Source organism: Mus caroli, unplaced genomic scaffold, assembly GCF_978045245.1.
Source record: "Mus caroli unplaced genomic scaffold, Mus_caroli_1 scaffold_13, whole genome shotgun sequence".
Lineage (NCBI taxonomy): Eukaryota > Metazoa > Chordata > Mammalia > Rodentia > Muridae > Mus > Mus caroli.
The window spans coordinates 5,276,452-5,347,312 of NW_028227268.1; the positions used below are offsets into that span (position 1 = coordinate 5,276,452).

The following is a 70,861-nucleotide window of genomic DNA, read 5'->3' on the forward strand; positions in this document are numbered from 1 at the left end:
TTTCTGCCATTCCTGGTTCCTCATGCTTCGCCTAGCTTCCACCCATTGCGGCTTCTTACTTCCACCTGGCCTCCTCTGCACGGCCCTTGCTCAACCCTGAGGAAGCTCTCGCCTGGCTAAGCCCAAAGCATGATCTATATGGTTGATTCTCTCTTTTGTCTCTGGCCTAGAAGTCTTGTTAAGGAAGGACCAGGTTGTCTGTCTACAGCACCTCCGGGAACTGATGACTGGGAATTAAATGAACTCTCCAGCCAGTTCCAACCAGCCCTCCATGAAGGCGCCTCTGGCAAAGCAGTTGTCAGCACTGAACCTTGTCTCCTGTGCAACTCTGTGACTCCAGCGTTCTCTTCCAGCCCCTCTCTGTCATGGTGGAGATCTGGACCAGATGGGGCCAGGACCGATTCCTGACTGAATCTCAACCTCTACCTGTTGTGGGTAGATGGATCCATGTTATCCCACAGGCCTTGTTGTTATGATGGGAACATGGGATGAAGTATCGTTCTGTGCTTAAGCTGAGCTTGTTAGGTGCCCCTCTTGTGTGCCTCTCTCTAGAGGTCCTGTTCATTTCCTTTGGTATATTTACATAACTATTTATAGCACTCCTCTAGACACCTAATGTGTATGTTTTCTCTTAATAAATATGGAGTTAACTCACAAGCAGAAAGCTTAGATTTTAAGGGTTTGTTGTTTAGTAGTTTTGTTTGATTGATTGTTGTTGTTATTGTTGTTTGTTTTTGTTTTGTTTTGTTTTTAAGACAGGGTCTCTCTGTGTAATCGTGCCAGGACTGGTACTCCCAAAGTAGACCAGGCTGGCCTGAAAGTTACAGAGATCCCCTGCCTCTACCTCCCAAGTGCTGGGATTAGAGGCGTGCTCCACCACACCTGGCTCAATTTGGCTTTTTTAATAAAAAAAAAGATTTATTTATTATATGAGTACACTGTAGCTGTTTTCAGACACACCAGAAGAGGGCATCAGATCCTATTAACAAATGGCTGTGAGACACCATGTGGTTGTTGGGATCTGAACTCAGGACCTCTGGGAGAGCAGTCAGTGCTCTTAACCACTGAGCCACCTCTCCAAGCCCTCAATTTGGCTTTAAGGCTGCTGCAGCTAGCAGTTTAAATAAATTGATCCAACTATAATTTAGATTGAGTCTGTGGTCATCCCACCTCACCCGCCAGGGTTTTGAATTCCGTAACATTTCACATACATAAGTGCAGGCAAGACACTCATATACATAAAATCAAAGTAAATAAATCATTTAAAAAATGAATTCCAGCCGGGTGTGGTGGCGCACGCCTTTAATCCCAGCACTCCGGAGGCAGAGGCAGGCGGATTTCTGAGTTCGAGGCCAGCCTGGTCTACAAAGTGAGTTCCAGGACAGCCAGGGCTACACAGAGAAACCCTGTCTCCAAAAACCAAAAAAAAAAAAAAAATGAATTCCAGTCTGGGGCTGGGGAGATGCTCGGTTTGTAAAGTGCTTTCCTTGGAAGAACAAAGACCTGAAATCAACTCCCTGCACTCATAAAAACCCGGGTAAGGTGGTGTTGTAATGGCTCGTTATGTTTTCAGTTTACATTACTGTGCTTAAGAGATTTAGGAAACAAAAATGCCTCTAATCTGCAAGCCGCACTTGCCCCAGGACAGATAACCACCGGAAGGGCTGAGGGCTTTTGTTTCCATAAGATAACAAGACCTGTGTTTTCACTCCGTAAACAAGCTTGGTTGCCCCAGCTGAACAGGATGTGCTAGGTCACGTGTCATAAGTGGGCGGTATGATGGCAAAACCTATGTAGGGTCCGCCCCACCCTGACCCCCTGATGAAGGAGGGAAGTACATAGCCTTGGGAGTTTTGCCTTTAGAAACCTGACTAAAGTAATTGGTGTCATACTCTGGGAATCCTATGGACCAGGGACCAACATCCATCGCCCTGGACAGTATTTAATAAAGCTTGCTTCATATTTGGCTCAAAGCTTACGATAGTGGTCTTATTCTCACCTAGTAGGATTAAAAACTCATGCTTGTAACCCCAGTGGGGGAATGGGTGGATCCCTAGGACTCTCTGTGATCTCCAGGTTCTATGGGAAACCCTGTCTCGAAAAATATGGTGGTGAGCCTGGGACATGACTCTTGGGTAAAGTGCTTGTCATGCAAACCCACTAGCCTGACTTTGGACTCGAGAACCCATGTAAACATTGTGCCCAGCGTCCCAGTACACCCCTACAGGAAGACGGAGAGAGAGACAGGAGAATCCAGAAACATATGGGCCACTCTGGCTTACACAGTGGCAAAGAGACTCTGTTTCGGACAAGGTAGAAGGCAAAAACTGACATTCAAAGGTTGTCCTGTGCCATCCACAAGCATGTGCATGTCCACACACATGGACACACCAACACATGCACTCACCTATCACACACCAATACATTCTTAAAAGGTAGAGAGCAGTCAAGGAGGACACCTGACATTGGTTGACCTCTGCCCGCTGCCCATGCTCAAGTGCACCCTCCCCGGACACACACACATTCTTTCACAAACATACTCACTCACACACTCACACACATTTCACTCTAGAAAGCTGTGGAAAGTGATCGGCTGCTTTTTACCTTGCAACCCCTGCTGGGAATTTACCATCAAAATAGCAGGTAGTGGAGAGAGACAAAAAAATAGATCTTCTCTTTCTCATTTCCCTTCTTCTTTGGAAAAACCAGTTTTGCCCCAACTTATATAATCATTTTCCTTCCGAACTCTGAATTAATTTGAGTTTCTGCTCCCCTCTCTTGAACTGGCTGTTTCCAGTGCCTGGTTCTGTCTGGAGCAGAGTGAAATATTACCAGAGTTTCATGTCTCACAACTGTAAGTGAGACACACTTTTAAAATTATTTTAATGAGTCTTGCCTGTGTGTATGTGTGTCACATACGTGCCTGGTACCGTCAGGATCCCTGGAACTGGAGTTACAGACTGTTGTTGGCCACCATATGGCTGCTGAAACCCTGAACCCGGGTCCTTCTGTAAGAGCAACAAGTGCTCTTAAGTGCTGAGGCCACTCTGCAGCCCCAAGAGTGATGCATTTTGTGTCCTAATGCACAGCGTCTTGTTATGTCCCTTATATGGGAGCAGGATCTCATACATCTTCTCCATAAGGAAGGCAGATGTCTGAGTTTAAAGAGAGCAAAAAAGCAGCTGAGACCAAACATGGACCTTGTTTTAAATCAGTTTTCCCCAAAGCCGGTGTTCCTCTGCCCAGTCTAGAGCAGCCTTGGGCTAGAATTTGAGAACCAGGAAATGGCCTAGGGATTAGTCCATCTCCACAGCTGTCTTTTAGATCTCCAAGTTTAACCGGCTTCCAAACTGTGAGGTGAAGCACGGCCTGACCTGGACAGTTCTCAGTGATCCCCGTAAGCTCAGCTCAGCCTCCATACCAGCGCGAGGCAAAGGACGCTGCCAGCCAGGGCCTTCATCAGAGAGCAGGGAGATGTATGAACTGAGGATGTGACCCCCTCTCAGATGTGGCTGAGAGAAAGTTTGTATTGTAAACAAGAGTACAGCCTGGGGCCCAGGGAAGAGGACAAAAGAGTGATCAAGGACAGAAATGATGGGGTTGTGTGGGAAAAGAGAAGCTGGGAGAAGAGTAGCCCTCAAGCTAGAAAGTGCAGTGTAGGGGCAGGGTGAGGAGGGCCAGGATCCAGGCACTTTTTTTTTTTTTTTAAGATTTATTTATTTTATGTGTATGAGTACAATTATAGCTGTCTTCAGACACACCAGAAGAGGATGTCAGATCCCATTGCAGACGGTTGTGAGTCACCCTGTGGTTGCTGGGATTTGAACTCAGGGCTTCTGGAAGAGCAGACAATGCTCTTAACCGCTGAGCCATCCCTCCAGGCCGGATCCAGGAACTTTGCAACAGGTGCTGTGATGCTTAGCCTGGAAGCCAGGGTGCACTTTGGCACTCGAATAGGCACAACAGCTAGCCATCGGGTCTGACAGGTGAGAGGAGAGGGACCGTTTATTCAGGCTGATGCTGGAGTAAGAAAGTATCTACCCCTTGTACACTGCATCTGTCTACCAGGTCAGGCAGGCAGGCAGATGGATTAGGGACTCGACTGCAGGTGCCAGCATTTGAAGGAGACATTGGCATACAGGGCTTGTTGTTCCCCCGTGTGTTTGTGTATTCCTGTGTGTTTGCACACCATATGTTCCTGTTGGTAAACAGAAATGAGATGCTCCCCCAGCCTGGCCTCAGTGACTCAGAGCCTGTGGCCACATCATCACCAGTAGCCAAGTGCCACGTCTCCACTGTCAAAGCGTCGTATATTCTTCCTTCTGGGACTGTGAAAGGCAGCCTGGTTTCTGGTTGGGCTAAGGCTAGAAACCCTGGTGACCCTGAAGGGACGGTAGGTACTTCACCTGATTCCCAGGCACCAGGCTCCTGTCACCAGCCACAGTCCCCCATAGATTTGTGGTCATCGGTCATGTAAGGGCAACACCCCAAACCCCTCCACTTGTAGAAGACGGTGGGTTTAAGACAGATCTCCATTTTAATGAGTTACCTAAAGGTCTGGAGGGCTGGGCTGGAGAGATGGCTCAGTGGGTAAGAGCACCCTACTGCTCTTCCAAAGGTCTGGAGTTCAAATCCCAGCAACCACATGGTGGCTCACAACCATCTGTAACGAGATCTGACTCTGTCTTCTGGAGTATCTGAAGACAGCTACAGTATACTTACATATAATAAGTAAATAAATCTTAAAAAAAAAAAAAAAAAGGTCTGGAGGGCTTAGCCGATAAGCTTGCCTTCCCAGACGCTCCTCCCTGCAAAAGGTTTTTAATCTCAGGCCCGCCCTGAGAAGTGGGGTATGTTTTTTGTTTATTCATCCACTTTCTTCCATGTCAATAAATGTCTTAAAACCACAGACTGCCTCTTCTCATTAGGATCCACGGTGGGGAGCCATGGAGAGCCATGGAGGCCTTTGTCTATAGAGCCTCCACCGTCTAATCTCCCATAGAAGACCTCTCTGCCAAGCCAAGCCCAAGACCGACGCCACTGCCAAGCCAAGGGACTCCCCTAGGGACTAGTCAGAGCTCCCCCATTTTCTTCCCAGGCCCTGGGCTAGACCCAGCCCGCAGGCCCTGACTCTGTTCTCAGCTCTTCTGTGGCATCCAGCGGCACCTGGATGCCTGAGAGCCTGAGAACCAGATGGCCCAGGACCCCCTAGCCAGCTCCGGCAGTCCCCGGAACCTCAGACTGCAATTCCTCACCCCCAGAACACCAGCCCGGAGTAAGTGCAGACAGCAAAGTACTGCGGTGGGACAGACAGGGAACCCATACCTTACACTTCCTATGCATATGTGTCATACCTGTTATACACTTCCTATGTACATGCGCCTTACCTGTTATAAAGCCTACATGTTCACAGTCTGCCCCCTTCCTATCCCTGCTCAGAGGTAGCCTTTAGCATACGACCACCCCAATACATCTCTTGTGTGTGTGACTTTGTGGCATTCCTTGTGTTAGCATCAGATGCATCCCTTGACAGCTAGAAGTGCCTTTACAGTCAGCTCTAGGACCGAGCAATGAGACATCTCTAGGCAACAGCACAACTCCTGTGTCTATTGCCATTGTATATTCTTCTTTTTTTTTTCGAGACAGGGTTTCTCTGTATAGCCCTGGCTGTCCTGGAACTCACTTTGTAGACCAGGCTGGCCTCGAACTCAGAAATCCACCTGCCTCTGCCTCCCAAGTGCTGGGATTAAAGGTGTGCGCCACCACGCCCGGTGCCATTGCATATTCTAACACATTGGCCCTTCGATCACTATAAAACCACTTACAGCTCTCATGTGTATGCATGTATGTTCATGTGTGCATGTATGTGTGTGTGTGGGGGGGCGAGTGCAAGCATATGCAGGTGGAGATTAAAGACAACTTAGCTTGTCACTCCCATTAGCCATCCCCTTTTGCTGAGACAGGAACTCTTATTGGCTGGGTACCCACTGTTAAACCTGAGAACTGTAAGGAGAAGAAACCAAATCCATGACTGTCCAATTAAAGCAAGCTGAATTTTTCGGTGTACCTGAGACTGGCCAACCTGTCTTACCCTAAGTTGGGATTTGTGAAAGCAGCCCCCGCTGGCCTTTTGAAGTCCCTTTTATAGGAGAGATAAGGTGTACACAGGAGGGAGTTGGCTGTTATACATTGTTAGATCCAACGAAAGGGAAGGAACACCTTAGCATGTACACAGGTGAATGGGGTTGCAAACAGTTGACATCAGATCTAAGGAACAAGATCTTTTTCTTAATAACAAATAGAAACCTTAACTTGCAAGAGCTTAACATGGGACAAATGGGGACTTCCTTGTAATTGTCTTAACTGCGAACAGAACCCTTAACCTGCAAGGCGCATTATTCCTGTTTTGGTCTCCTACCTCCAAGTAGGCTGTGCTGGTCAGTAACCCCAGAGATCTGCCTGTCTCTGACTCCTCATTGCTAGAATTATAAGCATGCATCACCATGCCCTGCTTTTAGATTTTAATTTGACTTTATTACTATTGGGCTGGAGCACTGGTGTCAGGGGACAGCCCTGGGGGGTTGGTCCTCTCCTTCCACCTGGACCTGGATTCTGGGGACCACCAGGGTTGACAGCAGGGACCTTAGTCTGCTGAGTCAGCGTTCCTGCCCCTGGTGCTTCCCCCTTCCACCTCCGACCCCGGCCCCTGTTTTCTTTCACGTGGCTTTTGAGGATTGAACTAATTAGGTCTTTATCCTTGCAAAATACTTCACCAACTGGGCATCGCCCAGCTCCAAGAGTAAGGAGTAGGCATGGGCCTATTCAGAGAGTGCTTCTAGAGTTGCATGGAAACAGACAGAAGACAGAGAGATAGAGAGACAGACACAGAACAGAACACACACATGAACATATGCATACACACATGCATACACATGCACATACACATACACACACACATGCACATACTCACACATGCACACACACACATGCACATACACACATGAATATATACACACACATGACATACTCACACATGAACAGACACACACATGCACATACCCATACACACATGCACATACTCACACACGCACATACTCACACATGCACATACACATGCTTATACACACTCACATGCACACACACACACACATACACACACACACACACACACACACACACACGCTGGAAAGGGATGGGTTCTGCTATTCTGGTGCCAGGAGCTGCAGTAGACACTGTGAGATTTCAACCTATCCTTGCCCTGCAAGCCCAGCTTCTTAGGCATCTGCTCGCACTCTCTCATCCCTAGGAGGGTGGTTGAGGAACACACTGGTGCATGCTGTGGATGAAGGCCAAGAGCTTTAGGGACAGAAACAAAAGCAGAGAGAAATGAGCAATGAGGCCAGGCATCCACCGTCAGAACCTCACCTTCCAAGTGACACCTTTGGCATCGCGAGTGTTTTGTACTGTACAGCATCCAAGACCACCTCCAGTGTTGGGTCACATCTCCCACCTGGTCTAAAGCAGGGCCACTTCTGGTTTATACCAGTCTAGCTGGCCTATGAGGTTCTTGGAGTCTTCTTTCTCTATCTCCAGTCTTAGCACAGAATCACCGGGTATGCAGACATGTGCTACCACAACTGGCTTGGCGTAGGTGTTGGGACTCTTGAACTCAGGTCCTCATGACTGTGCAGGGAGTGTTTGACCCACTGAGGTGTCACCCCAGTTAGTGTCTCACCCACTGAGGCCTTACCCTGGACCTTAAACTTCTTTTCTCTCTTCTTTAAATTCAGATAGAATGAATGATTTCTTGGAACATTCTGTGCAGAGGCTGAGAAAGCCATCTTGGGACCGATCAAACTGGATCTGCAGCAGCGGTGTGCTCTGCACTCTGGAGCCACCTGGTACACAAAGGCTGCTTTCTCCACTATGACAGTGGGGTTACAATTGGTTATAGATCCTTTGGGGACAGGTTCCATAAGCACCTTTAAATATGGCTATATATGTATAATGTATACACATTATATAGATATATACACACACACACACATATATACACACATATGTATACACACACTGTGTGTGTGTGTGTGTATCTGTGCATGGAGGGCAGCAGAGGGCAGCAGACCCCCCGGAGATGGAGTTATAGATGGTTGTGGGCTACCTCGTGGCTGCTGGGAACTGAATCTGAACCCTCTGCAATAGCAGCCTGTGTTCTCACCCATGGAGACTTCTCCCCAGCCCTCTGTAGGAACCTTTGTGTAAAGCCTTTAATGATCCTGGATGATAGCAAGTCTCAGATGTGCTGCTTCCTGGTGACATTCTAGTCTCAACCCCAGAGAGGCTAACACCCGCGATGGTGACTTTGTGGGGTTCCTCCCATGAACAGCCGAGTGTGCTGGAAACCTCTGCTTCTCCTACTTATGGATGAGGCTGGGAGAGGAAGTGACCAGATAAAAGCAAGGCTGTTTATGACAGATACATGGTGTCATATAGCTTCTGGAATTTGGCTTCAGAGACAAAAAACAAAACTTGTTTGAGTAGGAGTTTCTCTTCCTTCCATCAAGTTAGCTTAAAGCATACTCCACCCCTCATTTTCACCTGTGCTTTCATGAACAGCTAAGAGTCACGCTAAAGGGCAGGGCTTCCTTGCCCTCACCTGAAGGAGCAGGCTATCTGACTGCTGCTTCAAGAAGTTTGCTCTCATCATACATGCTATTAGGGACCAGCCATCCACCATGACGAGATGTTGCAGAGGACTTTCCCAAAGGCAAGCTTTGCTGCTTCTGACTGTGTTGGCATTGCTCTTTATTCTGCGTTTTGTTGTTAAGGATCCAAGGGCAAAAGATTCCAGGTAAGAAGATGCCACTCCTGTGACTCCCAGGAGAAGCACCTGAGGCGAGGCCTGAGGAACTCGGAGCCACCTATAGGTTCCATGGGTGTTAAGGTCAGGAGTCTTGAAAAGAGCTGGCGCTGTTGACCAAGGTGCCTGAGACACCAGGAGGCTTGTGCAGGTGGGGGGTGGGATGGGAAGCAGGCAGGAGTTGGGGCCCCAAGGACAGAGTCTGCAGAGGCCACACACAGCACAAGGGAAGTCACCCCCATGGGCTGGTGAGTAGTAGGGCAGCAGAAGTGCTGGCTCTTACACTCTACACCCCTAGACCCAAAGCATAGACCTAGCCTGTGGGTTTCCCATGTCTCAGAGGCCTCCTCACCCTGAAAAGAGAGTCAGAAAGGTCAAGACTGCCCACTGGTGGGGTTGAAGAGAACCCTCTGAACCTGTGCCCCACGGGACTTCTCCACAAGAACTTCTAGATTATGCAGCACATCTCCAGCAGGGACACCTTTTGTTTACAGACTCAGTGAAAAGGCTCCATTTTTTGTTTTTGTTTTTTTTACCACTCTTGACATTTGAACACAATACATCCATTCTCTAACAAGATGGGAGGAAAGTTCAGAGAAGTTGGGTCTGATGGGGGCCAAGAGGGTGGAGCACTTGCCCAGCTTGAACAAAGTCAGATTCCTGGTATCAAACTAGGATGGTGGCACATCCCAGCACGTGGGAGGCAGAGGCAGCAGGACCAGGAGCAGATTCAAAGTCAACTACATGGCAAGTTCAAGGCCAGCATGAGTGACAGAAGAACCAGTTTAAGATAAAAAAAAAAAAACAAAAAAAAAAAACAAAAACAAACAGAGAAGTGAAGCAGGAAGTGGGGTCTCCTTAACTCTTTACTCCTTAAGCCCTGGGTGTGCACAGACTCCGCACTGCCGCTGTAGCTGAGCCTTCTGTGGTCCCTCTGTGCAGGGGGTCCGGTTCTAGATCCCTCAGGTCCAGGTTCTCACTCCTCATTATGAGGAAGACAAGATGGCTAAGATGAGTCACTCAACAGTAAATACACTGCCCTGCCTGTCACACGGCTGGGACGCAAACCCAGGCATCTCCATCCCATACCCTGAGCTTGACGCCTGTAGGTTACATGGCTAAGGGTGACCTTGAACTTCCATTCCCTCTGTCTCTACCACCCAACTGTGGCAATTATAAGTATTACCCACCACGTTGGCTTAGAAACATTTTCTTATCTAGATAAGATTTCTGTGCCTTTCCTTAATGGTCATTAGATTGTGAGTTGAGGGAAAGGTTGGTTCAACACTCTCCACAAATGTGCAAACTGCCTCGATGTCTCCTGCTAATGTCTCAGTCCTTTGGTTCACTAACCTTCAAGAATTCATTTAGAAGGTCTTTGTTTTCGCTTGTGGTATTGTTACGGTTTGTTCATCCAAAACAACCCAAGCTGGCACAAGAGCTCAGCAGAGCAAGATCTTTCTTTGAATTGGGTAGCAATAACTGACCAGTGAGCGACCACAGCGCAGACTCAGGAGCTGACTGAGTATTTGAAGTCTATTTTAGTAAGTATTTAAGCAGATGGCAAAAATGTATTGTATTCAGGCTACTACTGATCAGCCAGGGCTGCAGATCAGGCACAGGAGCTGAACTGTGACCCTGAGCCTGAATAGTACAGAGGTTTTAAGCTCCAAAATTACAAACATCTGTGCCAAGTTATCCCACCAATCAGGATTTAGAGATGGGGACTTCCTTAGGAACTTGTCTTTGTGCTTCACTTGTCCTGGTTCCTTGGTTGGGTTGGTGAATTCTGGTGGGGCAATCTGCCAAGAATTCCTGTCTCAACTTGCCAACCAGGTTGTAGAGGACCCATTTCCATGACTCTTTCTGCCAAACAGGATGCCAGTTACCCAGGGAGGGCCTGCGACTATAACTTCCTTTGACCCCTATTCAAAATGGCAGTTGTCTTCAAAACAGCTTCAGTTTGGTTTCTTCCTACAGGAGTAAGATGTGTCTGTGCCTGTTGGGACTCTGAGACGAAGTCTCTCTGTGTATCCCTGGCTGTCCTGGAATATGCTATGTAAACCACGCTAGCCTCAGACTCCCAGAGATCTGCAAAACTCTGTTAGGATTACAGGCCTGTACCCCTTTATTTATGTATTTATATCATTTGAGAAATCAGTTTTAAGCATGCATTTCAGATGACAATGGCTGTCACAGTGTCAGGGCATCCCTAGAACAACATGGGGATGTGGGAGGGGGTTGAAGGACTCCAGGGATGCTAGAAAAAAGGTTTTAGTGGGAGTGGCCTGCAGCAGAACCATTCCAGGTCCCCACAGCAGTCAGTGGCACATGCTCCTGAGTGGAGGGGTATGGCAAACAGCTTGGCACCCATTGCGGTCTAGATCCTTCTGAAGGCTGAATGGCAATGCTGCTGACCATTGTGTAACACATGGAAAGAAACAGAGCCGCGCTGTTCTGTCCCAGGTCTTCATGGCCTAGGGAGCTGGGGAACAGGAGCTTAGCACCTCCTTCACCAGGAGGCAAGAAGTGGAGCGCACACTCCCAGATGTGTGTTTGTGGACAATGATATTGTCAGAGCAGTGGGGGGGCAGGATCCTGAACAGGACTCAGGGGTTCCCCAGAGTTAGGGAGTTTCCCCAGAAAAGCCTCTGATATTGACTGTTGAGGCTATTTCAGCAAGAGCTGGGACATCCAATAAACCAACCTAACCTCAGAGCAAACAGGATGTGAAGTATATAACCTGAAGAAAGGCTTGGAGAAAGAGAAAGGGCTGGGGACGAGGTGTGGCTCATATCTATGAGGCCCTGGGTTTTATTCCAGCACTGGAAAAAGGAAGAAGGCAGTGGATAGAAGGATGGATGGATAGATAGATAGATAGATAGATAGATAGATAGATAGATAATGTATAATAGATAGATTAACTGATAGATTGATAGATAGATAGATTTATAGATAGTTAGGTTTATAGATTTATAGGTAGTTAGGTAGATAGATTTATAGATGGGTTGATAGCTAGATTGATAGATACATAGATAGATTTATAGATAAATAGGTTGATAGATTGATTTATAGAGTTAGATAGATTTATAGATAAATAGGTTGATAGATTTATAGTTAGATTGATAGATATATTTATAAGTAGATAGATTTATAGATAGTTTTGTAGATAGTCATGTTTATAGATAAATAGATTTTTAGGTAGATAATTAGATAGATAGACTGACCATAGGCAGACACACAGTGTCTCACTATATAACCCAGGATAACCTTAGACCCATTGATTCTCCTGCCTTAACCTCCCAAGTTCTGGGATTTTAGGCATGTACTACCACTCAAAATTAGAATGAGTTTTAAGGAGGTGAAGTGACTGTAACCTGAAGCATGTTCAATACCCTGAATATAATTAAGTTCAAATGATTGTCAGAGGGAACAATTGCTGTGGAGGGTGGTCTCTGGAAGAGAGAGAGTGTAGGAGGCTCTGTGGAAAGTTTCAAAGACAGTGTGCAGGTTGGTTGAGTGATCAGTAAATGGCCTGCAGGAGGGGAGGAGACTATAGAGAATGGGCTGACATAGAAACTCCATGGACCTCCCCCAATGGGGATGTTGCATCCCCAATATGGAGGGCTTCCCTGCCAGCCCAGGAGAAAGGTGTGGCCAGGGGATGGCAGCAAAGGACTTTAGGGCAGAAAGGCAGCTTCAAGAAGCTGAGGGTTTGGACCATCCAGTGTGATAATCAAGGGCAGGGGTGGAGAGATTACCTAAGTGGTTAACTCAGGCAGGAGGGGCTGAAGCTTCTGCCACTGAGGCCTGTGAGGATCTGGGACAAGAGAGAAGGGAACTTCAAGGGATATTTTTAAGGAGTGGTGGGGTGGGAGGAAGAGGGGGCACAAAGGTGACTACAGGTTTTACAGATTGGAGGGGTCTCCATGCTGCTGCAGGTGTAGAAGAAGGGAAGCAGTAAGATCAGTAAACCAGATAGCAATAGGCAGGTGGAGTGGAGCAGGCCATGACCTCAAGCACTGGGCTGGTGGAGCCTGAGTCTGAGGCCAGCCATCCACACTTAGAACCTGACTCAAAAAATAGGGGTGGGTGAAAGCTTGGGAGGGACTGGGGAGATGGCTGAGTCCGGCAAGTCATTGCCATACAAGCGTGAGGATCTGAGTTCAATTCCAGCACTCACGGAAAATCCAGGCATGGTGGGGAGAGCTCAGAATCCCAGTGCAGAGACAGGGAGATCCTAGGGGATCAATGGCCAGAAAGCTTACTTAGCAAGCTCTAAGCCAACGACAAATTCCATCTCAAAAAGCACAGAAGATGGTTTCTAAGGAAGACACCAGAGGTCAAGGTGTGGTCTCCACAGGCATGCACGCACCAGAGCACATAAACACACAAGAGCACATGTACAACCAGAGCATATAAACACACAAGAGCACATAACCAAACCGAGCACATGCACACACAAGAGCATATTAACACACCAGAGCACATAAACACACCAGAGCACATGCACACACCAAAGCACATGCACACATCAGAGCACATGCACACACCAGAGCTCATGCACACACACATACACCTACACCAACACACAGAGAGAGAGATTTTAATAAAGTTTAAAATGCTGAACGGGAGCTGTCAAAGATTTATGTTGCTTTATGAGGCTCATTGTGAACGTGGCTACACCCTTTTTTATGACACATCAATTCAGAACTGGCATCATTCTGTAGGTGACTTTCATCTTTACAACTGTACAAGACAGATGTTTGCACACCTTCTCAAAGAAGGATATGAGATCCATAAGGGTCAATGAGAGTCCTATTCTTGCTCGCGTCAGACTCGACCAGCAAGAACGATGCTGCAACAGGATCCTTCTGCACACATTTATTGGGAGGGCTTGATTGTGGAGGCGAATAGACCCCGAGCCCAGAACTGGTGCTGCTTATATAGGCCTAGGAGAGGCGTGTCTCACACCCGGATTGGTTATGCACTATACCTCATTTGCATGTTCCTCATCTGATTGGCTACTTTCTCTCAGTATCTCACAGAACCTCATTAACATACCTCATTTGCATGTCTCACATCTGATTGGTTATTCTCTCAGTACCACATTATCATACCTCATTTGCATGTCTCACATCTGATTGGTTATTCTCTCAGTACTTTGCAGAGCCTCATTATCATGCCCGGGCCAGGCAGTGTTTTGGTGAAAAACGTTACTGCATAAGTAAGCATTGGTCGTTTGCTCAAACTTATGCATGGTGGCCAGCAGAAGCCTACGCCACTCTGCAACGGCACATGTGGTTTCCCACATCCTACCATCCTGGTGGCTGCAAAGCACATGGATTTGGGCTCTGGGTGCCATGTTTACTCCACTTCTTTCTGGTGAGCTTCCAAGAGATACAAAGTCTAACAGAAGAGAGCAAGACATGTGGCTAAAGCGCATGAGGGACTTGTGTGTTCATTGGTCTGCTGTTGGTATTAGTAATGAGGTTAAGCTGGACGTTCGTTACAGAAGAAAGGGGGTAGTTTCAGCAAGTAAGGGGCATGCCAGAAGATCATGGGGGCAGGAGGATTTCTGTGGTGTCCAGAGGCCACTTCTGCAAGCAGTCTAAGGAGGCAACAAGCCCGGATGCACGCAGGAACCTGAGACTCATGGGAGACTGAGAGGATCTGAATCCAAGAACTATGGGACTTCTTAGTTCTATTCTATTTGTGTGTAAGACATATGCAGATGGTACAATTATTGGTGCACAAGCATGAGGACCTGGGTTCAAATCTCAGATCACACAGGCACCAGCCTGTAATCCTAATGTTCAGAGGCAGAGGATCTGTGGGGTTTGGTTGGCCAACCTCACTACTCAAGTCAGTGAACAGAAGATTCAGTGAGAAACTCTGTCTCATAAAATAACATGGAGAATAAAACAGGAAAACATGTGAGCTTGCAGACACATGCCTGGCTGGATTTGTGGTGTATTGTTTTTTTAATATGGAAGCTGAGGATAGAAAACCCATAAGCTCATTCTTGCAGAGAAAGCGCTCTCACTCACTGAGCTGTCTCCTCGGCCTGCTAGTGATGTTGTGACTGGTTTATAGAACAGCCAACCTTCATCAGGTGTTCTCTGTGCAGGCACCAGTTCATACTGAACAAAGACTCAAGTGCCCAGGAGATGCCACAAAAGGCCGAACCCCAAGGACCCATCATGACACTGCCACCCAGATTTCACAACAAGGAGACTACCTCTGTCAGTTCAAAGGACCTGAAGAATCAGAAGAGAGAGACAGCCAAAGGAGAGCAAGGAGAGGGGAAGGAGAAGAGGAAGTTGGAGACCATAAGGCCAGAGAATCCTCAGAGCAAGGCAGAGCCTGCTGCAAAGACGCCTGTGCCAGAACACCTGGACAAACTATCCAGAGCTCCAGGAGCACTGTCAACAAGGAAGACACCAATGGCCTCAGGAGCTGTCCCAGCTAAGAAGAAAGTGCTCCAGGCTACCAAATCCCCTGCCTCTTCCCCACACCCAACCACAGGAAGAAGGCAAAGGCTGAAGGCCTCTGACTTCAAGTCTGAGCCTCGGTGGGATTTTGAGGAGGAATATAGCTTGGATATGAGCAGCCTGCAGACGGTGAGTCTGGACCTTCCCTGTGACTCTGCACTATACCACCACCCCAAGCAGCCCTTTTCCACCTGAGCTCTGCCTGACACTTGATACTGGCCCATCCTTCATCCTTCCTTCCTATAACAGCCAAAGTCAGGGAGGAGAAGGCAGGTCCAGGATTAAGTAAGGTCTGGACAACTCAGAAAGGTGTGGCTGGAAGGGATTTGTCTGCGACCCCTTTCAAGAAGACCTGAGGCAGGTCACCATTCTGTGAGAAGGAATTGGGGCCAGTTCTGGGGTCCACTACATAATCCCTTATTCTATAGTCATGGGACTAGCAGACAGGACGACACAGCCTACTGTTCAACTGCTCCCTTCCCAGTGACACTGGCATCCCTGGAAAGCCCACTCAGGATGCTTCACTGTCCTTCAGCCCTCAGGCCCATGACACCACCCTAATCCTTCTCACCCCTGCCTTGAGGAAATACTGAAAACCTGCTTGTGTATACACACAGGACAGGGTCACATCCCAAGAGGGCAGTGCATGCCCATGTGGCTGTCAGAATTGCAAGGTGTGGCTGCTTTGGCGATGAGGGGGCCTGTTCTGGGACCACAGTGTCTTAGACTTGGAGACCCTGGGGTCCAGAGGGAAAGCAAGAGTAGGGGGAAGGAACTTTCAACCTGTATCCCCCAGCTCAGTCTCTGTCTAATGGAACCCACCCAGCCCCTAGCTGATGCTTTCCTGGGCCACCCATTGCCTGACCTTTCCATATCTTCCTGCACATAGAACTGTTCTGCTTCTGTGAAGATCAAGGCCTCCAAGTCACCATGGCTACAGAATATCTTTCTGCTCAACATCACTCTGTTCCTGGACTCTGGACGCTTCACCCAGAGCGAGTGGAACCGTCTAGAGCACTTTGCTCCTCCCTTTGGCTTCATGGAACTCAATCAGTCTCGTGAGTGCTTACTTCAGGGCACAGGGTGGCTGGCTTCCTCTGTTGGGTTGGCTTATTTCCGGGGCTCTGAATGGAACCCTGCTCTGTTCCAGTGGTACAGAAGGTGGTGAGCCGCTTCCCTCCAGTTTGCCAGCAGCAGCTCCTCCCTAGTGGGAACTCCACGTGTATCACCTGTGCTGTAGTGGGCAACGGGAGCATCCTGAACAATTCACATGTTGGCCGGGAGATAGACAGCCATGACTATGTTTTCCGGTATGTTCTCCCTCTGTTGCCTGTAGATATGGGCTGTAATGGGCGAGCCGATAAGTGTCCTGTGCTGGTTTGAATTGGAATGGCCCCTATAGACTCATTTGGTTGAAAGCTTGGCCCATGGGGAGTGGCCTGATTAGGGGGTGTGGCCTTGTTGCAGTAGGCGTGGCCTTGTTGGAGGAAGTGTGTCACTGTGAGGGTAGGCTTGGAGGTCTACACTTGAGCTATGTCCAGTGTGGCACACCATCTCCTTCTGGGGCCTGTGGATCAAGATGAAGCAGTCTCAGCTCCTCTAGCACCATGCTTGCCTGTGATCCACCATATTCCTCACCATGATGATGATGGAATAAACCTCTCAAACTGTAAGCCAGCTCCAATTAAATGTTTTCCTTCATAAGGGTTGGCATAGTGGTCACAGTGTCTCTTCCCAGCTATAAAACCCTAAGATATGTCCCTATATCTTAATCTAGAAAGTGGATTGTGTCTACAGCTCCTGCCCCCTGATTGATCCCCACAGAAATGTCTCTCCTCCATTCACAGCATCTGGTTTGATCTTTCTACACAGACTGAGTGGAGCCATTATTAAAGGATATGAACAGGATGTGGGGACCCGGACATCCTTTTATGGCTTCACTGCCTTCTCCCTGACCCAGTCTATCCTCAGTTTGGGTACACGAGGCTTCCAGCATGTTCCTCTGGGGAAGCTGAGAAGGGGGAGTAGGCAAGGCCATACAATCCCTGGACAGGGGAGACCAATGAGTGTGAATGGGCGTGGCTACACAGTGCCTGGGCAGGGGAGAAAAATGAGTGCAAATGGGCGCAGCTACACAGCCCCTGAACAGGGGGGAGCCTTAAGAGCACATTGTATGTGGATGGAAACTGGCTCATCCCAAGCTCTGTTCACAGGAGGGCAAGAACAGTCACAACAGGCACTCAGGTCATGGGAGAGACGGGACAGTCTCGAGTGAGATGAGGGCTGCCCTCAGTCCAGGCTACTCAAGGCAGTTCTCCTGGACCACTTGTCCTTGGTCTTTAGGATGTCCGATATCTACACTTCCTGGAAGGCACCCGGGACTATGAGTGGCTGGAAGCTATGTTTTTGAATCAGACCTTGGCAAAAACCCACCTTTCCTGGTTCAGGTACCCCTTTCCTCCTCCTGCCCTGGAAACCCTGCCAGACTGAGAAGTGACTAACTTCAAAAGGGTTAGTCAGGTGGGACTGCCTCTGTGACACTTGGAGATGGGATAGTGGTCACACAGTGAACATAACTTGGCCTCTACCGGGCCAGGTAAGAGAACAGGGCCTGAGGGATCCATCTCTGGCCACAGGCATAAGCCCCAGGAAGTCTTCTGGGACGCCTTGGACGTGGATCAATACTTGCTGCTGCACCCAGACTTTCTCCGTTACATGAAGAACAGGTAAGGGTAGGAAGCCCATAGGGAGGCTGTGGGCCTCTCATTCTTTGCTGGCTCCTGACAGTTGGGAATCTGGGTATTTTGAACAGGTTTCTGAGGTCAAAGACCCTGGACACTGCCCAATGGAGATTATACCGCCCCACCACTGGCGCCCTCCTGCTGCTCACAGCCCTTCATCTCTGTGACAAGGTGAGGCTGCAAACCTCTGATAGGAATAGGAGTGAGCATGTACACCCAAGGGCTCTGCATCCAGAACCCTAGGGCTAGGACCAGGATAAAGGGACAGAGTGCCCCAGGAGGCAGCCTCTCCAGTCCCAGTTTCTCCTCCATTTTTATGCAGGTCAGCGCCTATGGCTTCATCACCGAGGGCCATGAGCGCTTCTCTGACCACTACTATGATACATCGTGGCAACAGCTTGTCTTTTACATCAACCATGACTTCAGGTTAGAGAGAACAGTGTGGAAGCGTCTTCATGATGAAGGCATCATCTGGCTTTACCAGCGCCCACCAAGTGACAAAACAAAGAACTGACCAGCTCCAAGAACAGGGGGTCCCCCTCGACCACTTACAACACAGAATGTAAGGGCTCCTCAAACGTTCCTACCTGTGCCTCTGGAATCAGCCCTGCTCCACACCTTTCAAGAGTCTAGATCTACAGAGTAAGTTCACTGTCTGACAGAGCTACACAGAGAAACCCTCTCCAAAACAAAACAAAAGAAAACAACAACAGCAAACAGAAAAATCACTGAAAAGTAACATTGACAGTAATCTTTTACTTTAAAATAAATAAAATCAGTCAAGTTACTTCCCCCAGGCATAGGGAGAGATGCGCAAAGCGTCAGCACCATCCGCAAGGCATTGACTTCAACCTCACAGTGTGCTCACCTGACATTTTGGGTGAATAGACTGAACACATTCAAGGTACGGCTGGTCTTCAGAGTGAGTCCTCTGCGCCACTGAATGTTTGTAATCTTATTGAGAGAGAGAGACAGAGAGAGAGAGAGAGAGAGAGAGAGAGAGAGTGTACACCTGTGTAAATGTACAGGTTTACACGTTTTCAGGAGTTCAAGGCTAGCCTTGGCTACACAGCAAGTTCAAGGTCAGCCTGGGTTACAGGGAGACTCTGTTTCACAGCAAAGAACTTCCCAGAGTGGAATTTTGTGTTAATTCAGAGCCATGATGGGGCACCATGAGCTACCATTGAACAAAGGGACTACCCTCTGACCTCTGCTTGCTTTGCCTCAGGGCATCCTTAACTGTTTGTTATTTAGACTTATATATTTTCTGTATGAGGTCCCCCCCCCAACATATCTGTATGTGTACGGTCCATGCCTGATGGCAGAGTTGAGGAGAGAGCATCAGGTCCCCTGGCAAGAGAGTTGTAGATGGCTGTAGGCTTGGGGACTGATCTCAGGTCCTGTCTGAGAGCAACAAGTGTTCTTAGCGGCTGAGCCATCTCTCCAGACCCTTGGTCTTGAACTTTTGACAATTGTACTGTTTTCCTGTCATTCCACGAAACTGGTGAAGACCATTATTCAAATTCTTTGGTCAAATTAAGCCAGCTTTGTTTTCTGTCAGACAGGACTATCTCCCTGAAGCAGGGTTTGAGAAAATGGCATTGACCATAGGAAACGTTGGGACTTATATAGCCCCAAAATTGCAAAGCCAGAGGGTTTGCAAGGGATTCAGGTTATGTAGGAACTTGGTAGAACATTTCAAAGTCATTTGGCAGAACAGTTGGAGGTCAAGGTATCAAATTTCAGAAAATGAGTCAAAACCTGGTCAAATGCAAGTCTTACAGAAAACAGAAATGGACTTATTCTGACCTTTCCTCACTGACTCCAGAGCGCTAGGGTTACAGGCGAAAGCTATCATACTACCCCCCATCTTCTCCCTTCTGGAGGCCATCCTGGTCCGGAAAGGGCCTGGCTGCCCACTTTGAGAGCATGTATGTGATGAGCCTTCCTTTTCTGGAAGGGCAAGACTTCCTTCTGTCTTTGCCCTCTCTCAGGGTGCACATCCGAGTTCACTAAGCAAATTGGTGTTCTTTCTCTTCCTCCTCTGTGGAGAGGTTTTTCTAGGCCAGGAGGAGATTTTGGTGCTGTGTATACAAGTGCTAAATTCTGAACCCCAATTTCTAGTTGTCCCAAATGATAAGATTCTTACATACACCAGCCTTTGCTCTTTAACCTTGCTCCCCAAATTAGAGCTAAATAAAAGTGGCTACAGAGGCCAGAAACATGGCTCAGCAGTTAAGAGCACTGATTAAAAAGCAACCCGTAGAGCTCTGCCTTGATTACTAGGGGGCTGACTGGGGCATATTAATAACTAATAGAGTTATTAAACATTTAAAGATACCATTCACAGCACACTAAGTGCCTATTCTGAACTGAGATGAAATAAAACACATTTCAGGCTTTTAAAAAAGCTCTGACTTGGCCTCCAGTACTAACACTTCCCGATGTATCAAAAACTTGTCATCTGTTTGTCCACGAGACAAGGAAACATTACAAAAGGAGTTTTAACTCAACCTTTGGAGCTATGGAAATGCCGTGTGAGGTACCTGACCTGATTGGTCCCTTTAGGCACAGGATGGCCCCCTGTCTAAGGGCTGAGGTAGTTACTGCTTGTCTAACGACAAAAAGCAAACAAGTTATCTCTGGATCAAGATCTTACAGTCACTGCACCTACACCGTTAAGACCCTACTCGGGGAACACCAAAATGCCAGCTGTCTAGTGACTTCATGACCTGGTACCAGACCCTCTTCCTGGTCCAGTTTGAGAAACCCACTGTCAGCCATTCTGCTACCCCCTGGTCAGACGACAACCCTCATGTGCTCACTTTTGAGTGTCATGAGAAGAAAGGTGAACCTAGGTACAGGGGAGCTGGAGTAGTTACCTTAGGAGGAACATTCTGGGTCCAAGCCAGGTATGTCAGCCCAGACAGCAGAACGGATTGATCGGACCTAGGCTCTCAGATGGGGAAAAGGGAAGGCTACCACCGTATAGATGGAGAGTTGCCGGGGTATATGAAGGCAAATTCATGGGACGCCGTACTTTCACACGAGGCTTTTGTTACATTCCTAAAAACCACAACCTCTAGCACCTCCAGCCTCTCCTTACCTGGTCGTTGGGCAGGTAGGGATTTCAGGTTAATTTGGGAGATTACATTCCCTCCTTCGGTTGTGTCTCAGCTCAAATCCTCGACTCTATTTTGGCTATTTGTTTAATTTTCCATCTAATAATCATCAGCTTAATGGTATCCAGAAAGGAATTATCATTTAATTATTGTATCAGTCATTGTAAACTAGAACAAGCAGGAGGGCCAAAGGCCCTGGGATGGCTGACATCAGAGTTACTGTCTAGAAGGACAGGCTATCAGTCATTTACTTTATCTCTTATATTTTTGGTTGTGAGCCTAGCCTTTAACGGCTGAGCCATCTCTCCAGACCCATTTACTTTATCTCAAGTCTCTTTTTTATACTGTTTCTTGAGTACAGTCAAAGTACAATTCCTAATGTCTTGTACAGAAACAACTTTTTAAAAGCCATATGCTATCTCTTTTTCTGCATGAAACGGGTCAAGTGTCCTATCACATAGTAGAACTGTTTTATTTAATGAATCTACCTGTTGACAAATGTGGGCCCACTTTTCTGGTATTTCAATTGGCCTACAGGTAGCCACTTTTGTCCCCTATGTTAGGGAGTTATTTAATTTTTTTTTTTAACTTACCATTTCAGCCTGTTGGGCAAGGGGGCAGGGTGTTGCAGGGAGAGGACCAAGGGGCAAGGGGATGCCATTCTCCTCTGTAAGTACTTCCAGCTCACGTTAGGGCACTGATGCCAGGGCCCAGGCAGGCTGAAAGGCCTCCCAAGGGCTGAGCAATGGGACATTTCTCAGAAGCATCTGATAAGCTGGCCAAGCTGAAGAGACAGGGAGCAATCACATAGGTTGGGCTGGTTTATATCAGCTTTCAGCAAGTCTAGAGTTCAACAGTTTGCAGTGCACAGGTGACCCGGGATGGAGTCTGTCAGCAAGTGAAAATCTTCTGAGACAAACATAGACTAGGAAAGACATAAAATTTGCCTTGTAATTGGGGAAGGAGAGGAATCCCAAGACCAGGGGAAATCCCATTCTCAGGAGACTCAGGTTGTAGATAACTGGAATCCATTTGACCTGAGACAGGCGGGTCCAAGTTTTACGACTTCTTTGACACCCTGAGTCTTACATGAATTTTTCCTTTACAAGAGGAGATACATTGACAATACCATTGTCCCGAAATCCACATCGTAGAAAAAGTAGCGAAGGTGTCTGTAAAAGAGCAGGAGTAGACGACTGCCATCTCTGAGTCTTAGCAAAGACTATAGTTTTGTGTTAAAAATCATGAACGTTTTCTTTCCCTCTGCAGAGAGCCAGGTACATAGACTGGACAGAGATGTTTCAGCCCATTGAGAAGCATCATTAAGTCTATACTTAGAAGATAACCGAAGGAAATTCAAATTCTTGAGCTTGTGGCTAAATAGGAAGCAGTCAGTTACCACCTAGTGGGAGTTTGTGGTTCTGTCTATTATTTTCACGTAGACGTTGGGGGTCACTTCTAGGATCTGGACCTCTGTCTGCCACGGTAAGTATAAATATCTTAAATGCCATTCAGCAGATATCTGGCAGGCTTGAGGGCTAGTGACAATCATAGAGGGACTCCCCTTGGGGTCAGACAACAGAGCAGCAAGGTTGAAGGTAGCCCACTGGTCAGAAGTTATTTTTGGTTAGTTCAAGAGGAGGGCCTGATGTTGAGTCTACTGTGCACCAGTCATCCAGTGATCACAGGGGGCTCATGACTGGGGTTTTCCCCACAGGAGGAGTGGTAGTGATCAAGTTCTGCCCAAAAGTCAATTTATCTGAGTCTTTTGTCAATAAAGCTATGGCTGCAATAAGTCTCAGGCAGGCAGGCCAGCTGATAGCCACAGGGTCTAATTCTTTTGAAAGGTAGGCTCCTGGCACTGCTATGGCCAAGTGTTTGAGTAAGGACCTCTTAGGGGTCCTCCTCCTCTCATCCACAAACCAGTGTGAAAACTTTCTAACGTCAGACAGTGATATAACTAGCTCAGAAGTCAGGGCTTGTTTAATCTGCTGAAGGCCATTATCTCCAACTTCAGTCCATTGAAAGGTATTATTAGGCCTCTTGGTGACATCAAATAAAGGGTCTGCCTAATTCAGCCAATCCAGGAATCCAGAGCTTACAGTATCCTGCTGACCCCTCAAAATTCCCTGATTTGCCTTTTTGTTGATAGGATTTGAATTCTCAAGACTGCTTTTTTTTTTTTTTAAGATTTATTTATTTTATGTGAGTACACTGTAGCTGTACAGATGGTTGTGGGCCTTCATGTGGTTGTTCGGGATCAAAATTTTAGGACCTTTACTAGCTCCAGGCGGCCCCGCTTGCTCTGGTCAACCTTGCTCACTCTGGCTTAAGATTTATTTATTATTAAACATAAGTACACTGTAGCTGAGTTCAGACACAACAGAAGAGGACATCAGATCTCATTATAGGTGGTTGTGAACCACCATGTGGTTGCTGGGATTTGAACTCAGTACCTTCCGAAGAGCAATCAGTACTCTTAGACACTGAGCCATCTCGCCAGCCCAAGATTGCCTGTTTACATGACATGAACTAGGACTTCCTCCCTTCATGGAATCCCAAGGATGTGGCATGCCTGTCGCAGAGTTGGGCCTTCTTGGTGCACATCCAGTATCTCAGGCATTGGAGAGGTTCTAGGAGCTCTTGAGTGGCCAGTGTGCAGGTGTCCATGTTGGCTGCCCTGATGAGGTCATCTGCATATTGGAGTAACATCATCTGGGGAAACATCAGGCGGCACTCATTCAGATCTACATAGAGAACCTTATCAAAGATGGTAGGAAAGGTTTTGAAACGCTACAGTAGCCAGATCCATGTCCATTGTCTGCTGAAGCCCTTGCCCAGATCAATCCATTCAAAGGCAAACAGGGGTTGGCTTTTTAGGGCCAGAGGTATAATGAAAAGAGCATCTTTTAAGACCAAGACAATGTGTATATGTCAGACAATGATAGCATACTCAACAATGTATATGCGTTAGGGACTGTGGGGTGAATGCCTTCCACACTTGTTGACATCCCTTAAGTCTTGAATTGGCCAGGCATCTTTTGTCCCTGGTTTCCGTATAGGAAACAGTGGAGTGTTCCTGCGGGGACCTATAGGAGTCCCAGTTCTCTCAGTCTGTCTATATGAATTATGATTCTTTGTCAGGCTTCCAGGCTCATAGGGTACTGACACCCCCATATAGGCTCTACCAAAGCCTTGTGTTGAATGAGGACTGAGACCTGTTGCTGGCAAGTCTACGAGGATTAGCTTTGCCTCAGCCCCTGGGGAACCTGTCTAGCAAATAGTCCAATAGGTTATCATATCAGGGAGGGCAAACTGACATGGGAGAGTGGGATTGGAGGTGTCAGGATATTCCTCAGCTAAGGGAAGGGTAGCTAACGTCTCGACTCGGTTGCCCATCCTGTTTTCAATGATCTCATCATTAAAGGCAATCTGAGCCCAAAGTACGTGTAACTAGTCTCTTTCCAAGAGGGTGTTGGGGCATTCAGGGATAACTAGAAAGGAGTGTGAAACAGTACCTTTTTCGGGGTAGACATGGCATTTCCTTGTACTGGGGATATTGTTTAGCACCAGGCTGCATCTTGTGGCTAGGGATCCCTTTGGTTCCTTGAGCACTGAATAGTTGGCTTCCACATCTACCAGAAAGTCGATTGGTTTTCCCTCCACTTTCAAGGTTACCATGGGCTCAGGGAGGGAAGTGATCGAGCCCTGACCTACTTGGTCCTTGTCCAATCCTGGGACCTTGATCTCGCTGGAGCTGAGTCATTCTTCCTTCCCGTGTCCTAATTCTTTGCAGTAGACTCATTGGTTTTTCTTGCAGGTGGCCAGTGGCAGCCTTCTCTTGCCATCGTCAACAGCCTGTTCCCTTTGAAATCTGAACCTAGGAATGGACCCTCTAGTTCCCAGCCAACATAGCTTGAGCCATGCGTTTCATCTGCCATTCTTCTGGGGTGTCCCTGTTATTAAAGACTCCAGCCACAACCACAGCCAACTTAGACAAGTTTTCTCCTCCAAAGCCCTCCAGTCTTTGAAGTTTCTTTCAGATATCAGGGGCAGACTGGGCCATAAAGGCAGTATCATCAAGGTCAGAATGGGCCATAAAATCAGTATTATCAGGGGCAGACTGGGCCATAAAGGTAGTATTCATGGCCCTCCTGTTTCCTTCTGCTTTGGAATCTATCAGGATATAATTCCACCAGGCTTCCATGAGGCATTCCAGGGAGATCACAGGCCAAAGGACACTTCTTGGTTCCCTGAATAACCTGACTAACTTTTGGCAAATTTGTAGGCCAGCAGACAGCTGCTTGTAGTACTCCCAAGAGTCTGGTGAAAGACCTTAAAGAGCTGCTTACCTGCTGTCTCATTAGGGTCCCAATCTGGGCATATGAAGGGTGACCATTGTCACTAGAAAGCAATTTCCTGGCTTCCCAGAAGATGCATTCCCAGGCCTCTGAGGAAAAGAATATCTCAGGAGTTGTTGACAGTCATCCCAAGTTGGCTGATGGGTATAGTCTCCAAGAGAGAAATTAAACCCTGGAGTGTCTCTGAAAAAGAAGGATTCAGATTCTTTGAGGATAGAGGTCAAGAGGCTGTTTTAAACCATGAAAGGGTCCTTATCTCGGGGCCATGGGAGGGTCCTCATCTCAGGGCCACGGGTGTGGTCAACACCTTACATAGAGTTAAGGTGGGGACTCTGCCAGAAGTGAAGTCTTCCTCACCAAGATCTCTTCAATATCTGGACCCGGTCCTGGTGTAAGGGGGACTTAGGAAGAAGGAATTAGAGTTGGAGCTCCATGACAGGGGGTAGGGGAACTAGGAAGACATCGATGGGTCGTGTGAAAGGTTGGGCAAGGAGGGGACAATGTTAGTGAGGAGGTGCGTCCTTGTCCATGGAGGGGAGACCAGGAATCTCCCTCTCATCCCTCCGAGGCTTGGGTCTGAGGGGGAGGACATAAGAGGTGATGCTCAACTCCAGCAGAAGGGGTCTGAGGGGGAGGACATAAGAGGTGATGCTCAACTCCAGCAGGAGAGGGTTGAGGGGAGGACTTAAGAGGTGATGCTCAACTCCAGCAGGAGAGGGTTGAGGGGAGGACGTAAGAGGTGATGCTCAACTCCAGCAGGAGAGGGTTGAGGGGAGGACGTAAGAGGTGATGCTCAACTCCAGCAGGAGGGGTTGAGGGGAGGACGTAAGAGGTGATGCTCAACTCCAGCAGGAGAGGGTTGAGGGGAGGACTTAAGAGGTGATGCTCAACTCCAGCAGGAGAGGGTTGAGGGGAGGACGTAAGAGGTGATGCTCAACTACAGCAGGAGGGGGTTGAGGGGAGGACTTAAGAGGTGATGCTCAACTCCAGCAGGAGGGGGTTGAGGGGAGGACTTAAGAGGTAATGCTCAACTCCAGCAGGAGAGGGTTGAGGGGAGGACGTAAGAGGTGATGCTCAACTCCAGCAGGAGAGGGTTGAGGGGAGGACGTAAGAGGTGATGCTCAACTCCAGCAGGAGAGGGTTGAGGGGAGGACTTAAGAGGTGATGCTCAACTCCAGCAGGAGGGGGTTGAGGGGAGGACTTAAGAGGTGATGCTCAACTCCAGCAAGAGGGGGTTGAGTCATTCACGTAGCTCTTCCACAAGACATCACCAAGCCTTGAAGTAGGAGCCTTGGCCAGGATGTCCTTATCATGCAAGGTTGACAACCTGTGAGCAGTAAACCACAGTTAGATTGAAAGTACCTGCTGGGGACCAATCTATCCTGAAGGTGGGCCATTTGAGGTGACAGAATGTCTCAAGATTGTCAGGGTAGACTTTATTACCAGATGGAGAAGTTTCTTCTAAAATACCTTAAAACGATGAAGAAGCTCAAGAGGGGACTGGGTAACGAATTGCTTCTGTTCTGTCTTAGAATCCAGGACCAAGAAGACACAGAGTGAACAGAGAAATGAATGTAAGACCAGGCACTAACAAACACAGAATGTCTAAATGTGACAAAGGGACTGATAGAAGAAACAGACAAACAAGACACTCCCCCTCCCCCATCAAAAGGAGACTCACCTCCTGTGTTTCCCCTGAAGTTGCCAATTCAAAAAGTTGCACTTCTGTACCAGGACTCTGGATCCTGGACAAAGCCCCAAAACATTGGTGTGCAATGGTGCGGAGAGTCTGGTGAAAATCCAACAACAGGAACACACCACGTTGTTGTCGTTGTCATTGTTCTTTAACCAGAGAAGCTTTGTTGATTTGAACAGCGAACTGAGCAGTCAGGGACACAACACAGATGCAGCTGCTGCCACTGAAACCCTTACTCTTCTGGGGAGCAGGTTTTGAACTCAAAACCACAATCAACGTGTGTAAGAGAGCATCATAGGATGGAAACTCAAGCAGGAGGACCATAAGATTTCACACGAGGAAACACTATCAGGGAGGTTTCTTAATAATGGGTTTCCAGGTCAGGTGGCGGTGGTGCAGACTTTAATCTGCACCCGGGAGGCAGAGGCAGGCACGTCGCTGTGAGTTGGAGACCAGGGTGATATACAGAGTGAGTTCCAGGACAGCCAGAGCTAAAAAAAAAAAAAACAACAAAGTTTCCTAGTCATGGGTTTTGCAGTTGGAATGCAGGGGAAAGAAAGAAAGAGAAAAACGAAGGAAGGATGGAAGGAAGGAAGGAAGGAAGGAAGGAAGGAAGGAAGGAAGGAAGGAAGGAAGGAAGGACGGGAGGAAGAAAACACATCTGTGCTCCTGGCTTGACCTTCAATGGTGTTGAGGCCTCAGCAAATGTCGGTGGATACAGATGCTGAAAGTCTCATTAAGCTGCTGCCAGGTGCAGTCTTTCAGATTCATTGTGAACTCAGTGTGGTCTCCACACCCGTGCAAGGCAGAGAGGACTGGCATCCAGGGTCCTCTTCAGAGAGCATGGTGATATCTGAACTGAGGACATCACCTCTCCAAGGGGTGGATGAATGGGAGGTTTGTGTTATAGATACAATAAAGAGTGCAGCCAGGGGCATCTGAATGTGTCCAGAGTGCACGGGGGTAGGCGGCAAGTAGATTGAACATGAACAGTAGGCTGGACTTGGCCATGAGAGGAGAAAGAGAGGAAGAGAAAGGACGATGAAAAGAATGCTGTGGGGCTGGGGGGCCGTGGAACCTGGGAGTGGGTAACACCCTGGAGAAAGAGTGGGGTCAGGGCATGTCCAAACCCTGGAAAGCTCATCCTAAAATTTGTGGAGTAGGATCATCCCTCTGCGCCCCACCTCACTCTGAGCCTGCGTATTCCAGCACAGGTAGCCCTGCTCCCCAACCTTTGCCCCCCAGAGGAGGTCATATAGCCTGGTAGCCAGGTTAAACTAATTCTCCCCTTAAAAATGTCCTGTCCTGCAGCACCTGGGATTTCTTCTTATTCCAATGAGTCATCCCACATACCCTGGCCTCACCCAGGGATGTACACTCACCCCAGAAGTCCCTACCCAGCCTCTAAAGGTTTACATAGCTGATGTTTCCCCCATGAAATGAGCTGGCTCACCGAAGCTGTCTCCCCAGTGTCATTTTCATTGTGCTCAGAGGTACTGAGGTCTCCTTGGCTCCCGGCCACTCCCACCTTGCTTCCCCTTTCAGGATCAGCCCGTCACCTACCATGGGTGAAGAAGTAGAGCGTGAAAGGCAAAGTGCAGGCTAAAACAAGACAAAAACCCGAAAACAAAACAAAACAAGGGAAAGAGACAAGAGTGAGGTCGTTGAGAAGGAGAATCTGGAGAATGGGAGACACAGGCGCTGCAGAAGTATAGTGTATCTCAGTGCATCTCCACCCTCTCAGCCCCTCACCCTCCCTATCCCCCGAATCCACTCCACCTCCACCATCCCCCGCACCCATCCCCTTGGCCCCTTTGAGAACTGCTGAGAAGAGCCAAGGTCCCAGCATGGATGTGGTAGTATATACTTGTGAGACTGGGCGAGCCAGAAGGAGGCCAGCATGCTGCACTTTCCTAGGTTATTAGGCACCACATGGTAGCCATTTGTCCTGAGAGTCTTTTGGATCTGACAGTTGAGAGGAGAGAAACTGTTTATTCAGACTGATGCTGGAGTGAAAAAGGGCCTAACCCCTGTACCCTGCCTCTGCCCACCCCTACAAACAGGCAGGCAGGTATAGGGGTAGAATTGAAGGGGCTGACATTTGAAGACATTGTCATTGAGGCTTCTTGTTTTTCTGTATGTGTATCGCCTTCCACGTTACAGGAGACAGGGCCCCCTCTCCACTGCGTACACCAAGCTAGCTGGACTGTGCGGTTCTGATATTTCTGTCTCCATCTCCCATCTTACCACAGAATCACTGGGTGTGCAGACATGTGCTACCATGAGTGGCTTTGCATAGGTGCTGGGAAACTCAACCTAGGTCTTCATGGCTGTGTGGCAAGGGTTTCACCCACCATGCCTTTCCCCCAGAACTATCTAGGCACCTTTTTTGTGAAGCTGTCCATTGGCCCTGAATGAAAACAAATCTCAGACACACAGATTTCTGGTGATGTTCCTGTCATAATTTCTTTTTTTTCTTTTTCTTTTTTTTTTTTCTTTTTTTGTTTTTTTTGTTTTTTTTTGTTTTTTTGGTTTTTTGAGACAGGGTTTCTCTGTGTAGCCCTGGCTGTCCTGGAACTCACTTTATAGACCAGGCTGGCCTCGAACTCAGAAATCCGCCTGCCTCTGCCTCTCAAGTGTTGGGATTAAAGGCGTGCACAACCACGCCCGGCATCCTGTCCCAATTTCTGAGACGCTAAGAAACTTGACCCTAAAGGGCAACTGTGCTTTGAGTCCCTCCCATCAGAAATAAAACCTATTTGAACAGAGTCTTTCGCTTCCGCCAATGTTCTGCCCTTCCCTTAACTCTTCTGCTCTTTGGAACAGCTCAGAGTCACGAGGCTCCCTTGCCCTCACCTGAACGAGCAAGTGATCTGACTGCTGCTTCAAGAAGCTTGCTCTCATCATACATGCTGTTAGGGACCAGTCATCCACCATGACGAGATGTTGCAGAGGACTTTCCCAAAGGCAAGCTTTCCTGCTTCTGACTGTGTTGGCATTGCTCTTTATTCTGCTCTTTGTCGTTAAGGATCCAAGGGCAAAAGATTCCAGGTAAGAAGATGCCACTCCTGTGATTCCTGGGGGAAGCACCTGAGGCAAGGCCTGAGGAACTCGGTGCCACCTATAGGTTCCATGGATGTTAAGGTCAGGGGTCTTGAAAAGAGCCCTGGAAGGAGCTGGCGCTTTTGACCAAGGTGCCTGAGACACCAGGAGGCTTGTGCAGGTGGGGGGTGGGATGGGAAGCAGGCAGGAGTTGGGGCCCCAAGGACAGAGTCTGCAGAGGCCACACACAGCACAAGGGAAGTCACCCCCATGGGCTGTTGAGTAGTAGGGCAGCAGAAGTGCTGGCTCTTACACTCCAGCCCCCTAGACCCAAAGCACAGACCTAGCCTGTGGGTTTCCCATGCCTCGGAGGCCTCCTCACCCTGAAAAGGGAATCAGAAAGATCAAGACTGCCCACTGGTGGGGTTGAAGGGAATCCTCTGAACCTGTGCCCCACGGGACTTCTCCACAAGAACTTCTAGATTATGCAGCACATCTCCAGCAGGGATACTTTTTTGACAGACAGGGAAAAGTCTCCATTTTTTGTTTGCTTTACCTTTCTTAACATTTGAAAACAATACATCCATTTTCTAACAAGATGGGAGGGAAGTTCAGAGAAGTTGGGTCTGAGGGGGGCCAAGAGAGTGGAGTGCTTGCTCAACTTGAACAAAGTCAGATTCCTGGTATCAAACTAGGATGGTGGCACATCCCAGCACGTGGAAGGCAGAGGCAGCAGGACCAGGAGCAGATTCAAGGTCAACTACATGGCAAGTTGAAGGCCAGCATGAGCTACAGGAGACCCAGTTTATGTCTTTGTGTACATTGGTTGGGTTATTCAACTCTGGTGGGGCAACATGCCGAGCATTCATGTCTCAACTTGCCAACCAGGATGTAGAGGACCCATTTCCATGACTCTTTCTGCCAAGCAGGATGCCAGTTACCCAGGGAGGGGCTGCAACTAAAACTTCCTTTGACCCCTATTCAAAATGGCAGTTGTCTTCAAAACAGCTTCAGTTTGGTCTCTTCCTACAGGAGTAAGATGTGTTTGTGTCTGTTGGGACTCTGAGAGGAAGTCTCTCTGTGTATCCCTGGCTGTGCTGGAATTTGCTATGTAGACCACGCTAGCCTCAGACTCCCAGAGATCTGCCAACCTCTGCTAGGATTACAGGCCTGTACCCCTTTATTTATGTATTTATATCATTTCAGAAATCAGTTTTAAGCATGCATTTCTGATGACAATGGCTGTCACAGTGTCAGGGCATCCCTAGAACAACATGGGGATGTGGGAGGGGGTTGAAGGACTCCAGGGATGCTAGAAAGAAGCTTTTAGTGGGAGTGTCCTGCAGCAGAATCACTCCAGGTCCCCACAGCAGTCAGTGGCACATGCTCCTGAGTGGAGGGGTATGGCAAACAGCTTGGCACCCATTGCGGTCTAGATCCTTCTGAAGGTTGAATGGCAATGCTGCTGAGCATTGTGTAACACACGGAAAGAAAACAGAGCCGCGCTGTTCTGTCCCAGATCTTCATGGCCTAGGGAGCTGGGGAACAGGAGCTTAGCACCTCCTTCACCAGGAGGCAAGAAGTGGAGCGCACACTCCCAGATGTGTGTTTGTGGACAATGATATTGTCAGAGCAGTGGGGGGGGGGGGGGCAGGATCCTGAACAGGACTCAGGGGTTCCCCAGAGTTAGGGAGTTTCCCCAGAAAAACCTCTGATATTGACTGTTGAGGCTATTTCAGCAAGAGCTGGGACATCCAATAAACCAACCTAACCTCAGAGCAAACAGGATGTGAAGTATATAACCTGAAGAAAGGCTTGGAGAAAGAGAAAGGGCTGGGGACGAGGTGTGGCTTGTATCTATGAGGCCCTGAGTTTTATTCCAGCACTGGAAAAAGGAAGAAGGCAGTGGATAGAAGGATGGATGGATAGATAGATAGATAGATAGATAGATAGATAGATAGATAGATAGATAGATAATGTATAATAGATAGATTAACTGATAGATTGATAGATAGATAGATTTATAGATAGTTAGGTTTATAGATTTATAGGTAGTTAGGTAGATAGATTTATAGATGGGTTGATAGCTAGATTGATAGATACATAGATAGATTTATAGATAAATAGGTTGATAGATTGATTTATAGAGTTAGATAGATTTATAGATAAATAGGTTGATAGATTTATAGATAGTTAGATTGATAGATATATTTATAAGTAGATAGATTTATAGATAGTTTTGTAGATAGTCATGTTTATAGATAAATAGATTTTTAGGTAGATAATTAGATAGATAGACTGACCATAGGCAGACACACAGTGTCTCACTATATAACCCAGGATAACCTTAGACCCATTGATTCTCCTGCCTTAACCTCCCAAGTTCTGGGATTTTAGGCATGTGCTACCACTCAAAATTAGAATGAGTTTTAAGGAGGTGAAGTGACTGTGACCTGAAGCATGTTCAATACCCTGAATATAATTAAGTTCAAATGATTGTCAGAGGGAACAATTGCTGTGGAGGGTGGTCTCTGGAAGAGAGAGAGTGTAGGAGGCTCTGTGGAAAGTTTCAAAGACAGTGTGCAGGTTGGTTGAGTGATCAGTAAATGGCCTGCAGGAGGGGAGGAGACTATAGAGAATGGGCTGACATAGAAACTCCATGGACCTCCCCCAATGGGGATGTTGCATCCCCAATATGGAGGGCTTCCCTGCCAGCCCAGGAGAAAGGTGTGGCCAGGGGATGGCAGCAAAGGACTTTAGGGCAGAAAGGCAGCTTCAAGAAGCTGAGGGTTTGGACCATCCAGTGTGATAATCAAGGGCAGGGGTGGAGAGATTACCTAAGTGGTTAACTCAGGCAGGAGGGGCTGAAGCTTTTGCCACGGAGGGCCAGTGAGGATCTGGGACAAGAGAGAAGGGAACTTCAAGGGATATTTTTAAGGAGTGGTGGGGTGGGAGGAAGAGGGGGCACAAAGGTGACTACAGGTTTTACAGCTTGGAGGGGTCTCCATGCTGCTGCAGGTGTAGAAGAAGGGAAGCAGTAAGATCAGTAAACCAGATAGCAATAGGCAGGTGGAGTGGAGCAGGCCATGACCTCAAGCACTGGGCTGGTGGAGCCTGAGTCTGAGGCCAGCCATCCACACTTAGAACCTGACTCAAAAAATAGGGGTGGGTGAAAGCTTGGGAGGGACTGGGGAGATGGCTAAGTCCGTCAAGTCATTGCCATACAAGCGTGAGGATCTGAGTTCAATTCCAGCACTCACGGAAAATCCAGGCATGGTGGGGAGAGCTCAGAATCCCAGTGCAGAGACAGGGAGATCCTAGGGGATCAATGGCCAGAAAGCTTACTTAGCAAGCTCTAAGCCAACGACAAATTCCATCTCAAAAAGCACAGAAGATGGTTTCTAAGGAAGACACCAGAGGTCAAGGTGTGGTCTCCACAGGCATGCACGCACCAGAGCACATAAACACACAAGAGCACATGTACAACCAGAGCACATAAACACACAAGAGCACATAAACAAACCGAGCACATGCACACACAAGAGCATATTAACACACCAGAGCACATAAACACACCAGAGCACATGCACACACCAAAGCACATGCACACATCAGAGCACATGCACACACCAGAGCTCATGCACACACACATACACCTACACCAACACAGAGAGAGAGAGATTTTAATAAAGTTTAAAATGCTGAACGGTAGCTGTCAAAGATTTATGTTGCTTTATGAGGCTCATTGTGAACGTGGCTACACCCCTTTTTATGACACATCAATTCAGAACTGGCATCATTCTGTAGGTGACTTTCATCTTTACAACTGTACAAGACAGATGTTTGCACACCTTCTCAAAGAAGGATATGAGATCCATAAGGGTCAATGAGAGTCCTATTCTTGCTCGCGTCAGACTCGACCAGCAAGAACGATGCTGCAACAGGATCCTTCTGCACACATTTATTGGGAGGGCTTGATTGTGGAGGCGAATAGACCCCGAGCCCAGAACTGGTGCTGCTTATATAGGCCTAGGAGAAGCGTGTCTCACACCCGGATTGGTTATGCACTATACCTCATTTGCATGTTCCTCATCTGATTGGCTACTTTCTCTCAGTATCTCACAGAACCTCATTAACATACCACATTTGCATGTCTCACATCTGATTGGTTATTCTCTCAGTACCACATTATCATACCTCATTTGCATGTCTCACATCTGATTGGTTATTCTCTCAGTACTTTGCAGAGCCTCATTATCATGCCCGGGCCAGGCAGTGTTTTGGTGAAAAACGTTACTGCATAAGTAAGCATTGGTCGTTTGCTCAAACTTATGCGTGGTGGCCAGCAGAAGCCTACGCCACTCTGTAACGGCACATGTGGTTTCCCACTTCCTACCATCCTGGTGGCTGCAAAGCACATGGATTTGGGCTCTGGGTGCCATGTTTACTCCACTTCTTTCTGGTGAGCTTCCAAGAGATACAAAGTCTAACAGAAGAGAGCAAGACATGTGGCTAAAGCGCATGAGGGACTTGTGTGTTCATTGGTCTGCTGTTGGTATTAGTAATGAGGTTAAGCTTGACGTTCCTTACAGAAGAAAGGGGGTAGTTTCAGCAAGTAAGGGGCATGCCAGAAGATCATGGGGGCAGGAGGATTTCTGTGGTGTCCAGAGGCCACTTCTGCAAGCAGTCTAAGGAGGCAACAAGCCCGGATCCACGCAGGAACCTGAGACTCATGGGAGACTAAGAGGATCTGAATCCAAGAACTATGGGACTTCTTAGTTCTATTCTATTTGTGTGTAAGACATATGCAGATGGTACAATTATTGGTGCACAAGCATGAGGACCTGGGTTCAAATCTCAGATACAACAGGCACCAGCCTGTAATCCTGATGTTCAGATGCAGAGGATCTGTGGGGTTTGGTTGGCCAACCTTACTACTCAAGTCAGTGAACAGAAGATTCAGTGAGAAACTCTGTCTCATAAAATAACATGGAGAATAAAACAGGAAAACATGTGAGCTTGCAGACACATGCCTGGCTGGATTTGTGGTGTATTGTTTTTTTAATATGGAAGCTGAGGATAGAAAACCCATAAGCTCATTCTTGCAGAGAAAACACTCTCACTCACTGAGCTGTCTCCTCGGCCTGCTAGTGATGTTGTGACTGGTTTATAGAACAGCCAACCTTCATTAGGTGTTCTCTGTGCAGGCACCAGTTCATACTGAACAAAGACTCAAGTGCCCAGGAGATGCCACAAAAGGCCGAACCCCAAGGACCCATCATGACACTGCCACCCAGATTTCACAACAAGGAGACTACCTCTGTCAGTTCAAAGGACCTGAAGAATCAGAAGAGAGAGACAGCCAAAGGAGAGCAAGGAGAGGGGAAGGAGAAGAGGAAGTTGGAGACCATAAGGCCAGAGAATCCTCAGAGCAAGGCAGAGCCTGCTGCAAAGACGCCTGTGCCAGAAGACCTGGACAAACTATCCAGAGCTCCAGGAGCACTGTCAACAAGGAAGACACCAATGGCCTCAGGAGCTGTCCCAGCTAAGAAGAAAGTGCTCCAGGCTACCAAATCCCCTGCCTCTTCCCCACACCCAACCACACGAAGAAGGCAAAGGCTGAAGGCCTCTGACTTCAAGTCTGAGCCTCGGTGGGATTTTGAGGAGGAATATAGCTTGGATATGAGCAGCCTGCAGACGGTGAGTCTGGACCTTCCCTGTGACTCTGCACTATACCACCACCCCAAGCAGCCCTTTCCCACCTGAGCTCTGCCTGACACTTGATACTGGCCCATCCTTCATCCTTCCTTCCTATAACAGCCAAAGTCAGGGAGGAGAAGGCAGGTCCAGGATTAAGTAAGGTCTGGACAACTCAGAAAGGTGTGGCTGGAAGGGATTTGTCTGCGACCCCTTTCAAGAAGACCTGAGGCAGGTCACCATTCTGTGAGAAGGAATTGGGGCCAGTTCTGGGGTCCACTACATAATCCCTTATTCTATAGTCATGGGACTAGCAGACAGGACGACACAGCCTACTGTTCAACTGCTCCCTTCCCAGTGACACTGGCATCCCTGGAAAGCCCACTCAGGATGCTTCACTGTCCTTCAGCCCTCAGGCCCATGACACCACCCTAATCCTTCTCACCCCTGCCTTGAGGAAATACTGAAAACCTGCTTGTGTATACACACAGGACAGGGTCACATCCCAAGAGGGCAGTGCATGCCCATGTGGCTGTCAGAATTGCAAGGTGTGGCTGCTTTGGCGATGAGGGGGCCTGTTCTGGGACCACAGTGTCTTAGACTTGGAGACCCTGGGGTCCAGAGGGAAAGCAAGAGTAGGGGGCAGGAACTTTCAACCTGTATCCCCCAGCTCAGTCTCTGTCTAATGGAACCCACCCAGCCCCTAGCTGATGCTTTCCTGGGCCACCCATTGCCTGACCTTTCCATATCTTCCTGCACATAGACCTGCTCTGCTTCTGTGAAGATCAAGGCCTCCAAGTCACCATGGCTACAGAATATCTTTCTGCCCAACATCACTCTGTTCCTGGACTCTGGACGCTTCACCCAGAGCGAGTGGAACCGTCTAGAGCACTTTGCTCCTCCCTTTGGCTTCATGGAACTCAATCAGTCTCGTGAGTGCTTACTTCAGGGCACAGGGTGGCTGGCTTCCTCTGTTGGGTTGGCTTATTTCCGGGGCCCTGAATGGAACCCTGCTCTGTTCCAGTGGTACAGAAGGTGGTGAGCCGCTTCCCTCCAGTTCGCCAGCAGCAGCTCCTTCTTGCCAGCCTCCCTACTGGGAACTCCACGTGTATCACCTGTGCTGTAGTGGGCAACGGAGGCATCCTGAATAATTCACATGTTGGCAGGGAGATAGACAGCCATGACTATGTTTTCCGGTATGTTCTCCCTCTGTTGCCTGTAGATATGGGCTGTAATGGGCGAGCCGATAAGTGTCCTGTGCTGGTTTGAATTGGAATGGCCCCTATAGACTCATTTGGTTGAAAGCTTGGCCCATGGGGAGTGGCCTGATTAGGGGGTGTGGCCTTGTTGCAGTAGGCGTGGCCTTGTTGGAGGAAGTGTATCACTGTGAGGGTAGGCTTTGAGGTCTACACTCGAGCTATGTCCAGTGTGGCACACCATCTCCTTCTGGGGCCTGTGGATCAAGATGAAGCAGTCTCAGCTCCTCTAGCACCATGCTTGCCTGTGATCCACCATATTCCTCACCATGATGATGATGGACTAAACCTCATAAACTGTAAGCCAGCTCCAATTAAATGTTTTCCTTCATAAGGGTTGGCATAGTGGTCACAGTGTCTGTTCCCAGCTATAAAACCCTAAGACATGTCCCCATATCTTTATCTAGAAAGTGGAGTGTGTCTACAGCTCCTGCCCCCTGATTCATCTCCACAAAAAATGTCTCTCCTCCATTCACAGCATCTGGTTCGATCTTTCTACACAGACTGAGTGGAGCCGTTATTAAAGGATATGAACAGGATGTGGGGACCCGGACATCCTTCTATGGCTTCACTGCTTTCTCTCTGACCCAGTCTATCCTCATTTTGGGTACACGAGGCTTCCAGCATGTGCCTCTGGGAAAGGTGAGAAGGGCGGACTGGGCATGTCGACACAGCCCCTGAACATGGGAGACCAATGAGTGCAAATGGGTGTGGCCACACAGCACCTGCACAGGGGAGAAACAAGATTGAGAATGGGCATGGCTATACAGCCCCTGGACGGGGGACTTAAGCGCACATTGTATGTGGATGGAAACTGGCTCATCCCAAGCTCTGTTCACATGAGGGCAAGAGCAGTGACAACAACCACTCAGGCCATGGGAGAAATAGGTGTCAATCGCAAGCAAGATGAGGGCTGCCCTCAGTCCAGGCTCCTCAAGGCAGTTCTCCTAGACCACTTGTTGTGCTTGGTTCAGGATGTCAGATATCTACACTTCCTGGAAGGCACCCGGGACTATGAGTGGCTGGAAGCTATGTTTTTGAATCAGACCTTGGCAAAAACCCACCTTTCCTGGTTCAGGTACCCCTTCCCTCCTCCTGCCCTGGAAACCCTCCCAGACTGAGAAATGACTGACTTCAAAAGGGTTAGTCAGGTGGGACTGCCTCTGTGACACTTGGAGATGGGATAGTGGTCACTCAGTGACCATAACTTGGCCTCTACCGGGCCAGTTAAGAGAATAGGGCCTGAGGAATCCATCTCTGGCCACAGGCATAGGCCTCAGGAAGCCTTCCAGGACGCCTTGGATGTGGATCGATACTTGCTGCTGCACCCAGACTTTCTCCGTTACATGAAGAACAGGTAAGGGCAGGAAGCCCATCGTGGGTCCGTGGGCCTCTCATCCCCTGCTGGCTCCTGACAGTTGGGAATCTGGGTATTTTGAACAGGTTTCTGAGGTCAAAGACCCTGGATACTGCCCATTGGAGAATATACCGCCCCACCACTGGCGCCCTCCTGCTGCTCACGGCCCTTCATCTCTGTGACAAGGTGAGGCTGCAAACCTCTGATAGGAATAGGAGTGAGCATGTACACCCAAGGGCTCTGCATTCAGAGCCCTAGGGCCAGGACCAGGATAAAAGGACAGAGTAGAGTGCCCCAGGAGGCAGCCTCTCCAGTCCCAGTTCCTTTCTCTCCATTTTATGCAGGTCAGCGCCTATGGCTTTATCACCGAGGGACATGAGCGCTTCTCTGACCACTACTATGATACATCATGGAATCAGCTCATCTTTTACATCAACCATGACTTCAAGTTAGAGAGAGCAGTCTGGAAGCGGCTGCATGATGAAGGTATCATCTGGCTCTACCAGCGCCCACCAAGTGACAAAACAAAGAACTGACCAGGGTCTAGATCAGGGGGTCCCCCTTGACCACTTACAACATAGAATGCAAGGGCTCCTCCAATGCTCCTACCCTCTTTCCTGGACTCAAACCTGCTCCAAGTCCTTAGACAGTCCCAAGGAGCAGCTGTTCGTGGCAGAGGGTTTGGAATCCTTTGGAAAATCACCACAGACTCTGGTTATTTCTTGTTCAAACCCCACAGTTTGAATTCAATCCAAACTCCAAACAATTTAGTTCACTTTACTTTTCAAATACTCCCTTCAGATTTTTGGACTCTGGAACTCAAAATTACAGTAAAGAGCAAATGGAGGAGCTTGGTAGTGGCTGGGAGAAAAACAAAACAAAAACGAAACAAACTTCCTTTAGAGGTAGTGCCCAGAAGTGTACCACAGAGCCTAGGATTTGCTCAGATAGTGCAGTAGTGAATCCGGCCAGCAGGGGGCGAGAGCTGGGCTCCCGAATGCGGATTGACCTTTTGAGGTGCTTCGCTGGAGCAGTGCTTGTGCAAAGTGGAACTGGACCAGCAATCGGGGTTCAAGACTGAGCAGTGTGAAGTCCAGGAGGACGCTGCAAGTTCTGAGGTGCAGCTGAGCAGGACAGGGGTGGCTCGGGGGTTAAGAGCACATACTGCTGTAACCGAGAACCTGAGTTTGGGTCCTAGTACCTATGTCAGGCAACCCACAACTGCTAAAAACCCTGGTCTCAGATTCGTTGCCTCCCTCTGGATTTCGCAACACCTGTCCTCTTATGCACATACCCACACAAGGACGCTTATATACACATAATTTTAAAATAAAATAAACCTTAAGAGATAAATAAAGCTATCAGCAGAGTAAAAATCACCTTTAGTTCCAGCACCGGGGAGGCAGAGGCAAGCAGATCTGTGTGAATTCCAGGCCATCCTGGTCTACAGAGGGAGTTCTAGGATAGCCAGGGCTAGCTACCCAGAGAAACCCTATTTTGAAAACAAACAAATAAACAAGAAAAACTGAAAGCAGCATGCATGCATAGATGATGTGGTAGAAAAATATATTTTATAAGTATAGTACAGGTAATGTCGTGGATGGTTGGTTATTTGTCAACTTGACATAAGGTAGACATGAGAAGAGGGGACCTCAACTGAAAAAAAGCCCTAAGAACGGGCTTCAGGTAAGCCTATACGCCATTTCCTTAATTAGTGACTGATAGTGGAGGACCACACCCATTGGGGGTGGAGCCACCCTGGGCTGGTGATCCTGGGTTCTATAAGAAAGCAGGCTGACAGGCGTGGTGGCGCACACCTTTAATCCCAGCACTTGGGAGGCAGAGGCAGGCAGATTTCTGAGTTCGAAGTCAGCCTGGTCTACAAAATGAGTTCCAGGACAGCCAGGGCTATACAGAAAAACCCTGTCTCAAAAAAAAAAAAAAAAAAAAAAAAAAGAAAAGAAAGCAGGCTGAGCAAACCAGGAAGCAGCAGTCCACCATGGCCTCTGCATCAGCTCCTGCCTCCAGGTTCCTGCCCTGCTTGAGTTCCTGTCCTGACTTCCTTCAGTGATGAACTGGAAGTGTAAGCCCAACCAACCCTTTCATCCGAAACTACTTTGGGCGTGGTGTTTCATCATCACAGCGATAGTAACCCTAAGACAGGTAATATCCACGGGCTGGAGAGAGGGCTCAGTGGTTAAGAGCTGTTTCAGAAGACCTGGGTATGATGCTCAGTCCACACATGGAAGTTTACAGACATTTGTAACTCTAGTTCCAGTTCGAGAAGCAGTGCTTACTTCCAGCCTCCAACCAAGTAAAGAACAGTTCCTGGAGAACATGGCTCAGTGCAATAAACTCCTTAATTGCCTCTACACACATACTAATATATACGCAGAGTATAATTCCAATAAAAATGGCAAAATTGTTTTCTCTGGATTGAAAATTGTCCCTAAAATGACCATGGATGAATAAACAGGTAAGAACAGCCAGGAGTCTGAAAAAAAAAACATAAAGTAAATGACTAAAACATACTGTAAAGTCTTTATAATTAAAACAGTGCAATCCTGAAGCCGAGGCAGGCAGATCTCTGTAAGTTAGAGGCCAGCCTGGTCTACATAACAAGTTAGAGGCCAGCTAGAGCTATGCAGTGAGAGTCAGTCTCAAACAGCAGAAGTTAAACACAGAAAGTGTGAACATTGGAAGTATAAACAGAGGGAATAATGTTTCGGGTCTATAATCCCAACAGTGGGGGAGGCCCAAATGGGAGCCAGCCTAACAGCAAAACCTTGTCTCAGTACATAAATTAATTAGTTAATAATTCATGCAAGGAATCATAGTACAGCTGGAATATTTAAGACTTAAATACTGCATAAGGGATTGGAGAGATGGTTCATCAGTTAAGCATACTTGCTGCCCTTGTAGAGGACCAAGTTTGGGTCCTAGCACCCATGCTGTGTGTTTTGAAACTGCCAGTAACTCCAGCTTCAAGGGATTCAATGACTTTTTTCACCCTTTGAGGGCACTGAACTCCACATGGTGCTGTAGAGGGATGTTAATCCAGCAACATGGCTGCTCTGGCATGGGTTCCCATCCAAAAATGTGACCTGGCTGGAATGCAGACATGCCAAACACCTTTAGTCCCTCTGGCTGGGCTGCAGGGCAGGCATGCCCTTACTATACATCTTTAATCCCAAACAATGATGTCTAATTGAGGGGTAGACAAAGGGAATCAGAGAAAGATTTGACAGAATGAGTCAGACATAGAATATGGCCAACTCTCATGAGAACAGCAGGAAAGAGAGGCAAGCAGAGAGAAAGAGAGAAAGAGTTCGGTTCAGTTCCATTCGGAGCAGAGCAGTTGAGTTTGGCGCAGTTCAGTTCGTGCAGCTCAGAGGCAGTCTTTCCAAGTAGAGCAATTCAGTCAGAAGCCAAGAGAAGCCAATTTGAATCTGTCAGCTTGGAGAGGAGTTCGAGCCAGAACAGCTGAGTTGAACTAGCCAGCCAGAGTTTAGAAAGAGCTAGAAAGAGTAAGTTTGTCCAGCAGCAAGTCTTAGAGGCTGAAGTACTCTAGGCCTAGCTTAGCAGATGGAGGCTGGAAGCTGAAGCCTTCAAGGTCCAGGCGTGTAGAAGATTAGATTGTATGGAGGCTAGCAACTTCCTGGCCGAGGCCCAGGGGTAGATAATACAGAGATAGAAAGACTCTGGACTCAGCGCAAGCCATGTAACAGAATAGTTTGGGCACGGCTCTCATCTCATCCCCTCTTTCGAGGAAATAAAAGCGACATTTCCATGGTGCATACAAACAGGCACATAGAAATATACACCTAAATAAAAGTAAGCATTTTTTAAAATTGAAAACCTATCTATTTAAAATAAATTAAAAACACCATTAAAAAGTGGAGAAGGTGGACATAGGATTTAAACTCTAATAAATAAAATGTTCCTCCCACTTCCTTCTGAATCTAGGTTTTTTGTTTTTTTTTGTTTTTTTTTTGGTTTTTCGAGACAGGGTTTCTCTGTGTAGCCCTGGCTGTCCTGGCACTCACTTTGTAGACCAGGCTGGCCTCGAACTCAGAAATCCGCCTGCCTCTGCCTCCCCTCCCGAGTGCTGGGATTAAAGGCGTGTGCCACCACGCCCGGCTCTGAATCTAGTTTTTAATTATATGTTTGTTTGTTCCCTTGAGACAAAGTCTTTCTATATAAGCTTGGCTGCCCTAGAACCCTCTATGTAGACAATGCTGGCTTCAAACTCACAGAGATTTTCCTGTCTTTGCCTCCCAAACACTGGGATTAAAGGTGTGCACCATTACAGCTGCCCGCCTTTATGTTCTTTTATCTATAGGATTAAGAACCCACAAAATGGGCCCTGTGTTCCCTAGTAAACTATGGTATTGAGTGGGGATATCAACATGAAGGATGGTTTTAGATAGAGGACAGATAGAATTATATGTGTATATTTGTATGTATATCCATGTGTGTGCGTTCATGTGTGTATACACACATTGGTATGTGTGTGAGTGTTCATATGTGTGTATTCATGCATGTGTGCGTATGTGTGCGTATATGCATTCATGTGTGTACTTGTGAATGTGTGTTCATATATGTGTATTATATACATGTGTATTCATGTGTGTATTCATGTGTGTGTTCATGTGTGCATCTATGCCTGTGTATATTCATGTGTGTATATGTTCATGTATATGTTCCTGTGTATGTTCATGTGTGTATATTTATGTGTGTATATTCCTGTGTGTATATATTCATATGTGAAAATATTCATGTGTGTATATGAATTTACCTACATATGACTCTGTCTAAATCTGTCACCTTGAAGCAGGAAGAAAAGGAAGGGAAAACTGGGCTGAGTAGGAAGAGAAAAGGAGACCCTTAGGCAGCAGTGGTGGCGCACGCCTTTAATCCCAGCACTCAGGAGGCAGAGGTGGGCATATCTCTGTGAATTCCAGGACTGCCTGGTCTACAGAGTGAATTCCAGAACAGCCAGGGTTAAACTGAGAAACCCTATCTTTTTTGTTGTTGTTGCTGTTTTTCAAGACAGGGTTTCTCTGTGTAGTCCTTGCTGTCCTGGAACTTACTCTGTAGACCAGGCTGGCTTCGAACTCAGAAATCTGCCTGCCTCTGCCTCCCGAGTGCTGGGATTAAAGCACTGCCCGGAGAAACCTTGTTTTGAAAAACAAAAGAATAAATAAATAAAAATAAAATTAAAAATTGGTGGGTTTTTAAAAATGTTGTTTGATTTGCTGCCCTCACCCAATTTAGTGTGTGTGTATCTTTGTGTATGGTGGGTGTGGTTGTGTGTGTTTGGTAGGTGTGTGGTATGTGGTATATATGTGGTATGTGTATATGTGTGCTTGTGTGTTATGTGTGTGTATCTGGTGTGTGTGTGTGGTGTGTGTGGGTATGTGGGTGTGGTGTGTGTTTAGTGTTTATGGTTTATGTGTGTATGTGGGGGGGGTGTAGGTGTAGTATATTTGTGGTATATGTGATGTCTGTGGTGTGTGTGTGTGTGTGTGTTATGTGTGTGCATGGTATGTATGTGTGATGTGTGTGCAAGTGATGTCTGTGGTGTGTGTGTGGTATGTGTGGTGTGTGTGTTGGTATGTGTGTGTGTGTGTGTATTGGTATGTGTGTGTGTTTGGTGTGTGTGAAGTATGTGTGTGGTGTCTGTATAGTGTGTATGTGTGATGTGTGTTATATGTATGTGGTGTGTATATATGGTGCGTGTGCATGTGTGTGTGTTTCATGCTGCCTGTGTAGAGGTTAGAGGAAAACCTGGAAGAGTCGACTCTTTCCCTCTACCATGCAGGTCTTAGGGAAGTGAGTGCCTCAGTCCTCTGAGCCATGTCAGTGGTTAATTTAGTCTTTTTAAAACCAGAGTCAAGAAGTAAGGAAGAATAGGAGGAACAGGGAGGAGGGGGAGGAGGAAGAGAGGAAGTGGGAGGAGAAGAACAAGGGGGAAGCAAGGAAGGGGGGGGAGGAAAAGCAACAGAAGGAGGGGGAGGAAAGAGAGGAGGAGGACAAGGAAGAGAGGAAGGCAGAGGAGATGGGGAGGGAGGAGGAGAAACTGCAGCAGCAATCCAGGAGCCTCGCTGAAGGAGTTTCTTCCACCAAACCCCACCTAACTTGAGAATGAATGTAACTGGTCCCAGGAGCAAATTCCAACCAACTCAAACAGGAATGGATGCTAATATGTACATGAAACGAAAACTATTGACAAATAACGGTCGATGGGACCTAGAAATCAGAAGTCACAGTTTCACACCTATCCAATAACTTACACACTATTCACATATAAAATCAATAAATTTCTTTTAGGCTGGCGAGATGGCTCAGTGGTTAAGAGCACTGACTGCTCTCCCAGAGGTCCTGAGTTCAGATCCCAACAACCACATGGTGGCTCACAGCCATCTGTAATGGAATCTGGTGACCTCTTCTGGTGTGTCTGAAGACAGCTACAGTGTACTCATTCATATACTACAATAAATAAATAAATCTTTAAAAGAAAATTTTTTAAAGAATTTATTTATTTTATTTATATGAGTACACTGTAGCTGTCTTCAGACACACCAGAAGAGGGCATCCGATATCGTTACAGATGCTTGTGAGCCACTGTGTGTTTGCTGGGAATTGAACTCAGGACCTCTGGAAGAGCAATAAGCGCCCTTAACCAATGAGCCATCTCTCCAGCCCCCAAATAAATAAATCTAAATAAATAAAAATAAATAAATAAATAAAGGTTAAAAAGAAAAGAAAAACTGGATTTCCAAGGGTCCCAAGTGGCTAACTGGGCCTAAGTTCAGAAGGGAACCTGGTAGCCATTGGATGCCTGCTAGGGTCGTGCCTCAGTTCTCTCGAGCTCTTCCTGGAATAACCACAAGATGAACTCTTGTAGTCGTCGCCTGGGCATGTTCCTGTGTCAGCTGCCAAGATAAACAGGCTCTGGAAAGTTCTATTTTGCCACCAGGACCTGACCTGCTCTGACCTGCAGTCAGCCAATCAGGACCGAGTATTTGCTATTCCTTGACACCCCTCATTACAGAGCTGACCTGGTGGGATCCAGAGGCCAGGACTTTATAGGAAATAGCCCCTCTTTGTTCCTGTAGATCATGGTTTTCTTTGGGACTCTGCCCTCCCTCCCTCCTTCCTTTTGCTTGTCTGGTATGTGTGTGTGTGTGTCCATATGTTTATGTGTGTCAGGTACACATAGTGCTTACAACCATCCAGGACTCCAAGTCCAGTGGGTTTGTCACCTGCTTCTGGTCTCTGAGGGCACCAGACACTCATGTATGAGTACACTGTAGGTGTACGCATGGTTGTGAGCCTTCATGTGGTTGTTGGGAATTGAATTTAGGACCTCTGCTCACTCCAGCCCAAAGATTTATTTATTATTATAAATAAGTACACTGTAGCTGTCTTCAGATGCACCAGAAGAGGACATCCGATCTCATTACAGGTGGTTATGAGCCACCATGCGGTTGCTGGGATTTGAACTCAGGACCTTTGGAAGAACTCTTACCCACTGAGCCATCTCGCCAGCCCCTTACACTTCATTCCTGTGTGGCACTTTTGACATTTTTGTTAATTGAGATGATATCATGTAATATGAAACCGATCAAATCATAGTCTATCACTCATTAGATTTAATGCATTCATGATGTACGATTTTCTGGCTCCACTTGTCTCTCCCATAGGGTCAGGGAGAGAGTGGGCAAAGGCCCTTGCCTTGAAGCCTGAAGACTTGAGTTCAATCTCTAAGACCTGCATGGTAGAAGGAGAGAAAGGACTACCACGATGAGTTATGTTGTGACCTCACACCATGGCATATGTACACACACACACACACACACACACACACACAGAGTTGGTCTTAGCTATTTTGCAGGGTTTTTTTTTTCCCATCCTTTATCCCCCGGAGTTTCACTCCCTAATACTAGATAGGAGAGAAAGGACTGGAGAGAGAGGGGAGAGGGGAGAGGAGGGAGGGGAGAGGGGAGAGAGAGAGATCCCAGAATCTAATTTCTTTCCCTCTCTTTATTCTTTAAGCACAACTGCTAACAAACTACAGCCAACCCCCCTGAATGACCCACAACCAAAAACCCCACCTCTTGGGGTTCTAGCGTTTATATCTCCTCTGAAAAGTTTCCAGAGTTCCAAACATCCCACAGTTGCAGAAACTATCTGGCAGCGGTCAAAACTACTGCTTCTGCTAGAGCATGAGGCAAATCATAGTCAGCTGCTGCGGGCAGCCCCACATCCCACATCTGGAACTAAAAGGAAAACATATTCTTATAATATTTCTGTTTTTTAAAGAAACCAAAATTCTAAAACTGTCACTACATATACATGCGCACACACATATTATACACACACACACACACACCGTTTCCTGATTTATAGTCAAATTCCAGCACTCAGGAAGCAAAGGCAGGAAGATCACTGGAAGTTTGAAGCCTGCCTGGTCTACCTAGTGAGTTTTGGGCCAGCCAGGGCTACATGGCAGCACTCTGTTCAGAGTGGGAAGAGAGCCCAACCAACCAACCAGCCAACCAACTAAGTAAATAATGTACAGTAAATGTGCTGTGTGTTTGTCTGGCTGTCACGTTCTGACTGCATAAACTCAGGTGTGGTAATGAGAGCTGAGAACCGGAAGACCGATGCCTAGCCCTTTGTACCCAGTCTCTGCATTTTTATTTTATTTTATTTTGGTTTTTTGAGACAGGGTTTCTCTGTAGCCCTGGCTGTCCTGGAACTCACTCTGTAGACCAGGCTGGCCTCAAACTCAGAAATCCACCTGTCTCTGCCTCCCAAGTGCTGGGATGCCCAAGTGCCTCCACGCCCAGCACCAGTCTATGCATTTATATTAGCTGCCTGTGGTGGTTTGAATATACTTGGCCTACAGGGAGTGCTACAGTTAGGAGGCTTGGTCTAGTTAGAGGAACTGTGTCACTGTGGAGGTGGACTTTGGAGGTCTCTTCCTGTGCTCAAGAAGAGCATGCATTGCAGAAGAGAGCTTCCCCCTATGCCGCAGACTAACCCCTTCTGGGTCTCCTTTCTGTGCGGAACGTGCTTCTGGTTGTAGATGGGCAAAGGAGTCTTCGAGAAGGAGGGGTGACAAACAGACTCGACACAAGGGAGTGTGCTGGATCTGAATGTAATTTGTCAAATCGAGCATCAAACTTTTTATACAGAAGAAAATAGGGAAGTTAGGTGACAAACCAGCAAGGTACAATGAGGTTACCGGATTCTTACATAAAACTGAGGAATGCAAACAGGGAAGGACTGGCAGGAACCAGCTGGGATAAAATTCAATGTTAACAACTGGAATCAAAAACTGCCCCATCTAAAGTCAGCTTAGTCTTAGAAGCCAGGGGCTTCGTGCCCTTGCCATAGTTCCTATTCTAGTCTATTGTATAGTTCACCTTCCCCCTAGGCCATTGTAAATTCTTGTGTATGGGTGTAACTCAGCTATCTATAGTTCTAAGTATCTACTTTGGTTCCTCCTTAGATCACAAATGTCCTTCTTCCTAGATAATGGTAAATTCCTGTGTAGGGCAGTGACTTAGCTATCCATGCCTAGGGTATGTCAAAAATTCAATCCTTAGAAGCACTTATAATAAAGCAATATTAAGGGAAAGCACACAGATCCGTTTACCAACTAAAGCAAGGGCATTGGAGCATTTGTTATACAGGATGCCACGGTTCCAGGAGACTAAGTTTCCATGAACTTTTCGCCTCGGGACCGCGCCCAGACTTTTCAGCCTGTTAGGTGGGTCACTACTGGAGTGGATGGAGCACTCCTAGCTGCCTGACGATGCCAGGCTCTCCAGGTTGCCTTTGAATCAAGATGCAGAACTCTCAGCTCCTTCTCCAGCACCACGTCTGCCTGCACGCTGCCATGGTTCCTGCTATCATCATGATGGATGAAACCTTGAAACTGTAAGCCAGCCGCAGTTAAATGTCTGCCTTTAAAGATGTAGTTGGCATGGTCACGTGTCTCTTCATAGCAATGGAAATTAAGACAGTGCCCCCAGGTCTTCCACATGGCAGCACACCCAGGACACAGGACTGAGCTCCACCATTTGCTGAGTCTATGGGCAGGAAGGAGCATGCCCAGTTTTGTGCAGGTTCCACCAGATGCAAGATGAACACAGGTCACCAGTCGGGGGGAGCTCCCCTCCCTCAGAAGTGGCGGGTCCACACCAGTGTAGACAGCTTCAGCAGGTGTCCGTGCCTCGAACTTCAGGGCTAGACAAGCCAGGATCATGTCGGGTGATACAATTCAGGTCCAAGAGAAAGGCTTGGCGAGACAGGCTGGACTGATGGAGTGTGCTTCTAACTTAGATACTGTTTGTTTAGACACCTAAAGTGGAATTGGTTGCTCAGAGCGCTGGGTGGGGTGTACAGACATACATCACTTCTGCCCTGGGGATTTACAGATGTGTAAATACACCTTCCCGGCTCAAAGGGAGTGTTTCCTTGGAACTTTGATGTACTGCTTTCATACGGTTTGCTTAAAATACATTTCTGACATTTTGGGTTTGTTCCATAGTGACTCTATTGAACTGCTGAAAGCCCTTGATATGTTTGACAAACTTGCCAAAATCAACTTCTAAAATTAATTCCTTTTGATCCAGGATTTACTTTCAGATCCCCAAAGGGGCCCAGAATGTTCCTCTGAACCCCATAAAGACATGCACTCGACATATTTATATGGATGACTGTGTTGGTTACTTGGCTCATGGCCGCCATGAAATTCTAGCACATGCCACTTGAGAGATGAAGTCCTGGGGCTGGAGAAATAGCGCAGCAGTCAAGAGCACAAACTGCCCTTCCCAGAGGAGCAGAGTCCAGTTGCCAGCAGCCATGTTAGGTAGGTCACAATGATCTGTGACTCCAGCTTCAGGGGACCCAGTGTTTCCTCTAGCCTCTGAGGGTGTGACACGCATACCCATAAGAGAAAATAAATAAAGCTTAACAAAAGAGAAAGTTGCAGGGACCCAGGAGATGACTTAGTGGGTAAAGACATTTGCTGCCCTGCCTGACAGCCTGAGTTCAGTCTCTGCATTTCACACAGTAGAGAGACAAAATGGATTCAAATCGTTCTCTGACCTCTACACTGGCACTGTGGCATGTACCCATACATACCATGCACACGCATGCACACATCATGCATCTATACATGGTGCACAGACACGTGTAAGATGCACACATCGACAGTAATAAAATAATAATAATATAACCATTTTTAAATTCCCAAACTCTAATGAAGAAATGGATGTATTCCTAAAATCTGCTGTATACTTCTTTTCTCAATGCTGCGAACAAACACGACAAGATGTTTGGGCGGGGGGTGCTGTTGTTTTGTTTTGTTTGTTTCTTTGTTTGTGGGGGTTTTGGTTGGTTGGTTGGTTTTTCTAGACAAGGTTTCTCTGTGTAGCCATGGATATCCTGGAACGATCTCCATAGACCAGGCTGGCCTTGAACTCACAGAGATCTACCTGCTCTGCCTCCAGCCTGACAAGGCAGAGGTATCTTATAGATGGAGTGTTTATCTTGGGTCGTGACACAGGGATGCATCCATCCCAGTGGGGAGAGGAGTGGCTTCCAGCTGTGCTCGCATCTCCACTGACTAGAAGGAGAGAAAGGGGCAGGTACCCATCTGTCTCCTCCCTCACCCCTTTCATTCAGCCTGGGCCCCGGAGATGGGGTGGTATCACCCACTGGAGGGTGGGTCTCCCTTCTTCAGTCAATCCTTTCTGGAAACTCCCTCACAGATACAACTAGACGTTGTGTCTCCTGGTGATTCTAAATCCAGAAATCATCCGGTGAGGAGTCATCCCCACATTCAGTTAAGCACCCTGAAGGTGAACAAGAAATAATGAACTGGACTGAGTGAACTGGTTTAGGGAATTTAGCATGGAGAGCCAGCCGAGGCCATCCTTAGATCTCAGACAGGTTGCAGTAGAACCTTCGAGCCCCCTCTGCACACATCCAGAGCCTCGAAATGAAGCACACCTTTGAAACGCTTGCCTCTCCTGAGCTACAGTACAGGCCCCTTCTCCCGGCTCCCCAGGGACTGGCCCTGAACTCAGTCCTTTCTTCCTAGGCAGGTGTCTTGTCAGCATCTGTTAGCAGGGATAACTGCTAACTATGAAGTGATGTAATTTCCAATCCCTTATGGTATAAATCAATAGGTATGGCCACCATTTTCCTTTTGAAAACCTAAAGGCATATGAGCCATCTTCCTTCCCCTCTTCCCCAGCATCTTTATCTCTTCTTCTTCTTCCTCCTCCTCCTCCTTCTTCAGTTTCAGGCATCCCAGACTGGCCTTATGGCCTCAAACTCAGCCAAGAAAACCTGAAATTTCTAATCCTCCTGTCTCAGCACCCCAGTGAGAGGTTCTGGTCAGCTGCCCGGTGTGCTGGGAACAGAACAACATTCCTCTGTGAGAGCAGTTCCCCTTCTAAACCGCGGAGCCATCTCTTCAGCCCCGAGCTATTTCTCTTTACCAAGGAAATCCTAACTGGGGCTTTGTGAGATTTCTTCAACCTGACGACAGCTTCTGTTGATCAGTCACTGTGTGTTTCCTCCATCTTCTGCCATGCCCCCTCTACAGCTAGGCATCTATGTGCAACTCTGTTTTATAATTTATCTTTTTTCTTTTTCCCCCTTACTAGGATTTTCAAACAGATCAAATGCTCTTCATGGAATTTAAAATGTTTGGGTCTGGAATAGTAAATGTTCTAGATTTATTGTTATTACTGTTGCTGCTACTGCCATCGCTGCCCGCCGCTGGCGGCATATGTGTATGATCCGGGGGCACTCATCCACAGCATGCATATGGAAGGCATCAGAGGAATTTATGGGATGGGCCTTCTTACACAATTACATAGCTTCTGGGACTCAAACTCAGCTCCTCAGGCTTGTGTGGCAAGCAGCTTCACCCATTGAGCCCTCTCACTGGCCCCAGTAGTTCAAACTTTAGAATCTTCCCTTGAAAGGACTCATTATTATTTGGTTAAAGTTGGTGCTTTCCTAAGTCTGCTTCAGTGACCGACAGTTCCGGTGTTCAGCTGGCTTTTCCCTCCGCTGCCTGGATGCTCTCCAGAGTTAGCAGTGCTCTGCCAATGTCTACTTGAAGCCCTGCATGTCCTCAGCAAACAGCTCAAGTGTCTAAGGAGTCTCAAAAGGTGATGTAAAGGAACAGACAGCTTCTGCGATAGTTTAGTCAGTTAAGTGCTTGCCGTGTGAGCCGAAAGACCTGGCTTTGGAATCCAGCACTTAACAAAATCCTGGGTGTGACCATATACTCAACACTGTGGGGAGAATCCCTGAGTCCAGTGAGAGACCCCACCTCAATAAAGTGTAGAGCAATAGAAGAAGATACTTTATGCACATACACACATGTACACACGCACACATACACACACGTGCACACACAGCACACATGCACAGACATCCATACACATAACAAATACAATATCTCGAGGTTCAGCCAAAATCCATAAAAGAAGATCTACTGCCCTAGAACCAAAGCAGCAGCTATAGACAGGCTCAAGAATGACAGCTCAGTCGTCTGTCAGGCTGCCAGAAGGGATTCTAAAACCTTAAGCCTTGAGAAGAGATCATGAGTCTGCTCACACTTTTATAGGTCCGCAGTTGAGACTGCATCAGCCTCTTTCCGCTCTGACTCGGGTACCATTTTCTTTTTCTTTTTTTTTTTTTTTTTTAAAGATTTATTTATTTATTATATGTAAGTACACTGTAGCTGTCTTCAGACACTCCAGAAGAGGGCGCCAGATCTCGTTACGGATGGTTGTGAGCCACCATGTGGTTGCTGGGATTTGAACTCTGGACCTTCGGAAGAGCAATCGGGTGCTCTTACCCACTGAGCCATCTCACCAGCCCCTCGGGTACCATTTTCAACTAACAGGCTTTCAGTGGCTACACTGAACCCAAACGATCTACAATGGTCATGACTGAGGCTAGCCCTCAGCAGGATTCCTTACCCTCCCCCTCTCTCATCCTCCATCAGGCCAGATGGAGCCTTCTGACAGTGGCAGAAGGTCCTGAGAAGACAAAAAGCAAAATCTGAAGGGCCATTTCTCCTGACAGACAGCTTCAACGCCAGAGTAAATCAAGGAGGGCCAATAGTGGAGTTGAAGAAAAGTCACTCAGTGGACTTTATCAGAGGGAACAAAATTTTCTGGGCTGGCAAGAAAGAAAAAAAAAATCATACACACACACACACACACACACACACACACACACACATTTGGTAGATGAAGCAAATTCCAACAAGTGTGGGGCAAGTGGAACCATGTCACCAAACAGAAAAACTGGTAAGGTCAGATTAAGGAACACTGGCAATTCTCATAATTGAGACTCGTGGGTATTTAAATCTGCTCCCGACCAGATTCCTGTCCTGGGCCACCTGACCCTGCCATCCTACAAAGAGGACATAGTAACTGGTCATGTAACAGAGCCCAGCGTTCTTCATGCTAATGAGGTATCTAGATGGGCCCTGGGGGTTTAGCCAATAAGCTTCTCTTCTCAGACATGCCCTCCTGCAAAAAAAAAAAAAAAAGTTTTTAACGTTGGTCCTGTGTAAAATGTATGCATTCTTTTTCCACGATGAGTAAACAAGCAAGGACTGTCTCTCTCATCAAGAACCGCTATTGGGGTAAGCTTTGTTACCGAGCTTCACCTCTTAAAACTCCCACACGGCCGGGTGTGGTGGCGCCCGCCTTTAATCCCAGCACTTGGGAGGCAGAGGCAGGTGGATTTCTGAGTTCGAGGCCAGCCTGGTCTACAGAGTGAGTTCCAGGACAGCCAGAGCTATACAGAGAAACCCTGTCTCAGGGAAAAAAAAAAAAAAAAAAACACTCCCACACGGTCCCTCTGCGCAGGTGTCCGGGACTTTGGGAGCCACAGCCTCAACCCCAGCCCACGCGGTTTCTTACCCAGAGAGCCGTGAGCTGTGAAGCAGGAACGGTGGTCCGTCTATCTGTAAATGCTGGGGGCCGTGCAGCTGTAAAAGCAGCTCATGAAGGAGGACCTAATTGAGGACTGCCTGAGAGACCTGCATTCCTGTGGAGGACCTAATTGAGGACTGATGAGAGATCAATGATTGCTAGTACAAACAGTGCTAGCCAATCAGGAACTGCGGTTTAGAAGCGATGCTTTCTTGAGACCAATGGGGCATGGGTGGAGGGTATTAAAGGAGCTTGCAGCCGCGCTCTGCTCCTGAGGTCTGTGTTACTGACTCTGCGCCAGTTCACCACCACCCCCAACCCCCCAAGAGTAGGTAGGGTTGGGGGAGAGCTGTCCAAGGCACAGGCAACAGGGTTGGAATCCCAATCTTAGGCTGCCTTCTGTTCCCCTGAGCTGTGCGTTGGTGTGTCCCACGAGCCGCACCCCCATGGCAGTAGGAATGGAATGTAGCCAGTGCCCCTGCGTTTAATCTGCACAAGGGGTGTTCCAACGGTGAAACAAAACGCAGACCCACAAATAAGTTCCAAAAAATTCACAGGCAGGCAGGAAGACAGGCAGGCAGGTTGGATGAATGGAGCAAAGCTCCAATGAGCTGGCTCCAACCATTTTATATAAGCACATATTTGGTGCCCAAACTCCAATGAGCAGGCTCTAACAACTTTATTTTTCCTCTTATCCTGTCTGTACCACCTATGTGAGCAGTTACATAGTCTCTAAAAATAATCACCACAAAAAATTATTCTTCAAAAAAAAAAAAAAGAGGAGTTACTACGGGATTATTGACTGCCTATTCTTTTGAAACTTATACCTAACTCTGCAGTTCTTATCTGTCTTTCTCCCCATGAGTTCATTGTAACCCCAAAGCAATAATTTTCAACAACATAGGTTAACAAAGCTTAAACAAGCCAAATCCATGCTAGAGAGCTTAACCTATGCTCGGCTGACAATTTTGTTTACTAAGAAACAGCTTAACTCTCTTAAGTCTTATTTTTGAAGTCTTGTTCAGCTAAACTGGTTAACCATCTAGTCTCTGTTCTTATATTCATAACGAAGTCACCTACTCAGAGTTCATGACCTTCCTTCTCATGGTGCACAAGGAAACCTGTGACCACATCCCTACATCGCAGGATCCAGGAACTCAAACCCAACCTAGAACAAGTGTTTTCCTTGATCATTAACTTGTCCCGCAGCCCTGGCTAGTCTATGAGGAAGGAACGCACTCTATTCTTGATTCTAACTTTAAGCTTTCTAACAGCCACCCTAACTTCCCCCCAAAATTATTTAAATCAAACTAACTTCCTAAAACTACTTACATCAAATCAGGAAATCCATAAAAATCATTAATTCATCTAAACAATATTATCTCTAAAAATTTATCTTCTTGTTGATCTTCGGGAAACTTGCCCAACAGAGTGGGCTATCTCCCAAGAAGTAATCATACCAGGCTGTAGACAATGAGGGTCTCTCGGTGTCTACTCACACCATGTCAGGTGTGTGAGGAAGATAGCTATGACAAACACGAGCAGGCACATCAGTAGCAAGAAGCGATCCTGAGACGAAGCCCCTGGGGCTGTGCCTCTCCAGGGTACACCCAAGGGCAGCAGAGCAAACCAGTGGGCCATCTCCAGGAAGCTCGTCTGCCTACCGAAGCTTGTCCTGCATGGTATCAGCCACATGTCTGGCCATGTCTCAGAAGGCATAAGACATCATTTCCTGTGGGGCCAGGGAGCTATGGGAACATCGGAGCAGGTCCAGAGTAAGAGTATGGTCAAGATGTGTCCAAACCGAGAAAACCTCATCCTGAGATCAACCAGAGTAGGATCTGTGCCCCATGCTCACATATCCAGGACCAAGCAACCCTGAGCCCCCACTTTTGCCCCTTGGAGATCCAGATCTAGAAGCACTCGTGTCTGGAGCGTGTCGCAGGCGTGTTCACATGTGCCAATTCTTACGACTTCGCTACTGTGATCCCTTTTGTGTTCTAGAGAATTCACTGGGAGTGAAGTTAAGTCAGCCCAGGTCACTTGACCCAAGATGGTAGCATAGAGCAGAGCTGAGACAGCCAGGTTTTGAAATCTATTTTCTGAGTGTGCACACAGATGTGCGTGAGTGTGTACGCGTGAGTGTGTAAGAGGGTCCACATGAGCTGCTGCTCCCTGAAAGACCAATCATGTTGTGTTTTGAGACAGGGCCTCCCAGTAGCTGAGGCTCGACAATTCAGGTAAGCGATGGGGATTCAGGGCCCAGCAGATCTCTCTGCTCTGGGGCTCAGACTCAGGCACTCAAGCATGCACTGCAAACACACTCCTGACTAAGCCATCTCCCCAGCCCCAGAATCCACCCTGGGAAACACGCTCCTTCCCTGTGGGTTTGTGTTAACCACTTAGGGTGTGCCTCCATCCTTTACAATCCAAGGAAGCAGACATTAAGGCATTCTAGGGCAACGGAGTGTAAACAGGAAAACAGGCAAATGGGCAGGGCTTGGCCAGCACATTGAACTCTGGTTGCCTGGGTAAAAAAGGCAAGTAAGGACTGGTCTGGGTGCTGAGCCTGGGGACTGCCACGATGAAGGCGCACCAGAGAAGAGAGCTTGCCTGGTCTTAGTACTCTGGGAGAGGGCTTAGCATCAATAGGTTCCCCAAGATACAGTCAAAGGAGAGCAGAGGGCCAGGGAAGGCATGTGACTTTAACCTGCTTTAAAGCAACAGGTTCCAGCACTTCCTGAGCTAAACACGGTCCTACATGCAGACTCTGGATTCAGCTATGTTCTCTCTGTGTGCGTCCAGCTCCCAGATGGCCCTCTTCCAAGGGATAACATCCTAGCCAAGTAAGTGGTCATGTGACTACACCTCGTTACTGGAGATGTAGTCTGAAATAAGACCTTCATTCATCAGCACCAAGTGCCTAGCATTTCCCTGCAGACTCCATTCAACAATCTCAACTGTATATATATATGTATATATATGTGTATATATATATACAGTTGCTTTATATATATATATACATATATATACAGTTGCTTTATATATATATATGTATATACATATATATACATATATATATATATATTTTTTTTTTTTTGCATTTATCCTTGCAACACCATGCCAACCACTCAAGGTTCAAAGCTCCCCAATAGAGCTCTGTTGGGTGGGAATTTTCTTAGTGTTACAGGACTGTGAGTCAAAGCCTCATCAGGAAATGGAATTCTGGGGCTTTTCTTACATCCTCTTTGCTCCTAAATAACCGCAGGGCGTTTCCACCCTTTCTAGCTCATTTTAGCTCCCAAATAAAGACACGGAGACTTGGTATTTTTATTAACAAGTTGCAACCCTAAGTTGGGCAGGTTCTGAGCTATTCTGACTAGGCTGCCAATACCCAGCTAAAAGCCACGTTACTTGCCCTGGCTCTCCCCGGTCTGTGCGTGCTCATGGCTGCTCTCTCATCACGATACTCCTGGTCTCTCTGCTTCCTCTTCTCTCCTCTCTCCCTCTGGATTCTTCCTTGGATCCTCTCTCTTTTCCTTTGTCTTTCTTTAGGCACAGAAATCAACATCTGAATGCGCAATGCACAAAACCATCCCCCAACACCACAGCGGGGACAAGCGGCAGAAACCACAACCCTGGAGCACCCTGCACAGCTCGCAGGCAATTCCACTGAAGAGTCTCTTATGCCCATTGAAAGACCCACAACGTGAGGACTCCCCCACGTTCTGACTCAGGAGAGGCGACACCCCAAATCACACAAGAAACGGTCTTGCTGCAACTGCAAGAGGATTTTTATTCGAGAGCGTTCTCGGGCCCATGGTCATACACCACGCAGGGGTAGAGGACCATGGCGCCCCGAGTAGTTGAGTAAGGGGGTATTTAAAGGAAGAAACCACAACTCAAGGAGGTGGGGAGGGCGTTGTTGGAAAATACCAAAAATACCAGTTAAGAGTCACAAGGAAGTATAAAGTCACAAGTGTCAGGTTATCTCTCAAGACAGTTTCTAAGAGCCCCTAACAATCTAAGAGCCCCTAAAGATAGCACATTTGCATTGTAGGTTCCAGTAATGGTCAGGGTGCCATTCTTTGAATTGAACCCAGGAAGCAGGTGGGTGGAGGAAGGAATGTCGCTATCTGTTTTATGACCAGTACCTGGAGCACTAAGCCACAAAGGCTACACTCCCAAGCCTGAGCCCAAAAGCCTCGAATTTTGCTATACTTCTTCATTCCCCACTTCTACTTGTTAATAGTTCTAATCTTAGAACTAGACACTATCTTTTCCCTGACATAGTTGATCCTTTAGGGCATGGTACTATTGTCTCAAAACTAAAAGCCACACTGCATTAATTCTTGTTTTAATAAAGGTGACTTGCCTATTTAACACACATGGACCTATAATTAAAAGCAGAAGCAAAATCAAAAGGGGTCCCATAAAGGTAGAAAGTAGGGTGGTCAAGAGTACAAGATAAGGGCCTTTCCACCCGAGTCTCAAGGTTTTCTGCGTGGAGACGTCTAGCAGGTCTTCTGGAGCAGGCCTTCTGGAGCTGCTTTTTCACTCGCTGTCTCACTCACTGGAACACCTTGAGCCTAGAGAACAAAGGCTGGGAAAGCAGCATGTCAGCACTATGTACAGAGGCTATTTTTACCAGTGGAGGGGGCCCCCTGTAGAGTAATTTATAAGGGGGTCAGTCTAAACTGTCCAGGGGTGTTTCTATCCCTGAAGAGCACAAAGGGTAGGAGAGGAGTGCTATCCAATCATTAGCGCCAGTCTCCGCTGTCAATTTGGTAAGGGTCTCTTAATGGTTCTATTTATTCTCTCTACCTGTCCTGAGCTTTGGGGCCTGCATGCACAATGTAACTTCTAACCGATCTCTAATATCTTGGCCAGTCCCTGATTTACCTGGGCAACAAAGGCAGGTCCATTACCTTGGGAAGATTTCTTTTAGAAATTCTACCTCATCATAGCACAGGCCTTGCAGCTTTTGGCTATTTCTTCTGCCAAGTCAAAGAGTCCTATAACATAGTAGTGAAAGGACCTAACCACACCTTTGAATTTCTTGGCCCCCAGGCCAAGTCAAATACTGTCCATAACTTGATAGTGCTCAGGGGTGTATCTAAAGCTGGTCTCTCTGATGTCATAATAATCTTTAGGCTCTTTGACTGCCAGGATCATTGTTCCTTGGGCCACCTGTTTGGTGGTTAGATCTGCCATCTGATTTTCTTTAGCCACAGCATCTTAGGTCTTTCTCTGCAGATGTCAACAGCCCTCTCTGTCTGTATATTGCTCCGTACAGTGGCAAAAGCATACCTGCTGTCAGTGTAGACTTTTCTTTTGCCATTTATGGACCTTGTCTCAAAGTCACAAGTTCAGCTTTCTGGGCCGACGTCCCTTCAGGGAGGCTGCTGGCCTAGATTACTTGCTTTCTGTCCACCACCATACTGCTGTCCCCGCCTTCTGCTTACCTTTAACCTCGAGGCTACTGTCATCAGTGTACCAGCTCAAACCCTCAGGCCAAGGCTGATCTGATCCTTCAGATCATTTCAAGTACCAGTTTCTCAGCGCAGTGATGAGTAGGTGCAGTCTCACGCAGTGGGACAGCAGGTGGAACGAAGCGAAGGTCACTCGTTCAGTCAACAAAAAGTTTTGATGTGTCACAGGAGCGTTGGTAGTCATCCATCAGTCAGGGGGCTTTTGGATAATGCTTTCAAGAGCGTGGGATGCCATTACAGCTAGTTGCTGTCCCAGAGTGAGCTTATCAGCATCCTTGACAAGCAGATTACATCAGTCTGACACAGCTGAGTCTTTTTAGCTGAGGCTCGGTCTTCAGTTGCCCAGGTTTCCTGTTCTCTCCTATCACTGTGGCCAAGATTCTAGTCAAATTTCTCTCTTGTCTAAGATCCCTCCTGTTTTCTCTTTCTTCTGCATCCTGCCTCTCTCTCTCACACACACACTTTCTCTGCCTCTTTCACTAGATCACATAACTGTCTCCCTCTTCTAATACACTTTCTAATCTCTGAAGTTTCTTCCTAGGTAAAATCAAAGGGAGTGAAACCGCCTGAAGGCTTCCATAAGCCTTTCAAGGAACATTGAGGGAGGTTCGATCGGCCCCTGCATTACCTCTTACCTTAGCCAAATTAGTGGGCCTGTCTCGAGGCACCTTGGAGACCAGAGCCTGGCATTAGATTTTCAAGCTCTCCTTACCTTCAGCCATGTCGCAGTTGCAACTGGGGCGAGTCAAAAGGAATCCCATGTCAATCTCATTTTGTAGCTGTGTAGACCGCCCGTTGGCTCCCGGGCTATTTTTCTAGCCTCTAACAGAATTCTCTCTAGCTCTTCGGTTGTTAAGAGCATCTGCAACAGCTGTTGACAATCATCTCAAGTAGGCTGATGAGAAAACATAAGGAACACTACCAACCCTGTGAGGCTTTGGGGATCCTGAGAAAGGGGGTGGTTAGTTCTCCAGTTATCACTGGAGCACCTTGTCACCTGATGAATCTAATTATCACAAGCACAGAGATTTTTGTAGAACTTGAGAAGCTGCTGGTCCCTATAAGAGCAGCGTTTATAATCAGCTCCTAGCAGGACTTCTCTAGCCACACTATATTCCTAACTACAGGTGCAGGGCTCCAAAGACCAATTAATACTGTTTATTTTATTTTATTTTTTACCAAATTATCCCCAGATAGTCGGAGAGTACTGCTTTTCTCAAAACCCATTCTCTCACATCTCAGGTTTAAACTATCTCTAGTCAGGGTATAAAGCACCTATGAGAATTACCTTTGCTTTTCTAGATTTTCACATAGCTCTAAACACATACACAAAAACACATAAAACAGAAACCAACAGATCCAGACACATTTGACCCTTTCTTGTCCTCTACAAGCAGGCAAAAGAATTAGACGATTTTGGAGGGGGAAGTTTCCGCTTCAACAGAACTCGGTCCCTCTGACCGATCCAGAGACAGCCAGGCGTCCCTGGCTCTCCTTACCTCCCAGGGCGTCCCCCGGGGCCACAGCCTGTGGTCCTCCTAGCACGTCTGCCGACCACAGTCCTCCGGTCCTTACGGCCCAAAAGGACAGCTGCAAATACCGACCGCGCGCGCGCATTTCAGACCCCATCACCCCATCGTCTACAAACACCAGCATCCATTTCTACCTAGACGACCAAAACCAGAGAAGCACACTTGTTCCTCACCCTGCCAGGTGTAAAACCAAGGCACGAGGTGGGACTCGAACCCACGATCTCGCAACCCGAAAACCAAGACACAAATTTAATAAACTCAGATGGATCCGAACTCAGACTTCGCCATGCTTCAGAAACATAGGACAAGACACAAACAACCCAACACAACAAGCACATGTTCCAATGTTCGTTTCAGAAAACAGACACTCAAAACAGAGACACCGGCCGGCACACACACAAAAGGGGATCCCCATACCTCCAAGTCGGTTCTTGGGTGTGAGGGGTGGTCGCGTTTCCCGGCCAACGCACCAAATGAAAGACCCACAACGTGAGGACTCCCCCACGTTCTGACTCAGGAGAGGTGACACCCCAAATCACACAAGAAACGGTCTTGCTGCAACTGCAAGAGGATTTTTATTCGAGAGCGTTCTCGGGCCCATGGTCATACACCACGCAGGGGTAGAGGACCATGGCGCCCCGAGTAGTTGAGTAAGGGGGTATTTAAAGGAAGAAACCACAACTCAAGGAGGTGGGGAGGGCGTTGTTGGAAAATACCAAAAATACCAGTTAAGAGTCACAAGGAAGTATAAAGTCACAAGTGTCAGGTTATCTCTCAAGACAGTTTCTAAGAGCCCCTAACAATCTAAGAGCCCCTAAAGATAGCACATTTGCATTGCAGGTTCCAGTAATGGTCAGGGTGCCATTCTTTGAATTGAACCCAGGAAGCAGGTGGGTGGAGGAAGGAATGTCGCTATCTGTTTTATGACCAGTACCTGGAGCACTAAGCCACAAAGGCTACACTCCCAAGCCTGAGCCCAAAAGCCTCGAATTTTGCTATACTTCTTCACCATCAAGTGGTGTCTGCTTATTTAAGATGTGAAGATCGAAAGACAATTTGGGGGACTCAGTTGTCTCCTTCCAGGATAGGATCAAGATGGTGTTGGGAATTTGATTTAATGGATTCTCAAATTACATGAGAATTCCCAAGTCTGCAGGTCCCTGACCCCAAATGATTTTGATTGGTAAATAACGTTGCCAGCGGCCAATAGCAGGGAGACAGAGGCGGGACTTTTAGGATGCCCAGGCAAGAAATGCAGACGAGAGAAGAGAGTCTGCCATGAGAGGGTCGTAGAACTGACCACGCTGTGAAGGGGCAGAAGGGTGGGCGCAAGGGGAAAGCGGCCCCATGGGAGGGCCGCCCAGGAGTAAAGAGGGCAGCAAAGAGGAAGCGTGGGGATACCGGAGGGGAATGTGTGCTAGCCGCAGGGAGGTTTGGAAATGCCCAACTGTTTTAACAGTTGAGGCATGTTAAAATATAAAGGTTGCTTGTGTGCGAATTTCATTCGTGAATCCAGAGCTCTTGGTCGGGTGCGGAGCCACGTGAGCACCCGCCTGGAAACAGAGTGGTTTAAAAATTGCCGCTACATGATGGAATCTGGGTTGACGTGTTAGTGTAGCAGAAATTTAGCGGAGCCACCGTATCTGGCATGAATTTCGGAGTGACGGGCACTTAGGGTTTGACACAGCCTTTTGTGATAGTCAATGGTCGTTATCTGAGGCTTTATGGCGTTTCTCTTCCAAAGAGGTACATCTCAGCCTTTGCATACTTAGTCCTGAGACTACCTGATAAACCAGGACGCCTCAAGCGGCTGAGAAATGCTGAGGTAATGGTTCCTTCAGACACCTTCAGAGATTTTTTTTGGTATGCAGAAATTAAGTTGCTTTTGCGTGTAACAATAAAGACATTCTGCAAAATGGGTTCATAGATCAGTCCTTGAGGGGCTGACCTCCCCGCAGCTGCGAAGCCTAAGTTCATCCTGCAATCATCCCACCTAACCCAGGACACTGACTTTTGGGACATTTGGTGTCCAACATCGTGGAGCTTGGATAAAGAGGGGCTGTGACACTCCAGGACTGGAGGTAAGGGGTGCTCACAGAGAAAGGGAGACGCCAGGATTTGGTAGGCAATAAATCCCCCATCTCCATACCAGCAATATGTACAAATAAGAAGGCTCCTGAGACAAAGAATGAATCGAGGAAAAAGGTCTTATCTGGTGGGCGAAGGCGAAGTGTTTAATGGAGGCCTGAAATAGAAAGGTTCCGGAAACAAAAAATAAAGGGAGAAAAAAACAGCCTTTTCCCGGTAGGAATAGAGGAAGAAGAAAGCCTCTTCCTGGTAGAAAACAAAACAATAAAGAAAAAATTAATGGCAGCTGGAGCTCAGAGCTCTCTCTCTCTCTCTCTCTGGTTGCAAACAGTCTGTCAGCCTTTTTGGCCAAAGGAGTAGAAGCGGGGCAGCAAGGCCTGAATTCCAATGGATGGTGGGCGGGGCTCTGCTCCTGCAGCATGAGCTAACACATCTGGCTAAGAACTTAGAATTTTGTTAGCTTGATTTTTGCTTAAATGTGTTTTTTGTTTGTTTGTTTGTTTGTTTGTTTTGCCCTAATAGTGGAGAGAATTCATTATCAGCGGTCTCTTCATGGGAGGAAAAAATTTTAAAACAAGCCCAAGTTCTAGTACAGAACCAATCACAATCAGGGCATAACGTACTAAGCCAATGCTGTTTAAATTTCCAGAGGTATTAGTCATTCGTTATATGGAGGGTGTTCTCCTGATCATCTAATTAGTGCTTAAATGAATTTTAATTTTCATAGTAAACAACAACAACAACAAAACCCCGCAATTCACAAGTTTGAACTAGATCATTGGGTACACACAGGTCTGTTTATCACTACTATGGATTTGACTTTGCTCTTTCAGTTACTTTTCTGAAAACTATTGGCTTACAGACTATTCTGCTAGGCACCACCCAGGAACCTGGCATGGACGACCTAGCAACAGCAACCTAGCAACAGCATCAGGTGCAGGTGGCCTGGGCAGCTTGTAAGAAGGCTTACTACCCCTCTCCCCCCCCCCCCTCTCTCTCTCTCTCTCTGTCAGGAGCCATCTACCCTGGGCTAAGGCTAGCAGGTGGCCTTCCTGGAGGTGGATGGTCTACATGGTCTGTAGTGGGTGAGCTCAATGGCAAGACACAAAGAGACTTCACCTCAGGATTGCTTCCTGCAGCTGATACGCCTTTCCTGTCATCATTATTAAATTAATATAACAATCCCTGGGCATTAGCCCAACCTATTGATCAGATTTCCTACAGAATAACATAAAGATGAACTTTAATGAAGTAATGCTGTTTAGATAAATTAATGATTCTATAGAATTCCTGATTTGATTCAAATAATTTTAGGAAGAAAGTTTTAAGAGATGGTCTTAGTTTGCTAGAAAGATGTAATAAAGTTAGAATCAAGAATATGATGTGAGCCGGGCGTGGTGGCGCACGCCTTTAATCCCAGCACTCGGGAGGCAGAGGCAGGCGGATTTCTGAGTTCGAGGCCAGCCTGGTCTACAAAGTGAGTGCCAGGACAGCCAGGGCTACACAGAGAAACCCTGCCTCGAAAAACCAAAAAAAAAAAAAAAAAAAGAATATGATGTGCCCATTCTTCCTATATTAAGTACAGGCTGCATCATTAGGAATACAGTGAGCTTTCATAATCACACTACAAAGGGAAATAGACTTGGGACAAATTTGTGTTCAAGGAAAAACATTCAGGTCCAAGGATGAAACCACAAGTGTGCACTATGATAAGGCAAGGCCATGTAAAAACTGTTGCTTTAAACTTATAATGAGCGTTTACAGTGAAACGCTACTTTAAACTTAATATTAACTCCATTTATATAACATTTTATCTCTGAAGTAATTGTCTAAAGAACTTTTGGTCTAAGAAGGTATACAAAGGCCAAAGAAAAGAAATAAAGTTGGTTGGATGGTTTGGCTTGGGTGGGGTGGGGGGGCGGGGCTCTGAGCTAATCCAGTCATCCCTCCATCTATCCATCCATATGTATATGTATATGTCTGTCTGTCTAATGTACCTGTGTAACTATATGTGTGTGTGTAAGCATGCATGAATATGTGTGGTTGGCCCAATAGAAAATGTAAGTATGTTAGTGTGAAAATGAAAATGTAAGTGTGCGTGTATGAATGTATTTGTGTCTGTATAAAGCATTTTTATTTTTATTTTTGCCTGTATAAAGCATTTTAATTCTTTTCCTTTCTTTCCTCTCTGCTTCACAAAGAGTTAACCAGCCAAGCCAGAGAAGCGTCTGGCTGCCTGGACAGGAAAGGAAACTATAGCTCTAAATTCTTTATTTAATTCCCTGCTGGCAGGCAACAGGTGTTAACTGCCCAAGCTGTGGTGGATTTTAACCACAGAATAACAAGAAAGTTTTCAGGATTTTTTTTTTTAAGAAGTTGTCAGCAAGCATTCTATACAGTTAGAGAGCTCTGTGTCCCACTTCAAATCATTCTGGGGCAGGCTGGTTTCTGCCCCCCCCTCCCCATTCCCATGTGTTCCTGGCCAGCCTCTCTTTCCTTCTCTGTCCTTCTTTACAGTCCCCCTCCCCCTTCCCTGTCTCTACCCCTTTTCCAAGTCCCTGCTCCCTCCCCTCTCCCATAATAAATTCTCCTTTTATCAGGTCTGCCTCATGGTGGGATTTCTCAGGGGAGCACCTTGGCGTGAGCCCACCAGGTACCCCCTTGCCCCTGCTGCCACATTATATTTCATAACAAAGACTCTCAATTAAATTCCATAAAAATGTTACACCTGAAAAGAATGGGTTATTGAATAATGAATAATGTGGCCGATAAGGAGGTAGCCCACTTAAAAAAAAAAAAATCACTTACTGATGAAAAGCCTAAGCAAGTGTTAACTGAGTCTGGCTTTTGAGACCGCCCACATGGAATGTCAGAATGCTGCAAGATCCTTGAAAGCTCAGGGCGCCCCTGTGGAGGAAGGACCGGTTATAAAGCAGGAGACAGTCATTCAAAGCCCATATGCTTCAACCCAAAAATCAGAGTTATATGTCATCCTAATAGTTTTACTAGATTTTAATGAATCTCTTAATATGATTAGACTCTCAGTATGCACAAGGGGTTGTGTTGCATATAGAAACTGCTGAATTTGTTCCTGATAATTCAGAATTAAACTGGCTATCCATGCAACTGCAACAAGCCAATCCAGGACAGGAATGATCTACTGTATACCATATTCAATCTTCCACAAGATTTCCCTGGCCATTAGCAAAAGGAAATTACCACATTAATCAATTACTAATGGGGTATGAATTAGAAGCTTCATAAAAAAATAGCATGTTAATAGCAAAGACTTAAAAGTGTTTATTATCTAGCAAAAAGCTAAAGAAATCATTTTTTTTTAAAGTCCTATTTCTTCTTTGCATAATCAAACCTCTTTACCTGCAGGAAATAATCCTAAAGGTACACAAAGAAATAAAATTTGTCAAATGGTTATATTTTGTTCAGCAGAATTTGGAAAATTAAAATCTGTACATTATAGTATTGATACCTACCCTGGATTTCAACTGGAATCTGCCTTGAATTCTGAGAAGGCTGACTCTGTAATTACACATTTATTAGAGACCAAGGCTCTAATGGGCTACTGATTAAAAAAAAAAAAAAACAAAGCAACTTACAACACTCCTGCTTATGTTCCTAGTAAAATGAAACAACCTTTTGCCTGTTCATTGTTAAGATCTTATCGCACTCAAAAATAAAAAAAAAAAAAAGATACTTTTGAAACAAAAGGGGGCTATGAGGACTCCCAAGGACAGATTATATAATATCTTACTAAATTTAAAATTTTAAATGCTTACGAAGCAGAGACGACAGCTGCTGAAAGGCTTTGGACTGTGGGAAAAAACCCGTTAAATTGAGTTGGCCTGTGAGCTACAAGGATGTTGTAACATCAGAATGGAGTCAGAGGTGTTAAGATGGGGCTGAGGTTATACTCATGCTCTGCAGGAGAGGCCACGATGAGAATACCATTGAAATTGTCTGATAAGGGAAGTCATAGTTCAACAGGCTGAGGAACCTTTGGATGCTAAAACTGTGTTCCTTGCTCTGCTCTCTCTGTACAGGTAACGGGGACTAATTATACATATTAGGCCTAAACCCCGAATCCTCCAGTTAACATAGGAGTAATTGGGGCGATTATGAATATGTATGTGATGGCTGATGAATCTTTGTGGCTACCTGGTCCTTCTGACAACCAAGGACAGCCGGGCGTGGTGGCGCATGCCTTTAATCCCAGCACTCGGGAGGCAGAGGCAGGCAGATTTCTGAGTTCGAGGCCAGCCTGGTCTACAAAGTGAGTTCCAGGACAGCCAGGGCTATACAGAGAAACCCTGTCTCGAAAAACCAAAAAAAAAAAAAAAACCAAGGACCTGCTAAGCCTGTGAAGGGAGCAAGGCGATCGATCATAAGCTATACTACGGTCATATAAGAGATTCCTGTGTACACGGGTAATGGAACTCAGTGTGTAACTTTTCAGATGTGGTTATCTACAGTTCATATGACCCAGGATTTTCGTAATAAGTTTTATATGCTTCATGCATCTGGTTTTAAGGAATGTGAAACTAAGAATACTAGTTCCATAAGCCTGCCATTGTGTGAGATGTGGGTTACTAACAAGGAGCCCGACTAGATACGTTGGCAACAATGTAAAGGTAATTTTTGATATCTCCCATGGACGAATCATTGGTTGGAGCCCCTATGGCCCCCCTCCAGGAAAATATCCTCCCTCAGGTGAGCGTGTAATGGAGGCGCTCCATTGGCTCTGTGGGAATTAGTTCTACTGTTAATGGACCCTATTCACTAGCACGGGGTTGGAAAGTCAGGTCCCCTCTTGCAACTTGGTGATTCACTTCAAACTAGTTCGTGGAAATTAATAAGCGCCTTCTGTCCTCCTAAAGCATGGGAAAGCAGGTTAAACGTTAACGCTGGTAAGTATACTTTATCTTAGATTAAATCAAAGCCACCCCTTTGTGGTGTGCCCGCCATTACCTTACTTATTTCTGAAAGAGCGCGTGCAGTGACACCCCAGTAATTACAGCGTTGGGTTCAGGGTGGAAGCCGAGAGAACTCGCTTCAGAGACGGAAGCTTAAAAATGAAGGCTACATTTTCTGAGCGCTTAGGGAGATGACTGCACCCCTGAAAGAGAGACTGTACATTTTTATAGGCTGGGAACACAAAGTGAGGGGGAGGGGTGGGCTATTGCATTGACCAATCCTATTTTAACACAAGGGGTTAAGCAAGGAAGTTAACATTGGTGACTGGACCTCATCCGGGTCACCTGGATGCCGGGAGGGGGGGGGTCCTTGAGTCAGCTTTTGCAGTCAGGTCCCCTCTAGGACTCTGATCTGAAATCTAGATTGATACAGGAACAAAGGAGCGGGCGAGCAGCTCACAGTCAATCAAGTTAGGACACGCAGCACATTTATGACTTGCGTGCCTTAGCTTAGGTAACGGGGATAAGAACATCTCTCCTCTTCATATCCTTTACTGGGTAACAGACAAGCATGAAACACCTGAAGGAGCAGAAGAGGAGTCGGTTCTGAGGCCTGGGAACACGAACTTAGTCTTGACCCTGACAGCAAGGTGGAACTTGTTCCTGGGATGGCTGGACTCGGGAAACTGTCTCCTAACAATGTATTACTTGTGAACGTTATACTCTTTATACCTAATTCTAGTATCTCCTTAAATATCACTTCTGAACATTTATACATTCTCAGAGCAAGGCAGCCTGGGTACCCGTGAGGCTGATGTGGCCCTGGCAAGGCTCACCTGGGATGACTCTAGTGCAGAAGCTCTCAGAAGGAGGAACAAGAAGAACTGGTCAGATGATTGCACTGTAGCTGTAGCTGTGGGGATTATCGCATTGGTTAATTAATTGTTGTTCCTGCCGCTACCACGGGACCGGCGCTTTATAGAGAAATTCAGACTGCTGATCACTAGAGCCTGGCACAAGCTTTCTCCCGAACTTGAAGTCAACAGAGTAGAACAGAATGTAAAATGGCTGCTTTGAGACAAGCTGCAATACTAAAGGGAGATTAGTTAGAAATATCCAGGGGACACATGAAGTTAAAACGTGACTGAAATGTTACATCTTTTATTACCTGACGGTTTAATGACAGCAAGTCTGAGACACCTAAATGTATGCCGTGGTGTCTTGTTCTCAGATCAGTCATCCCTCATAACCCAGAACTCCCACAGTCTGGATCATTCTCCCTCTCTGAAATCCTGTAGAGACTCTTTCCTGATGGTTGGTCCTTCACTGCAGACACGTGACCTGATTCTAGAAAACTGTATGAAATTCTTTTCTTTTCCTTCTCTCTCTAGAGCTATTGTTTAGACATTGTGCCCTTTATATGTATAGTGTGGTTGTTTAAGAAATGTCTCCCGAAGGCTTCAGTATTTGAATTACCCACTGTGATGGTTTGTATATTCTTGGCGCCAGGGAGTGGCACCATTTGGAGGTGTGGCCTTGTTGGAATAGGTGTGACCTGCATGGAGTAGGTGTGTCACTGTGGGTGTGGGCTTAAGATCCTCACCCTAGTTGCCTGGAAGTCAGTTTTCCACTAGCAGCCTTTGGATGAAGATGTAGAACTCTCAGCTCTGCCTGTGCCATGCCTGCACCATGCTTGCCTGGATGCTGCCATGCTCCCACCTTGATGATAATAGACTGAACCTCTGAACCTGTAAGCCAGCCCCAATTAAATGTTGGTTTTTATAAGACTTGCCTTGGTCATAGTGTCTGTTCATAGTAGTAAAACCCTAAATAAGACACCCTCCACCTCCATCTCAGTTGCCAGAACTTTTAGGGGAGGTTTAGAAGGTGTCACCTTGCTCAAGGAAGTTTGCCACTATATTGTGGGTGAGCGTTGAGCAACCCTTACTTTTTAGATTTTATTTATTTATGTATTTATTTATTTATGTATTTATTTATTTAATTACACATAGGTACACTGTAGCTGTCTTCAAACATTCCAGAAAAGGGAGTCAGATCTCATTACAGATGGTTGTGAGCCACCATGTGTTTGCGGGGACTTGAACTCGGGACCTTTGGAAGACCAGTCAGTGCTCCTAACCGCTGAGCCATCTCGCCAGCCCAGCCTTGAGTGTTTTAAGGTTTCTTTTATTTCCTTTTCATTCTCTCTTTTTCATGCTTGTGGTCGAGGATGGGAGCTCTCAGTGTCCTGTTCTGATTGGCATGCCTGCCTGCTGCTACACCTCCCCATCCTGATAGGGATCCTCTGGGCTCTAGAAAGTGTGCTAGCTATCCTCCAGAGCATGTCGCTGCAGGCCAGAGGAGGAAACCAGCCCAGTCAGTCAGTCACTAGGTGTTATGGTTTCCCCAAAGCTTATGTTCTAGAAACTTCATCCCTGGCATAACATTAGGGAAAGCAGAGATTCTGGAGGGGCGGAGCCAAGCTGGAGATGGACAGAGAGCAGGGGAGCCTCTTCCCTCAGGGGCTAATTCAGGCCTTGCAGGGCAGACTAGTACACTGGGCAACGAGTTGCTGTAAAGCAAGGAGCTATCCTCACTTCCGGTTCACCATGTGATCTCTCCCCTACGTCTCACCTCCACTGTGATGTCATCTGCCAGGAGGCCATTACCAGAGCTGAACATGTCATCACCCACTTCTTAAATCTCCACAGCTGTGAGTTAAACAAGCTATGTGACAAAAGTCAGTGAGCCCCGGGAGTGTGTTCGTTGATAGTCTCGTGTAGTTCAAACTGGCCTGCATGTCCCCGACACAACACATGGACTTAACTTGGATCCCAAACTTAACACGTGCGCGCACACACACACACACAGAGGCAGAGAGGGGGCAACTATAATTTCAGTCTAGTTTGAGTCTCGAGGCAGGAGGATCAAAACCTGAAAATCATTCTCAGCTACACAAGAGTTCAAGACCAGCCAGGGAAGCTCAAGACATTGTCTCAAAAAAAAAAAAAAAAAAAAAAAAAAAAAAAAAAAAAAAGAAAAAAAGAAAAGAAAAGAAGCAAAAGAAAAAGAAAAAGGAAACAAAACCACTGTGAGTAAAATATGGATAATTTTCATAGGCCTGTGATAATTAAGCTCCATTATCAACTTGGTAGAATTTATAATCATCATGAACAAAATTCTGAGCGTGTCTGTGAGGGAT

General features: G+C 47.0%; 2 protein-coding genes and 1 long non-coding RNA gene across 4 annotated transcripts; 2 read left to right on the forward strand and 1 right to left on the reverse strand.

The window, feature by feature from the left end:
* The first annotated feature begins 8,555 nt into the window (after positions 1–8,555).
* LOC110287813 (alpha-N-acetylgalactosaminide alpha-2,6-sialyltransferase 1) lies at positions 8,556–18,836 on the forward strand. Of its 2 annotated transcripts, XM_085829208.1 has the most exons (9): positions 8,556–8,851; positions 14,991–15,483; positions 16,244–16,412; positions 16,505–16,664; positions 17,227–17,363; positions 17,696–17,801; positions 17,991–18,080; positions 18,167–18,266; positions 18,418–18,836. In XM_085829208.1, the coding sequence occupies exons 1-9, from the start codon at positions 8,736–8,738 to the stop codon at positions 18,607–18,609; spliced, it is 1,563 nt and encodes a 520-aa protein (XP_085685334.1). In that variant the 5' UTR covers positions 8,556–8,735; the 3' UTR covers positions 18,610–18,836. The 2 variants fall into 2 exon arrangements, with proteins under 2 accessions (XP_085685334.1, XP_085685333.1); XM_085829207.1 differs by lacking the exons at positions 17,227–17,363; positions 17,696–17,801.
* Positions 18,837–23,458: 4,622 nt separating this feature from the next.
* Positions 23,459–27,746, reverse strand: LOC110287814 (uncharacterized). The gene is made up of 3 exons (XR_003835860.2): positions 27,260–27,746; positions 25,570–25,761; positions 23,459–23,932 (listed from the first exon to the last, which is right to left on the reverse strand). It is a non-coding gene; the product is annotated as an uncharacterized LOC110287814 (long non-coding RNA).
* Positions 27,747–30,071: 2,325 nt separating this feature from the next.
* On the forward strand, positions 30,072–40,317 carry LOC110306209 (alpha-N-acetylgalactosaminide alpha-2,6-sialyltransferase 1). The gene is made up of 9 exons (XM_085829408.1): positions 30,072–30,325; positions 35,524–36,016; positions 36,777–36,945; positions 37,038–37,209; positions 37,773–37,911; positions 38,244–38,347; positions 38,537–38,626; positions 38,713–38,812; positions 38,971–40,317. Exons 1-9 carry the CDS (start codon positions 30,210–30,212, stop codon positions 39,160–39,162), a joined length of 1,575 nt encoding a protein of 524 aa, XP_085685534.1. The 5' UTR covers positions 30,072–30,209; the 3' UTR covers positions 39,163–40,317.
* Positions 40,318–70,861: the final 30,544 nt, after the last annotated feature.

What these genes read in the sequence shown, in the direction of transcription:
- LOC110287813 (XM_085829208.1), top strand. Translation starts at nt 8,736, where the DNA reads ATGACGAGATGTTGCAGAGGACTTTCCCAAAGGCAAGCTTTGCTGCTT. An exon ending in ATATGAGCAGCCTGCAGACG is followed by an intron (nt 15,484 to 16,243) that starts GTGAGTCTGGAC and finishes TCCTGCACATAG; the next exon opens with AACTGTTCTGCTTCTGTGAA. An exon ending in ACCCACCTTTCCTGGTTCAG is followed by an intron (nt 17,802 to 17,990) that starts GTACCCCTTTCC and finishes CTCTGGCCACAG; the next exon opens with GCATAAGCCCCAGGAAGTCT.
- LOC110306209 (XM_085829408.1), top strand. Translation starts at nt 30,210, where the DNA reads ATGACGAGATGTTGCAGAGGACTTTCCCAAAGGCAAGCTTTCCTGCTT. An exon ending in CATGGAACTCAATCAGTCTC is followed by an intron (nt 36,946 to 37,037) that starts GTGAGTGCTTAC and finishes GCTCTGTTCCAG; the next exon opens with TGGTACAGAAGGTGGTGAGC. An exon ending in AGCCATGACTATGTTTTCCG is followed by an intron (nt 37,210 to 37,772) that starts GTATGTTCTCCC and finishes CTTTCTACACAG; the next exon opens with ACTGAGTGGAGCCGTTATTA.